This window comes from Mchenga conophoros, linkage group LG23, assembly GCF_057382185.1.
Source record: "Mchenga conophoros isolate Kocher_MC1m ecotype Shallow Benthic linkage group LG23, M_conophoros_male_GT1.1, whole genome shotgun sequence".
Taxonomy (NCBI): domain Eukaryota; kingdom Metazoa; phylum Chordata; class Actinopteri; order Cichliformes; family Cichlidae; genus Mchenga; species Mchenga conophoros.
In genome coordinates, this window is record NC_140547.1 from 42,354,697 (window position 1) to 42,426,445 (window position 71,749).

The 71,749-nt window shown below is 40.7% G+C and overlaps 3 protein-coding genes, 3 long non-coding RNA genes, 2 other non-coding genes and 1 pseudogene across 9 annotated transcripts in view; 2 read left to right on the top strand and 7 right to left on the bottom strand.

Annotated features, from left to right (window-relative positions):
• The window catches only part of LOC146547921 (uncharacterized), a 5,609-nt gene extending 548 nt beyond the window's left edge, over nt 1–5,061 (bottom strand). The window contains exons 1-3 of the long non-coding RNA XR_014890691.1: nt 4,943–5,061; nt 642–699; nt 1–447 (exon numbers count right to left, since the gene is read on the bottom strand). The exon at nt 1–447 is cut by the window's left edge and continues 548 nt beyond it. This is a non-coding gene — a long non-coding RNA (uncharacterized LOC146547921). The remainder of the gene's footprint in view (nt 448–641; nt 700–4,942) is intronic.
• LOC146547922 (uncharacterized) lies at nt 3,599–7,884 on the top strand. The gene is made up of 3 exons (XR_014890692.1): nt 3,599–3,764; nt 4,001–4,113; nt 7,001–7,884. It is a non-coding gene; the product is annotated as an uncharacterized LOC146547922 (long non-coding RNA).
• Nucleotides 7,885–9,481: 1,597 nt separating this feature from the next.
• Nucleotides 9,482–9,564, bottom strand: trnal-uaa (transfer RNA leucine (anticodon UAA)). The gene has a single exon. It is a non-coding gene; the product is annotated as a tRNA-Leu (tRNA).
• Nucleotides 9,565–11,677: 2,113 nt separating this feature from the next.
• Nucleotides 11,678–11,793, bottom strand: LOC146547924 (5S ribosomal RNA; annotated as a pseudogene).
• Nucleotides 11,794–12,080: 287 nt separating this feature from the next.
• On the top strand, nt 12,081–12,199 carry LOC146547925 (5S ribosomal RNA). The gene has a single exon (XR_014890968.1). It is a non-coding gene; the product is annotated as a 5S ribosomal RNA (ribosomal RNA).
• A 1,599-nt stretch (nt 12,200–13,798) lies between these two features.
• On the bottom strand, nt 13,799–16,699 carry LOC146547926 (uncharacterized). The gene has a single exon (XM_085264406.1). It carries the CDS (start codon nt 16,600–16,602, stop codon nt 14,266–14,268), a length of 2,337 nt encoding a protein of 778 aa, XP_085120532.1. The 5' UTR covers nt 16,603–16,699; the 3' UTR covers nt 13,799–14,265.
• A 15,172-nt stretch (nt 16,700–31,871) lies between these two features.
• Nucleotides 31,872–42,208, bottom strand: LOC146547927 (uncharacterized). Its single transcript, XM_085264316.1, has 5 exons — nt 34,676–42,208; nt 34,297–34,413; nt 34,073–34,219; nt 33,663–33,773; nt 31,872–33,574 (listed from the first exon to the last, which is right to left on the bottom strand). Exons 1-5 carry the CDS (start codon nt 34,719–34,721, stop codon nt 33,333–33,335), a joined length of 663 nt encoding a protein of 220 aa, XP_085120442.1. The 5' UTR covers nt 34,722–42,208; the 3' UTR covers nt 31,872–33,332.
• Nucleotides 42,209–42,792: 584 nt separating this feature from the next.
• Nucleotides 42,793–44,305, bottom strand: LOC146547928 (uncharacterized). Its single transcript, XR_014890672.1, has 3 exons — nt 44,108–44,305; nt 43,872–44,016; nt 42,793–43,159 (listed from the first exon to the last, which is right to left on the bottom strand). It is a non-coding gene; the product is annotated as an uncharacterized LOC146547928 (long non-coding RNA).
• A 3,662-nt stretch (nt 44,306–47,967) lies between these two features.
• LOC146547929 (uncharacterized) lies at nt 47,968–54,881 on the bottom strand. 2 transcript variants are annotated; one of them, XM_085264313.1, is made up of 5 exons: nt 54,758–54,881; nt 51,776–52,165; nt 50,167–50,286; nt 48,624–49,658; nt 47,968–48,015 (listed from the first exon to the last, which is right to left on the bottom strand). In XM_085264313.1, exons 1-5 carry the CDS (start codon nt 54,833–54,835, stop codon nt 47,968–47,970), a joined length of 1,671 nt encoding a protein of 556 aa, XP_085120439.1. In that variant the 5' UTR covers nt 54,836–54,881. The 2 variants fall into 2 exon arrangements, with proteins under 2 accessions (XP_085120439.1, XP_085120440.1); XM_085264314.1 differs by lacking the exons at nt 50,167–50,286; nt 54,758–54,881 and adding an exon at nt 52,541–52,721 and having other exon boundaries at nt 48,624–49,662; nt 51,777–52,165.
• Nucleotides 54,882–71,749: the final 16,868 nt, after the last annotated feature.

Here is a 71,749-nt window from a genome sequence, read left to right on the forward strand (position 1 = left end):
GTTTTCAGTAGCAGGAACGCTCTGTCACTCATCCGAGTTCGACTTCAGACTTCTTCTGTCTCGGCTCAGTGCAGGTTTCCCCAACCTTTGTTTGAATTTAGACTTTACATGTTGTCCAGTTTCAGGCAAGGGAACTGAAAATTGTGCTGAGGATAAATGATAAATTAGGCAGATGTAAATGAACAACAGCTGCAGGCTGGTGGCTCTGACATCACACCTGATGGACACCTAGAAGGCTAGATTCAATTGTTTTGGAGTTTCTGAAGACCGTCTATGACTCTGGGGTGACATCAATCATCTTTTATGGTGTGTTCTGCTGGGACAGCTGGGGCTTCCCTCTTTCCCCTGCTGGGATGGGCACGCACACGTCGCTGAGATGTGTGGTCTCAGGTAACTGGTACTGCTGGAGGCTGCAGGTGACATAGTCATACTATACCAGTGTAATAACTGAAATAACACAAATAGAAATGAATAAATAAACAGATAACATAGTCACATGAACAAGAGGAGCCTATAGAGATTCTAAGTAGCTGATCTTGCAAAAGCAAAATGTGTTCTGCACCACAATGCATTCAGGTCACAATTCTGATTGCAAAAGCTGGCAGATAGGACAGGATATTAAAAATAAAACAAAAACCCACCTCCCACCACATGCAGGTCATCCTAGCAGCACTGAGCAGCTCCTACAGTGACACGCTGCTGCAACAACAGTGTGCGAGGAGAAATTTCAGATGATATCTTTCCAGCTGCTGTCAGACTCTACAATAGAGTCTTAGTGCCCACTTTAAAATTAGGTGTATACAACATCAGGGGAATAACAACACGTGATATATTACACCGTGCCATTATTTACTTAAGGCCTGAGCATTTCAAAGGTTACTGTGTCTGATGTGGGCCTGTCTGATCATTACTGTGTTTTCTTTGAAAGTAAAATCTCAGCCCACACAAATATATCAACAACAGTGATCACAAAACGGTGTATAACTGAACACAGTAGTGCAATTTTTAACCAGGTCTTCCCATTAACACCTGACCTGTCCAAAGGTTCAGTCAATGAGCGCGTCAATAGCTTCAATGCTAACATGTTAAATGTAATGGACACTATTGCTCCCATTAAGGTGAAGGTTATCTCTGGAAGGAAAAAGTCTCCATGGAGAAACTCCACACTGGTGAAAAAAGAAAAAAGAGAGTGTAGGAAAGCTGAGCGCAGATGGAGAAAAACAAACCTCCAGGTTCATTATGACATTTATAAAGAGAAACTTCACAATTATAATTTACAACTGAGGAATGCAAGGAGGTCCTACTTCTCTGACATCATCACTAAAAACAGCCATAATGCTCGGGTCTTATTTTCTACAGTTGACAGGCTAACAAACCCTCCTGTGTCAGTGGCAGCTGAACTTCATTCGACCATGGCCTGCAATGACTTTGCCAAATTCTTCACTGAAAAAATCCAAAAAATTAGACAAGCAATTGGTACATCAACAGCAGATCCAGGATATGTACTGTGTCCACCAAAAAACTGTTTAAACACCATGAAACAGTTTCAACCTATTAACAGCAAAGACCTGGAGGACATCTTAGGTCAACTGAACTCCTCCTCCTGCTGTTTAGATGTCCTGCCAACAAGTTTTTTCAAAAAGGTCTCAAAGACTTTAGAGTCAGACCTGTTACAGATCGTCAACTTTTCTTTATTATCAGGTGTGTTTCCAGAATCACTAAAAACTGCTGTAATCAAACCTATACTGAAAAAGGACAATCTTGACAAGACACAAATGAACAACTACAGGCCGATCTCAAATCTCCCGTTTTTAAGTAAGATCATTGAAAAAGCAGTTTCTCAACAGCTCAGTTACTTCTTAAAACAGAATAATTGCTACGATGCCTTCCAGTCAGGTTTTAGACAGAACCACAGCACTGAAACCGCTCTGACCAAAGTGTTTAATGACATATGTCTGAATACAGACAGTGGAAAAATGTCAGTCCTAGTTTTACTGGATCTTAGTGCAGCATTTGATACAGTTGACCACAACATATTACTCAAACGACTGGAGAACTGGACAGGTCTTTCAGGAACTGTACTAAACTGGTTCAAAACATACGTAGAAAACAGGAAATACTTTGTATCAATAGGTAACTTCACATCTGAGCAGACAAGTATCACATGTGGAGTTCCCCAAGGTTCCATCTTGGGACCCCTTCTGTTTAACATCTACATGCTCCCACTGGCACAGATTATAAACAACAACAAAATAAACTATCCCAGCTATGCAGATGACACACAAATATATATCACAATGTCACCAGGAGACCGAGGCCCTGTACAGGCTCTTGGTAAATGCATTGAGGAAATCAATGACTGGTTGTGCCACAATTTTCTCCAGCTAAACAAAAACAAAACTGAGGTAATAGTCTTTGGCGCCAAAGAAAAACGATTACAGGTCACCAGAGAACTTCAATCTATACATCTAAAAACCACAAACCAGGCGAGAAATTTGGGTGTAGTGATGGATGCAGACCTAAACTTAGAAAAACACATTAAGACAATAACAAAGTCAGCTTACTATCACCTCAAGAATATATCAAGGATAAAAGATCTGATGTCTCAACAGGACCTGGAAAAACTAGTCCATGCATTCATCTTTAGTAGGCTTGATTACTGTAACAGCATCTTTACAGGTCTACCTAAAAAAATCAGTCAGACAACTACAGCTCATTCAGAACTCTGCTGCTCGAGTCCTCACTAAGACCAAAAAAGTGGACCACATCAGTCCAGCTCTGAGGTCCTTACACTGGCTGCCTGTCCGTCAGAGGATAGACTTTAAAGTTCTGATGCTGGCCTATAAAGCTCTGAATGGTTTAGGACCAAAATACATCAGTGACCTCCTGACCCAGTATGAACCATCCAGATCCCTCAGGTCATCTGGATCCGGTCTTTTATCAGTTCCCAGAGTCAGAACCAGACACGGAGAAGCTGCATTCAGCTTTTATGCTCCTTATATCTGGAACAAACTCCCAGAAAGCCTCAGATCAGCTGAAACACTCAGTTTATTTAAATCCAGGTTGAAGACTCACCTGTTCTCAGCTGCATTTGAATAAAGCACCAAATCCACACTTTAAGCTTAAATTTCAAAACTTACATTTAACTACTGATTTTATCTACTGTTCTGATTTTATCTGTTTTGATTTTATATACTGTTTTGTTTGTTTGTTAATTAGTTAGTTAGTTTATTTGCTTGTTTTAATCAATTTTAAATCATGCTTTTTATTTGTTCTTGTTTCTAATGTCTCTGTAAAGCACTTTGAATCACCTTGTTGTTGAATTGTGCTATACAAATAAACTTGCCTTGCCTTAACAAAAACTAAGCCAAAAGGCAGTTTCTGCACTTTTTTCACAAATGTCAATATTTTTTTATTTACTTATTTTTAAAACATGTGGTTTATTGAATTGAAAAAAAAAATAGCTGCAATTGTTGTAACGCGAGCTATGAGAGACTACCTGCATCTGCACCTGTTGTCACTGGTCCTCACATCATGTTTGCAGCATGTTCTGAACCACAAACAGAGCAGTGCTAACTGGTGGGCTGGTGATGTAGACACTGATGCTAGTTAATTTAAGGTGGGGCTGCTGAAATGTTTAAAAGCTGAAGCCCCCAAAGTTTTACTTGTCTGTGACACAAATGAGCTCCAACCTGCTCAGGTAGAATTTACTAACAGCTGAGCTGCACTAGACCTGGTCTCTGCTCATCTTGACTCCTCGTTTGGTAAGAACTTTTTATTTGTATATTTAAAATCTTTTATAGACAACAGGCTTATTTTGAATAACTCGATCTCCTGCCACACTTATACTCACATTCACTAACCAGATATGGGCTTTAAAACATGCATCATCTGGGTTCTGTGACCATGAATATCGTGAATAAGAAATGTGCATGCACAGGCAGAGGCCTATCTTTTTTTATTTATGTTCAAATAATGTTCAATTTTAATTCCCCTTTAGAGCATTTCATTTACTGAAGACATCTTCACCACCTGCTGTTCCAGACGACTGACTCGTGCCTGAACTCCTGCAGGTTAATCAACCAACCACTGATCAGTAAAGCAAAAAATACGGTAAGTGTCCTCATTTGGAAAAGTTTGCTTAAAAGTTTCATAACTTTCTAATATAATAATTACATTTAACAAGAATGTTGTCATGACTGAGTGCAATGACCGTTTCCCTCTGTAAGGTTCAATGTGTGGATGCAAGTAGAGAAGTTGCCTTTAGATACACCTCATGAACTCATCAACTGAGAGTTAACAAATCATCAAATTTATTTAAATTACTTAATTTGTTGTTCATTTTCACTTGTTTACCATATCTACCATATGTAAGTAAATGATTAAAATTGCCTGTTTTAAAAATATCCAGTAATACTCTAAAAAACGTACACAATATTATTGTTCAACATGTCCTCCAGTGCCTCTGATAAGTTTCAAAATATTTACTGAAGAAAAAAATGACTGGTTTAGATGTTGAATTTTTTGAAGCTGTTATATTGATTTTGATTTTCTTTATTTTATCATTTAATGATTTAAAAGACTACATTAAAGTAACGACAGCTGTTTTTGGTTATTTTTAAATGATGGTTGGCGTTTACTAGATGACCCTCAAGCACCAGGAATTCCTTGCTTACGGCCACACATTGAACCGTAAATGGCGACGTAGACGCGCAAATTATTTTCTAGAGTAGATAGCGAGCCAAAATTAATATTTCAACTGAGGGGTGCTTTGCAGACATATTTTCAGGCACTTTCCAATAACCTGCAGTCTTTACGGTGAGGACACACAAACATTAACCCGACTGGAACATAACTGTATGAAAATATATCACCTGTATTTATGTTCGCTTCGTAGTTACACTGTTTAAAACAAAATATTAAACCAAACTGCGGTAATTACCTGTCCAGCAGAGAGCTCAGGTAAATTCTTTCTGTCTGCTTTGCTTTATCAGAGATCGTCTGTCTTTTCCTTTCGACTTGTCTCTCCGCGCTTTCTGCTCAAGTCAGCCCCCTCCTCTGCCGCGCATGCCCGACGGGGTCTGCGCAGCGCGTGCACCACAGGTGTGGAGAAGTACTGCTTAGTGTTGCAGTTTCAAAATAAAAGCTGCCAAAAAGCGAAACATGCTGCCTTCAATGTTTCAAACCATGTTCCAGGGTTTTTAGTTCACCATGTATAATGTTAAAACAAGAAAATAAAAGACAGATCTGAACGTTTGAAAATGTTTTGGAAAAACTCCATAAAGAATAGATGAAAAACACTGAAATTATCCTTTTATTTATGTTGATCCATTAAGTTGGTTCATTTTTTTGTTACATAAGTTGTTTTTAAAGTTAAACTTGTGTGGGTTTCTATATAAGTCAATAAAAAAAACAACAAGCCATTAAAAATGAAAAGTAAACTCTGCCAAAGAAACTGAGAGGTTCTGGAAGCGTGGAGTTCAGTTTGCAAATTTATCTAATGCAAAAAACATCTATGAATAAAACTTTGTTGGCCAGCAGCTTTTCAAAAAGACAAAAAAGAGAAAAGATGGTCATAAAAAGAAGCTATTATCTGGGGGGAAATAATCATTTGATCCCCTGCTGAGTTTGTAAGTTTGTTCACTTATATTAAATGATCAGTCTCTAATTTTTTAAAGTATTTTCATTTTGATGTAATGAGACAGAATATCAACCAAAATTCAATAAAAAATATATTTGCTAAAATAAATGAATTGATTTATATGTCACTGAGTGAAGTAAGTATTTGATTTCAAACACAACTTAGTACTTGGTGGAGAAACCCTTATTGCCCAGCACTGCGGTAATATGTTTCTTGTAGTTGGTCACTGGGTTTGCTCACATCTCAGGAGGGATTTTTTTCCACTCCTCCTTCCACAAACTCTCTAAATTCTTTCGATTTCTTTGCTGCTGTTTGGTAACTTTAAGCTTCAGCTCCCTCCACAGATTTTCTTCAGGACTGAGGTTTGGAGACTGCCTTAGCCCCACTCCATGTCCTTGTGCTTCTTCTTTAGCCACACCTAAAGTATGCATCAGTGGTATGTTTTAGGCCATTGTCATGCTGGAAGACCCATCGATGACACATCTTCAGTCTTCTGCCTGAGAGAAAGTGGTTCTTGTCCAAGATTTTGCAGTACATGGCTCCATCTACTGGCCGCCTCAATGTGGCGAGGCGCCCCACAGTATAATGTTTCCACTTCTGTGCTTGACAGTGGGGATGGTGTTCTGTGGGTTACACTCAGCATTTCTCTTCCTCCAAACACAGTGGGCTCAGTTCATGCCACAGAGTTTTTGATTTCAAATGACCACAGCATTTCCCCCCAAACCTTCTCTCAATCATTTAGATGTTTACTGGCAAACTTAAGACTGGCCTGTAGTTTTGGGCTGATCCAACACCTTTCTCATGATTATCCTCACCCCATGAGCCAAGATATTACATGGAGCAAGATAAGAGGTCTTTGGTCTTGACCATGACTTTTCTTGTCCCTGAGGTCCCTTGCCCGAGTAGACCTCAGTAACTAATCCTTTTACACTTCTTCAATCTTTCCCATGGTGGTGGAGATGGAGTTGGAATGGAAGAATTTGGTACTGTGGACAGGTGTGCTTTATACACATAATAAACTGAGATTGGGAGTATCTGTAATGGACTGATTGATTGACTGTAATCCAGTCTGTGGGAACCAGAACTCTTGTTGGGTTGTCGAGGATCAAAAACTTACTTCACTCAATTATATGCAAATCAGTGAAAAGAAATCATGTATTGTGTTTTTTTTCTGTTGGTGTTCATGTCTCTCTCCAGTAAAATAAAACATCCACAAAAGTTAGAGACTGTTTATTTCTTCAGGGAACAAATTTACAAATTCAGCAGGGGATCAAATACTTACTTCTGCCACTACAGTGATGACGCTTTTGTTGCATTAAATTCTTGATCTGGAAAATGTTCCTGTTTTTCTCTCTCCAGGAAACAATGAGGATCATGTTTACCTGTTTGCTGCTTGTGCTGCCCTTTGTTACTGGACTCTCAAAACCAGCCAATCTTCAACCCAACCGAATTGAGAAGCGACTGAATGAAACAAATTATGAAAAGTTTAGACGACAGCATGTAGATGCCAAGATGAGCGTGAAAAAATGTGATACAGAAATGAAAAAAAAGAAAATATATGCTGATCGAAACAAATGTAAGGATGTTAACACATTCATCCTCAGTGATTACAAACAGGTCAAAGCCATTTGTAACGGTCAAGAAAGATATGATCAGACGAATGGCACGACAAAGAGTGTAGCAAAGTTTCGCATTGTTAGATGTGACCTAAAGAACAATGCAGCCAGGAAACCCAAGTGTCAGTATAAAGGCACACTTCTCACTAACAGAATAGTTGTGGTCAAATGTGAAGGAAAGTTACCTGTGCACTATTGTGGTGATGAAATGACCTTTGAATCCAATAATGCAACTATAGGAAAAATCCCCATGCGCTCTACTTCTGTACCCACAAATATACATTTCTGAGATAACAAAAGAGCAACATTTAGCATCAGCTCTAACTAAACGTCGCTGGAAACATCTTCTTCATTATACGTTTTTATTTGAGTCTGTCTTAGCAATAAGTATATACATTTTTTAACATGTGATCAACCTCTATTTCTTCACATGTTACATGAAATAACACAAAACTATTATTTCCTTCTGATGAGGGAATTTTATATTCATCCCACCAATACCGACATATTAATTGTACTGACTGTAGGATGCTGTGTAGAAATAATCTCTTAGATCCAGCTTGCTTCTAATAAAATATTTTTTATCTGATCACAGAATAAGCATATAATAAAAGTCACTTTTTGGTGTTTGTTGGTTTTTATATATTTATTTTTTAACATTTGGAGCATCACCAGTTACAAGACTCACAAGCTGACAAGTTCTTATTCAGCGCCCTGTCTCTTGTTTCTTTTGTTTTTAATGTCATCCAATTTTTTTGTTTTCATTTTGGCATGCGATTCATTTCTAAGACTTTTCTAAATGTCTAAAAGACAAAAGTGTAAACGTCGTTGCCATAACGGAGGGGGCTTGAGCATTTGCCCCTTTCCTCTTGGACGTCCCAAGAGCCCTGTTCTTGAGGCATTACTATTTTTTAATCTGTGTACATGTGCTGTCTGTGCCCCTCAACAATAACATTTAACTATTAACCCCAATTTTGCTAAATAAAAGGATCTGGCTTCCACTAGTCACATGATGCCCATTAACTAATTCTCGACTTTGACGGCAGAGGGCATTGGTTACGAGATCACAAAGAACATGCACATTTTTTGCCGCCTGGGTGGTGCGGAGCTGTAAGCGAAACACACAAAGTAATTGGGAGATGCAGACTGGTGCAACAAAAACCAGTAAGTAGGTGTAGAGCGTACACTGTAGTCTATAGCAGCGGTCCCCAACCCCCGGGCCACGGACCGGTACCAGGCCTTGAGTCGTTTGGTACCGGGTCAAGAGAGTTGAAGCTCGTACCGCACAGAAAAAATAAATAACTTACATTATTTCCGTTTTATTTATTATCCGACTCTGAACAGTGTTTTATTTGGAAAAAGACTGAATTCTCTCAGTTACTTCAGTCTATGACTGACTCTTGACGCATGTCAAGATACATTAGTTAATATTAAACCCACAAACTAGCAAAATTAGTAAAAAACAGATGTCTTTGGAGGGTTTCTTTGCAAAGGAAAAAAGGCCCAGTGAGGAGACAGAAGAAGAGTCTATGACAACTAAGAAAAAGAAAGCTGCATTTAACAGACAACAAGTGGATATATTGCAACAAGTGATTCCCATGCACCAAGCTCGCTCTGCATAATATATGCGGAGACCAGCTCTCCAATGAGGCAATGAAGCCTTCAAAACTGCTTCGTCACTTGGAGACCAAGCACCCGACATTAAAAAACAAGCCTTTGGACTAGTTTAAAAGAAAAAAGCGGGAACAACAGGGACAGAAGCCATTACTGAGGGCCTCCACAACAACAAATACAAGTGCACTGAGAGCATCATACTTGGTGGCTAACCATATTGCTAAGGCTAAAAAGTCATTCACTATTGGTGAAGAATCGATCCTTCCTGCCACTAAAGACATTTGCTGTGAACTTTTCGGAGAGAGGGCGGCTGAAACGATAGCACAGGTGCCTCTGTTGGCTAGCACCGTCACTCGTTGCATCGAGGAAATAGCAGAGGATATTGAGACACAGTTGTTGGAGAGAATTAATACATGGCCGTGGTACGTTTTGCAGGTTGATGAGTACAGATGTGGACAATAAGGAAATACTACTAGATTATGTGCGATACCTTTATCAGGTGAATATGCATGAGGCTATGTTGTGTGCACTATCGCTGACAGTGAAACCCCATCTCGTCACCCCGACCTTTGACACCTTGTAAGATGTCAGTTTAGTAGGTTGATTTCTCTACCAGGAGTGGGGTTCGAACCCACATGGACAAATGTCCATTGGATTTTAAGTCCAACACCTTCACCACTCGGCCATCCTGGTCCGACTGAGCTGAGTTGCGTAACAGACATATAGTCCAACATCATTACTCTTACTGGGCTTAAGCCCGGGTTGTTTTTCAGAAGGTCTTTTGGACTGTAATTTTTTCATAGTTAGATGCCTGGCTGACAACTGTATAACACAAAAAACACTCACAATATTCGAAGCACATAGTGCACATTGTGGGAATTTACGACTGTGAGTAAATCCCCCTTAATATTGGTATGATCCGAGCTCAGGCACTGAGCGAGGGGGCGGGGGGAGCTGCTGCCTACGAGTGCGCTGTTGGAGAAACGCAGGGAGGCAGACAGAGAACTGAAGTTTGACCAGGTTCCAAAGCAAATCATTCGTACTGTACAAATAATGTAAATATGACGGTGCATCACAAAAGATTGATATCAAACTGATCACTTGACCCATATTATGTTACTTGCTCTTCAAGTGAATCAACAAAAGGTGAAATGAAAAGCCGAACAACAACAATGCTGTTTCTTTAGAGAGTCTTAGCTTACATGTGTGTTTATTTCATATTTTCAGTTGTTTCCCTCCACGGCTAAATAAATCGGTTTCAGTTATGCACTGATATACAAGAATGGACATAAGGAGCTTCTTTCAAAGAAAAACTCTGGTAGATGTTATTTTATATATTATGCTTTGTATGTTGTTCAGTATATTTCTATGCAAAACAAAAGGAATTTCAATACACAGCAGTACATTCACAGTTGAAACCAGATATTTACATACACTTTATGGAAAACACAAGAACATTTTTTTACTGTACAACATCAATTTAGAGTAAACTTGTTTTGTTTTGCATAAATAAATATTGAAATATATTTTGAATTAGTTAAAGAGAGAGAGCTGTCTCTTTTTTATCACTTTCACCAAATTTAGGAGCACATATACACTAAGTTTATTGTTAATTAATAAGAAAACTCCAGACGATTCCATTCTGAGCTGAAGAAGCTTCTGATAGGTTGGTGGCACACCTGTGGATGCATATAAGGCAAAACACAGAGCCTGTTTCTGTGACATGGGAAAATCAAGAGATCAACCAAAACACCTGGAAAAGAATTGTGGACCTCCATAATCAATTTGAATACAATTTGGTGCCATTTACAATTAAGAAATACAGACAGTTTCTCTCTTTACTCTTAAAGTTAACAAATATGTTTTTTTATATTTATCAACATAAAAAATAAACATTTAGTCTGATTTGATGTTACAATTAAAAAAGTGTTTTTGTTTTTATCTGAAGAATGTGTAAATATCTGGTTTCAACTGTATATTTGATGATGTTGGGTTTGGCTTGATTGTCAGCACAAAGAGGGAGAGAGAGAGGACAGAGCAGAGATGAACAAGAGCAGGTGAGACACACATGTTAGTCAAATGGTTGTTTACCAAAAGTATCAGCGTATCATAGGTCCTCATGTATCTCGTACCTAGTGTTTCTTGTTAGGTTTGTTATTTTTCAAATTCTATATTTATTAAGTTTTGCAGGCTTGTTTGCACAACAAGGCTGAATAATTATCTAAACTTTTCTCAATCTAAATAGTGGACTTTGGTAGAATTAAAAAATAAGTGTAGTGCAGGTCTATGATGATTTTTAGTGCTACTATAATCTAGTTCTGATTCTGGTTCTGTCTTGGTTAAATCCTAAGTAGTCCTGCTTTTGAACTGTTGTAGTCCTGTTTTAATTCCGGATCAGTTCTGGGTCTGGTTGAATTGGGGTTTAGGCCCTGTGTCTTGATACAGCCCCGACTTTGTTCTGCCTTGCTGCTTAATTAAAAAACTACTTTAAGGTGTCCTGCACATGTGATATATTTTTCCCTATATGAATATGAACTCAAAACAGAGCCAATTAATCTTTCAGTCATTTCTAACCCCCCCCCCCCCCAATCCCATGCATACTACCCTTTAGGGCTAAGCCCCGGGTGTATCAAATGTCTGCCTCTGCTCTGCTCTACAACAGAATCACAAAGGTGTCTCCAATAAGCTGCAGAGATGATTGTTGTTTTAATTTCTTAACGGTACACAAGCAAAAAATTAGAAGAGAGGTCATGAAGTTTCTTACTAAACAGTAGCGCCCTCTGCAGTTTGTGTGTGTAAGTGCAAAAGCTTACAGCACCTGGTATTCCCAGGCGGTCTCCCATCCAAGTACTGACCAGGCCCGACCCTGCTTAGCTTCCGAGATCAGACGAGATCGGGCGTGTTCAGGGTGCCTTTTTAAACATGCTGTGATGACACATGCACACGTTTTCTCTTCTATATAGAAGTTAAAGTCTCCAAATGACAAAAATGTTAGAATTACAAAACACACGGTTCTATAATAATCTAACATATGTTATTATGGAGATGTTACTGTGGGAAAAGTATTTCTGCAGCTCAGTGTTGAAGCTGCAGTTAACAACAAATAGCTGCATGCTTTCGCTGTAACATATAAAGCTTGGCACAATAATATATATCAAACTGTGAGACACTTGCCACTTATAAAATGCCCTTTATATAGCAAAGCTTTCGCTTACGGCCATACCACCCTGAACGCGCCCGATCTCGTCTGATCTCGGAAGCTAAGCAGGGTCGGGCCTGGTCAGTACTTGGATGGGAGACCGCCTGGGAATACCAGGTGCTGTAAGCTTTTGCACTTCCACACACAAACTGCAGAGGGCGCTTCTGCTCCTGCTTGTGCTAAGAGGCATGAGAAGTTAACATTTATGGGTGATAAAATCCTTTTTCTATATTTTTAACATGAGAATATCAGTTTTCCATCTTGTGTTCCAGAGTAATCGGACAAAAGACAAACGTAGAACAAGGAAAAAAGAGGCCAAGTGTCTCACCTATAAAACAAAATAGAATAGAATAGAATAGAATTCAACTTTATTGTCATTGTACATGCACAGGTACAGGGCAACGAAATGCAGTTTGCATCCATCCAGAAGTTCTTTAGTGATATAGATATATTACAATATATATTAGCAATAATATAGATATGTGAGTATATTACAGAAATGGGTCTATTATGGTATGTTATAATGTACACGGTATGAAGTATGTTGTGAATATTCTATAACTATAAGTATGTACAGGCTGTAGTGAGTACAAGCTATGTACAGGATATGAACAGGATATAAATATGAAAAACTATACAGAATATGAAATAAATAACTTTACAGAATCTGGGATATACAGCTATACAGAAATGGGAACTATGCAAGTTGTAAACAGTTGTAGGATTAAAGATTATCGAATGTACAGAATGATTATTTACACAGAGCTATACAGTAGCTGAAAATTACTGTTTTCTGAATAGTCTCACACAGATAAACATTTGCAGGGAATACCTTTTCCTTCAAAACAAACGTCACAGACTGTGTTTTTCTTTACTGATTGTATTTGAGTAGAAACTCAGATTAAAATGGCATGAGTGCTCATAAAACGATTTAACTGTAAAAGTAGGTGTAGTGGATCACTTTGCATAGATGTAGATAAAAGTGCAGTAAGCAAAGACTACAGTGGTCATTGAGCAGCTGTTCCTATAATGTGAATCTGGGATAAAGGCAGAGATTCTTTGTTTGCCTTTGTTTCCTGGTTCTTTCTTTCTTATCCAAATGGAAAAAGAGAGCATAAAAGTACTGTTTACAAGCAGCTTATCTATCTCATTGTGCCCACTATCATAAAATCTTGGTTGACTGAGCACTGAGCCATCTACCACTCGAAATTGAACCTGTGTGGGACAACAACAAAGTCCAGTATACTAAGTTTCAGTAATGTGCAGTTTTTTCTGTGGAAGATGTAAATCTAAATAGATGTCCTATTGTATGCATAATATAGCACTGAAATGTATAAAACAACTTCTAAAGACAAATTTCAATTTATTTTAGATTTTCTCAAATCCAAACAGCGCTAAAAACATACACACAGTCAAATATTTTTCATACGAGGTGCTGAAGGTTCTGCAATGTTCTGTCAGTGCGCCCCAGGGCAGCTGTGGCTACAATGTAGCTGCCATTACCAGTGTGTGAATGTGTGAATGACTGAATGTAGTGTAAAGCTCTTTGGGGTCCTTGGGGACTAAGTAAAGCGCTGTACAAATACAGGCCATTTACTGTGCGTGTGTTTATGCTCAAGTGTATGAATAAATTAGTCAGTTTTAAACAGTTGCAATTTAAACAGTAGAAGAGTGGCACTATATTTATATATTTATAAAGAATTTCAAACAACAATTAATTGATGGTCAAAGCAGGTTTATTTAATTAATATCCAGATTTCCAATTAGTTCCGAATTGATTCAGCAGCAAATCACATCACCAGTCACTTCAAGGCTGTATGTATTATTGTAAGGTAGACCCTACAATAAGACATACAGAGAACCCAACAATCATATGACCCCCTATGAGCAAGCACTTTGGCGACAGTGGGAAGGAAAAACTCCCTTTTTACAGGAAGAAACCTCCGGCAGAACCAGGCTCAGGTCGGGGCGGCCATCTGCTGCGACCGGTTGGGGTGAGAGACTGAAGACGTTTGTTGTAGGTCTGATTGAAGGACTGATGTGATGGTAAGTTGTCTGCTGCTCCGCTTTGAATATTGAGAGATTAGTTGATGGATTTCAAGCCAAATTGTGCCCAAGTTTAAGACCACATTCATTGGTTGTTTTTGTTGATGTTATTGTTTTGGGCTTTTTTTCCACAAGAATTTCTAGCTCCCCTAGAATTCTGGCCACCCAAACGATGATTGCTGCTGAGAGAGCACAAGGTTTTGTCCCCCTGTACTATTCATGTCAGTGCAGGGGGTTCTCCTTGAGAGGCCAGGGTGGAAAAAGGGATGCTTCAGAACCTCCGAGGGTGTTATGCGCTGATTTGCATCCAAGGCCAACATTTCTTTGATTAGCCTTACAAATAATGTTTGGCCATTTTCTGGTCCTCGCCTAACCTTTAGCAGTTGTTCGAGGTCATCGAGACGCTTAAGTTTTATATATCGAGTTTCTTTAGATCGATAATGTGTCTCGTATTGAAATTGTTCTTGGGTCTTAAATGTCCAGCGCTGTTTGTTGTAGTTATCCTCGATGAAGTAGCAGTCAGTGTACAAGCCAGACTCTAGGAGATGATCTGGTAGCTGACCCTGGGTTTCAATTATGAATTTTAAAACATCATAATCGTCTTCCCCAGGATAGAGAGGCACCCCTGTAGCAAGCTCCACAGCTACCAGCCCCAGAGACCACATGTCGATTGCTTCGTGGTATGGAATGCCAAGCATAACCTCAGGTGCACAATAACCAGTTGTCCCCACACAGTCACCAGGAATCACTGCAGAAGCAGGACATGCGAGGCCAAAGTCTATGAGTTTGACTTTGACGGGAGACTCACTGCGGTTCACAACCATGATGTTTCCAGGTTTGAGGTCAGCATGCACTATTCCCACAGAACCCAGGTGGAACAGAGCATTTGCAAGCTGATGCAAAATTGGCCTGAGTTCTCTCATTGGGAGACCTCGGTTATTCCGGTCCCCAATGTAGTCCCACAGGCTTTGGTCGAGCAGTTCGAAATTCAAGCAAATGCGCTGTCCATCGAGGAAATAGTCGTTCCATTCCACAATGTTGCACCTGTCTGGATCCAAGCGTCGTAGCTGCTCCAGGATGAAAATTTCCAGTTTTGCCTGGAGCAGAATTTCAGGGTCGCTCTTGTTGACTTTAATAGCAACAGTTTTGTTATTTTTTGTATCGCGACATCTGGTTACAACACCAAAGCCTCCTTCTCCAAGGAAGGCCTCTACCACGTGGTGATCTCCTAAAATGGTCCCTTCCGTTATTTGAAGATCATCTTCAGAGGCAGATGGGTTGGCTGAGGTGTTGATGTCTCCTTTTTGAGGAAATTCAACTGAGTTTTGGAAACTGCAGCTGAATTTTTGCGATCCATGACTTTTCCAGCTTGAAGGCTGCTGAGAGAGCACAAGGAGTTCTCCCCCTGTACTATTCATGTCAGTGCAGGGGGTTGTCCTTGAGAGGCCAGGGTGGAAAAAGGGATGCTTCAGAACCTCCGAGGGTGTTATGCGCTGATTTGCATCCAAGGCCAACATTTCTTTGATTAGCCTTACAAATAATGATTGGCCATTTTCCGGTCCTCGCCTAACTTTCAGCAGTTGTTCGAGGTCATCGAGACACTTAAGTTTTATCGATCGAGTTTCCTTGGATCGATAATCTGTCTCATATTGAAATTGTTCTGGGGTCTTAAATGTCCAGCGCTGTTCCTTGTGGTTATCCTCGATGAAATAGCTGTCAGTGTACAAGCCAGACTCTAGGAGATGATCTGGTAGCTGACCCTGGGTTTCAATTATGAATTTCAAAACGTCATAATCGTCTTCCCCAGGATAGAGAGGCACCCCTGTAGCAAGCTCCACAGCTACCAGCCCTAGAGACCACATGTCAATTGCTTCATCATATGGAGTGCCAAGCATAATCTCAGGTGCACAATAACCAATTGTCCCCACACAGTCACCAGGAATCACTGCAGAGGTGTTACATGCGATGCCAAAGTCTATAAGTTTGACTCTGACTTGAGACTCACTGCGGTTCACAACCATGATGTTGACAGGTTTGAGGTCAGCATGCACTATTCCCACAGAACCCAGGTGGAATAGAGCATTTGCAAGCTGATGCAAAATTGGCCTGATTTCTCTCATTGGGAGACCTTGGTTATTCCGGTCCCCTATGTAGTCTGACAGGCTTTGGTCGAGGAGTTCAAAATTCAGGCAAATGCGCTCTCCATCGAGGAAATAGCCGTTCCATTCGACGATGTTGCACCTGTCTGGATCCAAGCGTCGTAGCTGCTCCAGGATGAAAATTTCCAGTTTTGCCTGGAGCAGAATTTCAGGGTCGCTCTTGTTGACTTTAACAGCAACAGTTTTGTTGTTTTTTGTATCGCGACATCTGGTTACAACACCAAAGCTTCCTTCTCCAAGGAAAGCCTCCACCATGTGGTGATCTCCCAAAATGGTCCCTTTAGATATTCCAAGCTCATCTGAGCCGAAGGATGGGTTGGCTGACATGGTGTAATGTGTCTGTTTGCGCTGTGAATTGGTGAGAAACAAAACTGAACTTGTTTTGGTTTCTCTCGTAAATTGCTCTCAAAACTTCTCAAAAGGGTTTTAGTTGCTGCAGGTCAACGTCCGTTAAGCATAAAGTAACAGGTGAGCGCTTCTATTTATAGGTTTTGGATCAAAGCAAAGTTATGACGTCAGAAAGGATCAAAGCAAAGTTATCACGTCACAAGCGATCGAAGCGATTCTAATATGTGCGCATGCGCACATATGAGAAGCGATCGAAGCGATTCTAATATGTGCGCATGCGCACATATGAGAAGCGATCGAAGGGATTCTAATATGTGCGCATGCGCACACACGTGCTTGTTTGTGTAATATTGTTCACAGTAAACTTGACCCTAATCAATTTAATATCAGTCAATCAAAGAAAATGTTAGTTTTGGAAAATTTTAAAATGACATAACTGACAGTTAAAACATTTTTTGTTCATGTATTTGTATTTGTATTGTCTTCGGGGTTTTTTTTGCATACCACGTCAAGCTTTTCTGTATATAGTCATGTCGTAGATTTCGGAGCAAACAAGAAATTGAATTGGATTTTAATATTGCAGTGCTTGGATTTCGGATTTGGTGCTTAAAACTTCTTGAAACTGTAACCGTATTTCATTCACCACAAAGAACTATCTGATTGAATAGTTTTCTTATCAGATAGAGAAATAAAACGAGTCGCAAAGTCTAAAAGCAACATTTGTCTGCCTGGGCTGTACCTCTGCACGTTAGTCTGTTTCAATGTGTGACCCCCCACCTCCTCCCTGATCAGTCGGGGGTGAGTGCGCTAATGTGCCTGGAGGCCGTTTTAATGAGTGTTTGCTGGAAAACGAAAAATACAAGGATTTGTACGTTTTCACAACGGGGGAGTTGCGTAAGTACTAGTAAATAATTTTCTCGAGTGTGTACGTTACACATGTTATTTGTTTAAAATTGGTATTATTATTTTGCTAGCTAGCAAACTCGCGGGATAAAGGATTGAAGTGCACTCAGTGCGATACAATACGGTGGCGCTATTCTAACAGTTAGTTATTGCAGGGTAACTTGTAGAATATGCTGTGAATTGAACCAAGATTACACAGCAGTAGCAGTAATACGAGTTACTTCCCTCAAGTGAAAGCGTTAAACGTTAGCCCGATGCTTAACTAGCCAACGTCAGGCTTTCTGATTGAAGGCTAAAAGCGACGTTGTCACCAAGTAAACAGAATATTGATGATATTTTTGTGTATCGCTGCAGCCTTTTCAAGTATTAACCTGGTGTCTTTGGGAACAGCTTAGGGGGAAATGACGGTAATATGACTGAACCATATGGGAAGAAAGAATAGGCACTTTTTTGTGCTAGCGAAGTTTCCTCGCTTTCATTCAAAATCTGTTTATCATTAAACAATTGAAACATAATGGCTTCGAGCTGACATTGAGGCCTGTGGGGCACTATCAGCCACTGAGACAGTAGACAAGTGACTATTTCACACTTTAAGGCTGCCTGTTTATTTAAGGGAGATGAACAGTACATTCTAACTGTACATAATAATATCAATGATGATAGATTAAATAAATGGGTTTTTGAAAGACGCTTGTGCATTTTTAAAGTCTAAAGTGTTGAATTGATCTGAGTATGTCATGTGTTCAAAGCCTCTCCCAGTCAGTGCTGTTCTCTATGCCTGTCTTACTCTACATGATGTTATTAGCACAAACACTTTAAAGGTGATAATTAGGTCTACAACAATAACACAGACTGCAATGTAGTTAAGCGTCTTACAGTTAGTTTTGAATGAATGAACTTAAAAAACAACACAAGCAAAGATCTGTCTCCTCCTGTTTTTTGTGTCACATAAGAAAGAAGCATCAATATCTGATGAGAAGACTTATTCATTTGGCCTTTCACGTGGTCTTACTCAGGTGATGCGAAGTGAAATATGCATCCTTTTTATGGTAATGTGCTGGAAAATGTTGAAAATGGACATTAAACGTGCTTACAAAGTGCTTGAATTTGACCCTGAAAGGTGTATGAAGCCAGAAAAAGTCACACTTGGAGTAAAAACCTCTCATAGCAAGTTAATCATATTCAATTGATTTGATGCTTTCAGCACAAAATTTAGCCACACAGTCAGGACAGCGTCTGATTTACCTTCATCGGTAAACGTGTTTATGCAGTACATAGTAACAGTGTGGCTGAGTCCTCTGGTTCAAATCAGTTCCAGTACATTTGGAGATGTAAGTCTTAACCTTTCACATGCATCGGGAAGGAAAAAACATTTGATCTTCACAGTACTGCCGAAGTGCAGCGATACATTGTGAAGTGCACATTTGCATTTGTCATACAGTACCGAGCAAAAGTCTTGAACCACCCCCTTATTTTTTCGTGTTTTGCCAGGTCAGTCTGTGTTAACGGTGTTATTAACTGCATTCTTCAACTAAAGAAGTGAGAACAAATGATGTGGGCTTTTGTTTTTTTGCAATAGGCTGCAAGTAAATGTGTACAGATACAATTTAAAATTGGTTCTTTGTTAAGTTTTCTGGTCCTTTCCGTGACTTAGGTGTCTGTTTATGTTTGAATGTTTCAGAGATTAGTGTGAAGGGTCTTAACAGACAAAAAGTGGTCAAATACAAGCCCTGGATTAAAAATCAGAAACACTTTAAAAAGCCTGGAGAGCTATTCCTTAATACCACGTTAAAGATTACAGGGAAGTCCGGATCCCTGGAAGCAAATGAGGGATGGCTCAAGACTTTTGCACAGTGCTGTACATGTCATGTTCCCTGTTTTATAGCTCAGCTCAAACTGACACGTTCTCACTAACTGCTTCTCATTTTCTCCACAGTAAACTTTGACCACTTCCAGATACTGCGGGCCATCGGGAAAGGAAGCTTTGGAAAGGTAATGCAGCCTCCATTTTTCACGCCACTTGTATATTGTTTGCCCTTAATTACCCACCACGGTCGTCATCTCTAAAGAATCAGTGCAAGCGAAGCGAAATGTGCTGGGATTACACTTTAGTTCTCGTGTGCTGCTGTTATTTAATAACAGTTATAAATGCAGCTGATGTAATTATTTCTATAAAGTCAGTTAGAGGAGAGCCGATTTCTATTTCATCTCACTCAATCTAGGTGGGAATTTTGACCCCACGTCTCAATTTAATTACACAGCAGCAAAATTCTGCGGCTCTATTTGTCATCGCGCTCAACGGTTGGGCTGAAGGCAGGAGGAGAACTTAGTGTGTGTGTGATACACAATTGGGGCTGCAGAGATTGGAATAGTTTACCTTCATTTTAAATATCACTGCCCTGTGCACATTGTCGGCTTTAAAATTCAAACTTAAAGAGTTTGTAAGTAAACTGGCTGAGATGAGACAGACGATGCACCGGGTCCTCGTCTGAGTGCTGGCTTTCAGTTGTGCTGTTTCTCTTGCCCAGCCATGCACACACAGACACTGTGCTACACTTACACAGTGAGACAGATGCTCACAGAGACGTCCAGATACATTTTGTCCTTGCTGGAGGTCATCTTGTGTTTTTTGGCCCACTGTGGCCTCACACCGAGCTCCTGCTGTTTTTTGAACACTTTAACAGCACCAGTCTTTAGCTTCCTGTTGAACACACTTAAGTGGGGGAGGTGTTATTATTAGTGGTAAATGATTTGTGTATTTGTTGGACGCACCTCAGAGCAACAGGAAACATGACACGACACGCTCCAGTAACCTGCAGTCTTTACAGTGAGGACACACAAACATTAACCCTCTGCTCCTTACAGAAACTCTCTAAATCCTGTAAGTTTCTTGACTGCCACTTGGAAAGTTGAAACTTCAGCTCCCTCCACAGATTTTCTACAGTACTGATGTCTGGAGACTGACTAGACCACTCTGTGATCTTATAGCACTTCTCCATTAGTACATACTCAGATCAGCTTGCTGTGACTCATTTTCCATTACAATCAAGTACCACCTAATGTGCGTGGGGTCATTACAGCAAAGCGGCCCGATGTCCATGTTGTCATTTATGAGCAACACGAATGCCACAACAAAGGAAGACGTCGCAGCGATGATGTATCTGTGGCTTTTTGTCACACTTGGAAACCACGGTGTTGTGCAGCTATTTGCCTTGTTGCAGGGTTTTAAAAAAACTGCAGTTTTGATTTTAGTGAAAGACAAAAGCCAATCCGTGGCCTGCAGTCTGACGATGTCACATTTCCTGACTGCTTGGAACCCCGACTAAGTCGTCCTGTAGCCCACATCATAATGTTTCCATCTCTCTGCTTGACTGCAGGGATGCTATTTTTTGCATCACACTCCTATTTCAAAAGGTCAGTTAAAGCCACATAATTTCGTTTCATCTCCCCACAGCACTTTCTCCAAAGTCTTCCCTGAATCATTTAGATGTTCACTGGCACTTGAGATGGGCCTATACATGTTTCTCCTTGAACAGGTAGCTACCCTATGTTAGCCTAGCTTTCTATCACTGATGCTCTGTGTGTATGCTGCTGCCTCTCGTCTCGTGTTACTTAAAAAATTAACCCCACAGCTTCAATAACCGTATCTAAAAATCTCTCAGTGAAAGTTACGGTTGAAGGTTTGGAAACATTTTGGGGTAGCCAGTGTTAAATAGAGACAGTGCCACATTCTTTATCTAGTCATTGTAATGAAAGAAGCACATTAAAAACTATATGAGAGTTTGCTTTTAACAAGCATGTAATGAGTCTACTTAGTTTAGGTAGTCTTAGGGAGTCAAACTGAAAGTAGCATTTTGTGGATGTTTTCCCTGCTGCCCGATCCCATCAGTCTCTTAAAGCATCATTTTTTATGCGCCCTGGTGTGACAGAGGTTTCATGGCGCTACAGGTTACCTGAGCACATCAGGTATATTACGGTTGAAAACGAGTGCCCGGCCTTCCAGTGGGTGGTCGACCCCTCGTGCACAGCTCAGGAGTCTAAACGACCCAGCAGTTATGGACATGTGTGTTTTTGGTGTGCTGTCCCTCCTTCTCCCTGCTTGTGTGTGTGTGTGTGTGTGTGTGTGTGTGTGTGTGTGTGTGTGTGTGGATGCCGGAGTTTCTGAGAGCACCTGTTTACAGGCACCTTCAGGCCTGGTGGGTGTGGCCCTGCCAGGTGGTTGGCCACACCTGAAGACCATCACACAGCTGATCAAGCCTTGTCGGAGGAGCTACTTAAGAATGCGGTGGCGCTCTCTCTGACGCTGGATCATTGCGTGACTTCACGTTAGTCTCTCGGCCAGTCAGTACGGATAGTCTGCCGCATTGTATGTGTCTTACGGCTGCCTGTTTGTTATCTCCCCAGGAGAAGCGTGGAGACGAGAGGGCAGCGAGCACGGGGTGCTCAGACACTGAGGAGCGGAGACAAGGAACACTAGCACTGGGAAGAGGACATTTCACGGGAGTCGGGAACGCACTGCGGATTTATTGTTATTTTCCATTCACTGTAAATAAACGCACTGCTTGCATTCAGAGCTCCGTGCCTGGCTCCTCCTTCCTCACATCCCCACGGTTGACGCTGGACAACCGTGACAAATAGCTGTTCTTAGATTCATTATTAGTTCAACATTGACAAATAGTAGTTGACTAATATCAGGAGCCAAAAAGAAAACAAAAAACAAACTAAATAAATATTTCAGACGCTGAAAATAAATTATTACGGTCGTTTAAATTTGCTGTCAGCAAGTTAGGTCTAATACATGTAGTCAATCTAATGAATCAATATTACATGTAAAAAGTACAGAACTGAAAATGAAACTAAAATATAACGGTAAATGAACTGGTTCTTGTATAAAACCTTTCTACTCTCTACAACTTGCCTCATTCATGCACTCACTTTTTTCTATGCTTTTTCTCTGTAAGTGCTTTCTATCTAACATTAATACGCATTCATCCTCCCGATGGATGCATCGGAGAGCAACTTGGGGTTAGCATCTTGCCCAAGGATATTTGGCATGCAGGCTGGAGCAGAGGGGCATTGAACCAGCAACTTTCTGATTAGTAGGTTTCCTGCTCTACCTGAGCTACAGACACCCCAATTTGTGGTGCTTTGGAAACAACACGTTCTCATCCCAACAGGTAACGATGCTATGTGACAAATCATCGGTATGTGTAAATGTGTTTTTTATTCTGATCATGAATCGCTTTGTAAAACAAGACCTGATAGGGTTAAGGTTAAAGTTATGGTTAGAGTTAATGTTAGGGATAGGGCTGGAATGGACGGCTGGAGCCTCTCCTCCAAGTGTGTGTTACTGCCGCGATCAGCATTCTGTTGTATGCTTTTCTCTGTAAGCGCTTCGAGCCTGTACTTTTTTGCTTTAGCTGAGTAATGAAGTTGAATCAGTACTTTAACTTTCACTGGAACAATAGTATTTTTACTTCTACTTAAGAATGTCTGATCTTTTGCCAACTCTGGCTGTCTCTCAGTCTTGGAATACCCACTTGTTGTCCAGCGGTGTCCTGGGAATATGGGAACTAGACAGACTGGGGAAACAATGGGAGGAGACACAAAGATGGAATCACTTTTACCATCTTTGATGTATTTGCTGGTCGTCTTATTTCTTCTATTTTGCAAGCACAGTGTTGCAATCATTGTCTTTGTGGTACAATGACACAGGTAGAATGCAGGTGTTTTCATGTAACACGATGCCAGAAAGATGAGTAATGTGTTTTGAAGAGAAGATAAAACATCATGTTTGAACAAAGATAAGCAGCAGACACGTCTGTGTGTGAGTTATTCAGGTTCAGTAAGAAGGTAATATGTCTGCAGAATTTGTAATTCTTATGAAGATATTGCTTGTATAATGAATAAAATCCCTTTAACTTCTTCTGGAGAGTGTCTTTATATATTTAGTCATTTATTTAGCCTTTATTTAGTAGTAACTCTAGTCGGGGATATATATCAGAGTTTACTTTCAGATATGAGCATTGTGTTTCCTGTGGATGAATGAATGAATTATTTATTTATGTAATTTTTGAAAGACTGGCTCATGTAAAATCTCTGAAAGTATGACACAGCTCTCCTGTTACACTTTATGGACTCCTGAGCTTCACCATGAGGGCCTGTCTTTATTCACTGAAATCCACTTTTATAATGAATTCACAGTAATCACTGACACCTTCAGAGCATTACATTCATTAAAGACGTCTTCTACACCTACTCTTCCAGACGACCGACACATACTTCAACCACTGCAGGTTAACCAGCCACTCATCAGTAAAGCAAAAACTAAATGTAAATGTCCTCATGTGGAAAAGACTGAAACACAACTCCCACATATCACTAATGTAACAGATCCATTTAGGGAGAGTGAGAACACTAGGCTGGATGTGTTTTAATGCAGGAACATTCATCATGTCTTGAGTTCAACAAATCATTTACATTGAATATGTGAGCTGGATGGTTACACGATACAATGTGATTGTCAACAATAACTGCAATGAACGCTGGTTTGAGGGCGGAGTCAAGGAGGCCATTTACGTGAAAAGGGAAAGACCCTCTCTGAATCAAGGAGGGGGCCTAAGGGTACATCTGTCACCATCTTACAATGCTGTGATTGCAGCCGTTCTCCAACTCTCTGTGAATGGTACTCAAGACCATTGATCAGTGGTTGTTGATCAATGGTCATGAGAATTTGCATAATCATGATTAAGGAACTGACCTCCCAGCCCATTGTTCCTTCAGTCGGCTGGTTTCTCTGACTGAAAACGCTACGTCCAGAAGAACAGGATCAACTTTTGGAGATTTACTTCCCTGGATGATTGAGCACGCATCAAGACCTTTAATCAGGCCAACAAATATCTTGTACTCAATTTTAGCAGCAGCCATTGTGACACTGATGATAAAACTTGTGTAAAAGTGCGAAGCTGTAAAAAAGTAATTATAAAAAAGCATTTTTGTAGCTGAATGTTACTGGATAGCTGTTTCATCTGTAACACATCAAAATAACCTGCTAAGGTTTAATAGGCTATAAGGAACACACTCACTTCCTGAGCCCTGGGCAATAAGAGACGTTTTGTGTTTTATAATTTATTGATATGTTTGATCCTTTCTGACCTGCGTTAATGAAGCAGTCATTAGAGCACCATGTCCGCTATAATAGTTCTGTAGTTTGATGCTTGAGTCGTTGCAGACTTGTTGAAATTCCCTCACCCGTCAAAGCAGCGTCTTTGTTATTGGAGTCCAGCAGATGGCAGTGTTTCACTGTCTGACGGCTGTCTGAAGCTTCAGCTGGATTATCCGTTTGCTATGTTTGCCATGTTACAGTGGGGAGGAAAAACTCCTTTTTGACAGGAATATCTAGACATGAGTGATTACTGCAGTGGGGCACTATCTGTGCTATCTATAAGAAATGTTAGCAACAATAAAACTCTGAGGATCAGGGCTCCATTTCACTCCAGTGTTCAGTGGCATTTTAAAAGAGTGAATACCGACGCTGAATGTCTTTGTAAAGCAAAAGCACTTTGTTAGCCTTTACAGAGCAAAGCTATGGATCAATGTGCAGTGAAGAAAAATCGAGGTGGCCAGTCTGTCCTTTCCTAACCAATCACAGAGCTCCTTACATTGTTGCGCTGGAGAATAACTAAATATAATATAAAGATGATATTGAAAATAATCTTTTGTAGAGTCACTACTTAGTGGGCAGAGGACAGTTATCACTTTGCTGGATGCTTTAAAGTCGCATGTTCTGTATTTGCAGATTAACAGGATATTAACAGATTAACAGCTTTCATTAGACTTCATATGATAATCAACAGTGAAGTGTTTCTCTTTCAGTGTTTATTCTTGCTCATTGAATGGTCTCTGTTCAGATAATATGCTGCACTCATCTCATGTTTCTTTAAATACGGCATCACTTGTCCAGCTGTCAAACTCTGAAAGAGTTACAGTTTCACCACTGAGCACTTTGAATGGTTATTCTTTTATTTAAAAGCACTTATTCTAGCTGCATCATCAATACGACAAAAACTGTGACTTCAACAAAAATGTATCTAAACATATTTAGGGGGAAATGTTCCTACACCCCTCATGTAAACGTTACACCTCCAAAAGGGAGAAATAATCAGAATAAGGCGTAATCATTGTCTTGATAATAATGACCATGAAAATGAAACTAGGCCTACCTTTAGTTCAGCACACTCAGTGTTGCATAAAGACATGCGAACATGCCATCATCCATTCTGGAGCCTACTTTTAAAAAGAGCGAGCTGTTTATTCTGGCTGAGTAGCAAACAGAACCAACCATGAAAACCTAAACTGGGAAAACACTCGGAAACCTTGAACACTGGGAATATGGAGACACAGGGGGTAGGTGAACAGACACTCTGACAAAGGACAGAGGAAAACAGATACAGTATATACACTGAGGGGTGATCCGGGAGTGGACAAACATGGGAACACAGACTAGGATTATCAAAATAAGACAAGAAGTAGCACGAACACAGACTGAGATAAGGACACATGAGCTTGACACTAGGATGGAAATAAACAAACATGGGAACACACGACGGACTGAGGAGACAAGGACAACACACAAAGAGAGGGACACTGGAAACAGGTAAAGGAGACAAAAACCCAGAGACAGCACTAAGACACAAAGAGAGGGAGACACAAGACGGGCTGGGGACACTAAGGGGACGCCGAGGACAGAACACAGAAACGAACTCTATGACAGACATTACGTGACAACAAGACTGACATCCACAGGAGACACAGAAAAAACAATAATCAGAAAATTCACGAATGCAGGAAAAGTAAACTAGGAAACTTCAGTCAGTATAAGAACACAACAATAATGATGAAGCAACATTCAAAAGTCCACCAACACAAAACACTGGGACAAAGACCCAGAACCATGACACACAGACACTGACAGTGTTCTTGTTAATGCTCTGCCTCCTCTGGATCTTTAGTTAGCTAAAGTGGACTGCAGTCTTTCATTTATTGATATCATTAATAGTTTACCCATATTAGACTCTTTAGTCCACCTGAATCAAACATAACAACATGTTACAAGCTGTTTTGCTGCTTCCAGTGTCTCAGATCTCATGCAAACAAGTGGCTGGCTCAGTGAATGTTAATTTAGCACATGTTATATAGAATAGAATAGAATAGAATAGAATTCAACTTTATTGTCATTGCACACGCACAGGTACAGGGCAACGAAATGCAGTTTGCATCCATCCAGAAGTGCTTTAGTGATATAGATATATTACAATATATATTAGCAATAGTATAGATATGTAAGTATATTACAGAAATGGGTCTATTATGGTATGTTATAATGTACACGGTATGAAGTATGTTGTGAATATTCTATAACTATAAGTATGTACAGGCTGTAGTGAGTACAAGCTATGTACAGGCTATGAACAGGATATAAATATGAAAAACTATACAGAATATGAAATAAATAACTTTACAGAATCTGAGATATACAGCTATACAGAAATGGGAACTATGCAAGTTGTAAACAGTTGTAGGGTTAAAGATTATCGAATGTACAGAATGATTATTTACACAGAGCTATACAGTAGTGCAGTTAAGATAAGTGAGGGTGTAGATAGTTTCTACAGAGGCTATATAAAGTGCTAGTGGTTGTGAGTGGTGGTTCAGTCCATGTTATTATTGTGTGTTTGAGGGTACAGTTGTCCATTGTGGGTGTGTGTATGTTCAGTCCATGAGTTTAACGTGGGTCAGATGTCAGGAGGCAGAGTTCAGGAGTCTGACAGCTGTGGGGAAGAAGCTGTTCCGGTACCTGGTGGTCTTAGTCCGGAGGCTCCTGTAGCGCCTCCCAGAGGGCAGGAGGGTGAAGAGTCCATGTGATGGGTGACTGGGGTCTTTGATGATTTTCCCAGCCCTTTTCAGACACCGCTTCCTGTAGATGTCTTTTATGGCAGGAAGTGGTGCTCCGGCGATGCGCTGGGCAGTTTTCACGACCCTCTGCAACGCCTTCCGGTCCGAGGCAGAGCAGTTCCCGTACCAGACTGTTATACAGTTGGTCAGGATGCTCTCGATGGTGCAACGATAGAAGTTCACCAGGATGTCTGAGGACAGGTGGTTCTTCCTCAGAGTCCTCAAGAAGAAGAGGCGCTGATGAGCCTTCTTGACCAGCTTGGAGCAGTTGGTCGTCCAGGTGAGATCCTCGGAGATGTGGACTCCCAGGAACTTGAAGCTGCTCACACGCTCCACAGCCGTCCCCTTAATGTGGATGGGTGGATGTGGGTCAGCATTCCTCCTGTAGTCCACGATGAGCTCCTTGGTCTTCTCGGTGTTAAGCAGCAGGTTGTTTCTGTCGCACCACTCAGCCAGACGATCCACTTCCTCCCTGTAGGCGGCCTCATCGTTGTCACTGATGAGGCCAATCACCGTGGTGTCATCTGCAAACTTAATGATGGTGTTGGAACCATCAGCAGGTCTGCAGTCGTGGGTGAAGAGGGAGTAGAGGAAAGGGCTCATCACACAGCCTTGTGGTACACCGGTGTTCATTGTGATGGTAGATGAGCAGTGGTTATCCAGCCGGACATGTTGGGGGCGGTTGGTCAGGAAGTCCAGTAACCATTTGCAGATGAGGGAACTGATGCCCAGGTCTGTCAGTTTCTTGATGAGTTGTGAGGGGTGGATTGTATTGAATGCTGAACTGAAGTCTATAAACAGCATTCTGGCGTAGGTGTTGTTGTTGTCCAGGTGTGAGAGGACAGAGTGCAGTGCGATGGAGACTGCATCCTCTGTGCTCCTGTTCTGGCGGTATGCGAATTGGTGGGGGTCCAGGGTGGGGGGGAGACAGGATTTGAAGTGTGCTAGGACCAGCTGCTCTAAGCACTTAGTGATGATGGGGGTGAGTGCTACTGGGCGGTAGTCATTGAGGCAAGATGGGTTGGAGTTTTTGGGTATCGGGACGATGGAGGTGGATTTGAAGCAGGCCGGTACCACAGCGTGGGCCAAGGACAGATTGAATATGTCTGTGAGCACTCCTGCAAGCTCCCCAGAACACGCTCTGAGAACACACCCGGGGATGCCATCGGGACCTGCAGCCTTGTGGACATTGATCCTGCTCAGCACCGCTCCTACATCGGTGGGGGAGAGAGTCAGAGGTTGGTGGTCTGGCGTCATGTCTGCTTTGGTTGTGGTTGTGGGGTTCCCTCGCTCAAAACGAGCATAAAAGTTGTTGAGCTCGTTGAGGAAGGAGACATCAGAGGATGCGGGGGAGGGTTTGGTGGTCCTGTAGTCTGTAATGGTCTGGAGTCCTTGCCACATGCGTCGGGGGTTGGAGTTGGAGAAGTGTTCTTCTACCTTCTTTTTATAATGGTGTTTGGCTTTTTTGATGCCCTTCTTTAGATTAGCCCTGGCTGTGCTGTAGGCGTGTGCATCTCCTGACCTAAAGGCGGTGTTGCGGGCCTTCAGGAGGAGACGAACATCCCGGTTCATCCAAGGCTTCTGGTTGGGGTACATGGTGATCCGTTTCTGGGTGGTGACCAGAAACGGCTCCAGCCAGGTTGGAATACACATGGTCTAAAGTCTTGTCTCCTCTGGTGTGGCAGGAGACATGTTGGTGGAATCTGGGGAGGACTGTCTTTAAGTTGGTGTGGTTGAAGTCGCCAGCAACAATAAAAGCAGCCTCGGGGTGTTTATTCTGGTGTTTGTTAATGGCTGCAGAAAGTTCTTTCATGGTCCGATATATCTCTGTTCAGATATTATGTTGTACTCATTTTTTTCCTCTATTCAAATAAGAGCAGTTATTGTTCATTTAATCAAACGCTGCTCAATCATCCATGTAACGAAAACTTTGATTCTCTTCATCTGGATGTAACGTTTTCAGAATCAACTTTTTTGGGAGCTGCAAAGCAGTTTCAGCTCAGAGCACCGTTCATGTTAACTTTTGCACCACTTATTGAAGCTGCATCATCATTTCCATCGAAGCTGTGTGTTGACACAGCTTCTTCTGTCATTGCATCCTCTTGTTTTTTTCTTGCTCTTGGCCTTTGTCTTTGAGCCAGAGAGATGGAGGTCCATGGCGTCATGTAAAACTACTTTGAAATTCTGACCATTTGATAATAAATTGTGAAAATGTATAATTTGAACATATTTGTTTTCACTCAGCACTACAAGCTGTATGTTCTTGCTTTTGAGCCCCGCACTCCCTCCTTTTTCCAATTCGTTTACTTCTCATTAGCACTCAGGGATCTGCACAGCTCAGGAGTCACTGGCTGTCCCCTCTGTGACCTTCCCCAAACTGCAGCTTAAATTCATGCTCAAGCCATCTGCCATTATCTACTAAAAATGCTATCAAACCTAAAAAAAGGATGCGGTCTCAGCTGGTGAAATTGCATTATACACCGCTTTGAGGCAACTGTAGATAATTCATTTATCATTATTCAACATTGACAAATAGTAGTTGACTAATATCAGGAGCCAAAAGGAAACAAAAACAACAACAACCCCAAACTAAACTAATATTTCAGATGCCGGAAAAAAATGATTACAGTTGTTCAAATTTGCTGTCACCGAGTTAGGTGTGATACATGTACATCAATCTTACATGTAAAAAGTAGAAAACTGAAAGTAAATCTGAAATATAAAAATAAACTGATTCTTATATAAAAGCTTTCTACTCTCTACAACTTGCCTCATTCACCCAATCACTTCTTTTTTTTCTCTGTAAGTGCTTTCTATCTAACATTAATACACATTCATCCTCCCGATGGATGCATCGGAGAGCAACTTGGGGTTTGCATCTTGCCCAAGGATATTTGGCATGCAGGCTGGAGCAGAGGGGGATTGAACCAGTAACTTTCTGATTAGTAGGTTTCCTACCTGAGCTACAGACACCCCAATTTATGGTGCTTTGGAAACAACACGTTCTCATCCCAACAGGTAACGATGCTATGTGACAAGTCATCAGTATGCGTTTGGAGGCATGAGAGCCGTTTGGAATGAATCTATACATGTAAATGTGTTTTTTGTTCTAATCATGAATCGCTTTGAAAAACACTACCTGATAGGGTTAAGGTTAAAGTTATGGATAGAGTTAATGTTAGGAGCCTCTGCTCCAAGTGTGTGTTACTGCTGCGAGCAGCGTTCGGTTGTTTTCAAATGGGAATCTGGAGCATCTCATAAGGATGCGGAAAGATACCTTTCACGTTACTATGAGATGCCTCAGGCCATGACAAACTTTTGGTATGTTATAAGAACTGAGGGCAGCTGTATTTGGGCCTTTATTGGCTACAGAGATTCATTAGAGGTAAGGGTAAGGAAATGTGGCTTCCAGTAATTGTCCTGAACATACACCTGAGAAAACTTCAAAATCAGAAAAAAAAGCATCAAAGTAATCTTAAAATGTGTAATGTGCTTGTTACTCTGCTACAACTGGGATCATGTACCGCATAAAAAGACTAGATAGTCTATGTGATGTGGATGCTAGAGCGAAAGCCATGGTTGATATTTGACCTTGTAGTATTTTATAGTTTCCTTCCTGGAGCCAAATAGAGAAACAAATGAAGGCCCCAATTGCAAGAAGATGCTAGCATAAAACAAGCAATATAAAGACAACATATTCTGATCAAATAGCGCTGCAGTCATTGTCTTCATACTGGTAGTGATGATGCATTTCTGATAAATGCCTGTAAAAGAAAGACTAACCATATATGGTGCTCAGTGGTGAAACTGCTTTGTAAGTTCCTTACAAACCATTTTATACTGATTAAAAAACCAGAAATGAGAACGCTATATCTGAGCAGAGATAAGCAACAGACAGCTGTGAAAGTAAGATATTCAAATTCACTGAGCCAAAGACGCAGCTACAGAACTCATGACTCAAGAGTTTGCAAAATATATCCTTTCAAGAAACAAAGTTAAAAATGAGCTTATTGTTCATTATGATAGCGAGCGATATTCCACAGGGCATTGACAGATCCAAACCACTTCACACTTCACACACTTTAGAATTAATCCTGAACAGCTCACCACAACATTGTTTTCTCCACGGGATCTGCACACAGGAAAATAAATAATGATGGGACATACTGAACATTTGTGGAGAAATCCAGTACGTTTTTTATGAAGCACGTATCAAGGCTTGCTTATTTAAGAGTGAGTAATGTCTCTGATAAGAAAATTATTAGAGTCTTGCTGTTTCAGAAAGTGGTTTGAGTGCTGGTGTGATTAATGACCATATACAGTGGTCCCTGGTTTATCGCAGGAGTCACTGATAGATGAAATCCATGAAGTAGCCAACTTTATTTTTTACAATTATTATAGATGTTTTAAGGCTGTAAAACCCCTCACTACACACTTTATACACTTTTCCCAGGCAGGCATGAACATTTTCACACTTTTCTCTCTTGTTTGAACACTCTCAAAGTCTTGTAGAAAAATAAGTCCAGTGTTATAGAAGGAAACCAAAGGCACCCGCCGGTGACGATGTTTTGTCGACATTGTTGTGTTTGTTGGGGAGAAAACTTACAAACATACAGTACAGCACGTCAGAGTCACACTGCTAGCGATCGAAGCTTTATGTAAATTTGACCAGCTGAACGCATTCTGTACTGTACAGGAGACACAACACGAGATTGATTGACAATGGTCTAATTGTCTACAGCCAGTCAGGACGCAGAATACAATGCACTTAAAAAAATAAATAAAAAATGCAACAAAAAAGAAAAAATCAGCGAAACAGTGAGGGACCACTGTATGTGCTATTGGATCCCTGCAAAATTCTTCTGCTCATGTTGGAGATTCACCTTTTTCACCTCTTTTTGTGTGTTGTGCCAAACAACTGGGGTACAACAACACCTAATCTATATAATCTAAGCAGAGGTGCATCTATCCAAATCTTTACAGGCTTTCTGTGGGATACCCTTAAACCCCTGCCTTCTTAGTACCACGTGAAAGGGTTTTTCTCCAGAGATGGAGAGGTTATTACTAGAGATGGACCGATCTGATATTGCGTATCGGTATCGGTCCAATACTGACGTAAATTACTGGATCGGATATCGGAGAGAAATAAAAAATGTAATCCGATCCATTAAGGCCAAAACAGAGAGAATGAAGAGGAGCTTCTTCCCCCAGGCTATTCGGGGCCTGAACCAGGTGTAGGACTGGACTCTCCCAAACACGTCACTATAAGACTGGACTCTCACACACGTCACCACACGCACCACCACACATTTCCTATAATCCTATAATTCCTATAATTTATAATCCTTATCTTTATAATCTCTTCTGCTATTTGCACATTCTTTACTGTAAATTCCTAAGTTAATTTGTAAATTTTTGTAGTAAATTGTAAATATTGTAGAACTTTTCTTCTGTCATTTAATGGTCGGGCATTGTACAGCTACAAGCATTTCACCCCCATGTCATACTGTGTATGGTTGTGTGTGTGTGTGACAAATAAAATTTGAATTTGAAATTTGAATTTAATTGTCAAAATCCACCATATTTGTATTTTACTTTTCTATTAATTCAGGAAAATGTCTCACTGACTCCTTACGATAACCTTTAAATGTGCCTGCAAAATGATTTTGAGACTTAAAGGAAACAGAGATGCATATAGGATTTTAAGAAATTAATTCGTTAATTTTTTTCCACAAACCGAAAATTATATTTAGTTACAAAATTTTCAATAATTTTTTAAGGTCTGGTGAAATGGGAGGAAACATTGTGACAGTCATATGAAAAGCTGGGATGTGATGCTGTTGTTTCATCAGCTAAGAGAACAAGACCAGAGAGATCAGCGTTGTGACAAAGAGCAGACGGCCAACAGCTGTAGTGCCAGCAGTTGTACTACTGGGCTGTGATGTAGTTGTCATCCCAGCACTGTTGCAGAGGTCACCCTGGCAGCAGCTGGTTTCTGCTGGAGTGATTCCTGTGATCTGTGGAGATTGTGTGCTTGAGCAAATCAGCTTGGAGGCGCAGCCCTTTACAGTCACCTTTTGTCCTTCTGCAGTCACTGAGGAAATGAAAGGAAGGAATAACAGAACATTTGTCTGAGCAGAAAAGAACAAACATGCAGACACTGAATCCTGTCGGTATATTACTTGCTGATGAGATGCAGTGGTCCTCATTTCCGTTGCAGTTTAGAGTTTGTGTGCAATCGTTTCCAACACATTGGAAGCACTTTTTCCCATTTGGAGATGAGATGCTGCCCTCTGTTGAATACAGAAATATTTGTAATATTTGTTTCCCTGCTTATTTTAACTGTGTGCCAAAAACATCAGCTTGGAAAAAAAACCAACAGAAAACAATATGTTACTAATATGTTTGTTTGAGAATTTTCAATCAGGAAATTTTCACAGATTGATTATTTTGCCCTGATCTATTCAAGCAAATACGACGATTGACCCACTTTAAAATTTCTCAACATATTTGATAAAAAGATTTTTTATTTTTTAAGTTTCAAGAACAGGAAATTAGATTTCAAAATACCAAGAAGCATGATAGAAATTACCAGGGGCAGCTTGAGAGTTGCAAAGATCAGAGGTGCAACACTTGCTGGTAATTAGAGTTCGGGCGCCTCCAAAGTTGATTGAGGCCTGAACACACTCCTCAGCCGCAGCACAACTTTTACCTTTAATATCAACCAGTTTTGAACCACCTGCAACAAAAAGACGAACCATTGAAAACTGAACCAGTTTAAAAGAAGAATAAAATAAGAACTATACAAAATCAAACCTGCGTATGAAGCTATTCTGACTGATGCACACTGAGTGTTGGAAGGACATTCTTTTGTTGTCTGAGCGCAGCTTCCAGAGAGGTCCGGTATGCATTCGTAACATTTCAAAGCACAGGCTGATAAAACAAAGATAAAGACAAGTAAACTTTCTCTTGCTTCCAATGCATGGACATATTCTAAAACATTCACTAAAACAGTTTGAAAAATAGATGGCTAACAGTACAATAAATAGTGCAATCATTTGTAGAATTGACAAACCTTTACTAAGATGTAATGACACTTGTTGTAAAAGCATTAAAAAAGAAAACATTTCATTGAATATTACAGAACTTGCTGGTTTAAAAATGTTAAAGAACAGATAACTGAACAAAAACTTGCCTTTAGGGAGCAGCACAATCCCAAGGATCAGCACAAAGATCTGCATTGTGTGATGGTCAGATAGAAGTGAATTTCTGTTTAGTTTCTGTTCAGTTTATAAGTAATTCTTATTGGGGGGAAGTGGTCTTCTTGCTGTGACCACTCCTTAACTCCTCCTTTGACAATGAAAGAACCTGACTATCAAAAACAAGCCTTTGAAACAGCATATATGTATATATGAATAGACTTCATAGAACCTATATCTAGATAATTAAATTGGTATTAGTTAGAATTCTCCAAAGTTAAAATAGAATAACATAGAATACCTGAATCTCAACATATGTATGAGGAAGAATAATATCTGTTGGGGGAAAACTCTGTAAAAAACCCAGGAGAAATAAAGACACAATGAGACAAAGTTACTTTCTTTATCAAACGTGTACACGGGTGAGCTGCTAAGGACAACTCACACCATGCACAGTGGCTTGGTAATTTTTATAGGAAAGACAGTGAGAACAGGATAAGAAAATACAAAACAAATAAAATAAACAACTCCATATGTGGCGCTAGTCTCGTCAGCAGAGAGCTGGGAGAAGGCTGTGAGAGATAAAACAATCTAAAACAATATGTCCCAAAACAGTATGTCTTTGCTGAGAAAGTCTAAAAAGATAATTCTAAACTAATCTAACCATAGACAAAAGGGCATGCTTGCACATTTAAAAGAAGGTAAAGAAACATAGAAACATTTTTCCTGTAACATTCCCTCCTGTTTTAACTTATTTTAAATGTATACAACAATTGTCTGTGAAGGTTATTTATTAAGTATCTTAAGCAATTTTTAAATTCTCAAAATGTCAGCATAGCAGAAATGGAAGTCATTTGGTCTAAAGAATAAAACAAAAGAAAATAATACAAAGAAAAACATAGTAAATGAAAATCATAGTAAATGAAATAACAAGTGGAATAAACAAGAAAAAATAATAAAACTAAAACTACAAACAATAAAGGATGAAAAGTAAAATGAAAAGTTTATATTTAAAAATGATGAAAACCTAATATGTAAAATGAAAACTTCAAAAAATACAAGGATGAAAACCTTATATTATAAAATGATGCAAACCTTAAATTGAAAACTTTATATGTAAAATAATGAAAACTTCATATTTAAAATGGAAACTTCATGTTTAAAACTGAAGACTTCAAAAAAATAAAAGCATGAAAACTTTATATTTAAAATGAAAAACTTTGTTTAAAACTCAAGACTTCAAAAAAAATGAAAGCATGAAAACTTGCATAACCTACTAATGTTTTAATCAGTGCATGATCACTTGACAAGTCATTTTTAATCACCACGTCATTTATTAGCAGCTAGTACAAGTTCTCCTCTAACAGAATTGCAACGGGATGTTGTTCTTCTTCAGGCACGGCAACATAAGCAGTCATTGTAGTTGTTATCATCTGTGAAATCATTACTCTTAGGCATGGCAACACACACAACACTAATATGAGCAGTGCTATCATGATGAGACCTAGAAGGAAAAATGGCTTTGCTACAGCAGCCAGCCATGAACCGCTGAACAGCCAGTCCAGCCAGCCTTGTGCTGTAGCTGCTCCAGGTGTGTGTTCAGTGACATATTTTTGCAGAGCGGTCAAATTCTGCAAGGCTTCATAGATGTCTCCTCCAGTTTCGTATCCATCAGGCATAAAAGTGCAACATGTTTCCCCGATCAGCTTGCAAACTCCTCCTTGTGATGCTGTTAGCAGGTCTAGTGTCAGTCTGTTCTGCAGCACCATCGTTCTGATGGCCTGCTGTTCTCCTGCTAAGGCGGTTCCCAGGGTCTTAGTCAAGTTGATGTGTCGTAGCAGAGCATATCGGTTGATTTCCACGTGATCCCGCACCTCGGCAACTCCAATGCCGGGGATCAAGCTCTGTAAGAATTTCACCACTCCTCCCCAGATGCGAAACTCTGGTTCCTCTGCTGCTGGGTGCCGTCCGTGCACATCCTGTCTGGTAATGAGTCTTTGTTTGTAGTATCATTCGGTAGCTGTAGTTGGAGCGACAGTTGAGGCTCATCAGTGTCGCGTTACTGGCACAGGTTTCGTTGAGTGAACAGTCCATACACTTCCTCTCGTTCCTCGGTGGGCAGAAAGTGTATATGTATTTGCATAGCAGTCAGTTTTATTATTCAAGTAAGCTGTAGTGTTCATAAACTGCCACCAGAAATTAGTGGCATAGCCATGGGGAAACTTGGAGTACTTTCCTTTGTCATACAGTGTCTGCCTTTTCTCCATATAGCGTGACTTGTTGTCCCTCATGGAAGCAAAGGTGAGGAGCCCGGCCATGGTCAGGGCCACTGCAGTTGATAAGAGCCACCACCTCATGACGACGGAACACACCCTCCTGTCGCGAGTAGACCCCCCGGCCAGGAAAGCTGACCCCTCCACCGGGCGAGATCACAACAAGTAGGCAAGCCTGCCGTCAGCTGTGTTTAGATGGCTTCACTGACTCGCCTGCAGTGACTCTGATGGACCCAGGATGGTCGTTCTGCAATTTTGCAAGCGGTCGGTGTAGTGAGGAGGACTTGGTATGGCCCCTCCCACCTGGGTGTGCTCCAGTTTTTCCTTTGGAGCACCTTGATCAGAACCCAGTCACCGGGCTTTAGTCTGCAAGACACTGGAGAAACATCATCAGGTTGTTGATTATGTACAATGATCTCTTTGTTTTCTAACAGCTTAGACATCCATTCTGCTAATGTGTTTTCTCTGATTGCTTTGTCTATTGGTTGACTGGTAATAGGCAGTGGAAACGGCCTGCCATGAATGATTTCAAATGGAGTTAGTTTATGGGAGCCTTGTGTTAAGCGCATCCACATCTTCACTAAACCCAAACATTCAGGCCACGGCCTTCCTGTTTCTGCCATGCATTTCCTGAGCCTTTGTTTTATAGTGCCGTTAGTTCTCTCTACAAGGCCTGCGCTCTGAGGGTGATAAGCACAGTGGTGTTTTATGCTGAAACCGAGTGCTTCAGAGACCTTAGTGATGACATCATTTACAAAATGAGTGCCGTTGTCTGACCGTATCAAAGCTGGGATGCCATATGTGGGTATGAAGTGATTGCACAGGCACTTTGCTACTGAAATTGCATCTGCCTTTTTCACTGGATAGATTTCCGGCCACTTTGAGAACACGTCTATAACCACTAGGGCGTATTTTGACCCTTGACATTCGCTTAGTTCAATAAAATCCATATGAATTGTGTGAAAAGGATGAGGCGGAGTTGGAAAACGGCCTCTTTGTGGTCGCAGGTTACCCTGAGCATTATATTTTTGACACGTCATGCATGTTCTGACAAATTGTTTTGCTGAGGTTTCAAAATTTACAGTGTAGAATTTACAGTGTAGAAATGAGAGTATTGTGTAGAATTTACAGTGTAGAAATGAGAGTTGACAATACTGGTCAGTCCCCCCGTTGACAAATGCGTACAGCCATGAGTCACTAATGCCGCCATTTTGTGGAGGAATTTTGGCAACACTGGCTTGCCATAACACATCATTAAGTCGTTTGTCAGAACTGCACCGTGTTTTAGCCATTTTGCCTGCTCTGCTGTGCTTGCTGCTTTTTGTTCATTTTTCAACACATCCAGTGGAATCTGATGTGTGTTTACTGCCATCAATGTGATGTTTGCCTGTTGTGCCGCCTATTTTGCTGCTCTGTCAGCAAAATTGTTGCCTGTAGTAATGAAAGAGTCAGTAGGCGTTGTAAGAGGTTGGCATGCTGGTTTGCCAGTTGGTGTAATCATTCCTCTGGTTTTCCAGATTTTTTGCAAAATGATGCACAGCAGAGAAAACATACTGGCTGTCTATATAAATGGTTATTTGTTTATCTTTGTGTATTTCACATGCGCAACAATCTCGTGTGAAGTGACCTTCCTCTCCACGGTTCTAGCAGGCGTTGTCTCTATGTTATCTGCTGTTTCTGCGTGGCTGTCTGCGGCCTTGGTGTTTGTGACTTTGCTCGCCTCTCTGTTCCTGATAGCCACCTGCGAATTAGTGTTTTAGTCTGTTGTCAACAGTCAGCCTTATTTTTAAGTTACAGAATGCTTCTCCCTTTTTTTGGTTTTTGTTTTTTTTGTTTGGGAGAATAGATGCAACTCTACATTTTCACTTAAGGCAGTTTTAGATAATTTCTAGTTCTTCAAACAATGCATGGATCTCACACATTTCAAACTTTCAAGTTAGGGTTGTTTCCCATTTATACAAATATATATATTTAACTTTGCATTGCTCACAGCTCATAGCTCACAGCTCTAAACCTAGGCATTTTTCAATCATTTGCCTAATCACTATGTGTCACTGTGATTCTCAAGTATTGTCACAAGTTCGTTTAAATTCGTTTCCAAAACCAACAAAATAATCAAACAAAAACAAAAAACATAAACGTGTCAGGACACAAAAGAAAAAAGAAAAATGCTGCCACCCGAACAAGGCAGAAGTCTGCATATGTTGGCTTTTAATAGCATGCAGCTTGTAACATGGTAGACTAATGTGCCTGTGTTAATTCAGCTCCATATTATTGTGTGAAGTTGCACTGGGTTGGGAGTGGTTTTGTGTGTGTCACATTTTTGGTGAGCCAATGGCTGGAATGGGGTTGGACTAATTAGAGGCAGGTGTACTTGATTGCACTGATACACTGGTCTACATATAGCCCACACTACAAACACTGCTGTGTCGTTTTGTCTCTCTGTGCAGTCCAGGGCCTATTATATGCCACAGCCTAAAGGCAGCAGAGTTCCAGAGGCTTGAGTGACCACTGACTATATGCTTGCAGGGTGGTGGGTCTCCAAGGACAACTTCTAACCCTGTTAAAGGCAACATGTGGGGTGCAACTTGGCCGTGTGGCATAGCTGGCTCTGGCCTTGGGACTGTGTGTTTTTATACAATTCATAAGTGGGACACTGGACTGTTTTATCTTTTATCTCTTGATATATTTTTCGTCAATAAATTATCTTTTAGAATTTTATTGACTGTCATCTTTTTGCCCACGACTGAGACGGTTGGTCAGACCTAGAGTCTTTCTTTGGGTGTGTTACAGCAGCTTCTGCTCTAAAAGAAACAAATAAATAAAAAGAAAAGAAAATGTGGAACATGCTCATCAGCTTAGCAGTGTCTACATATTTAATTCAGCTTCTCAATCCTGTAGTTTTAGCTGTTGTCTACAGGGTTTTGCTTATTGGTTGTTATTATAGGTGTGCTCTATATCTCAGCAATGTGTCATTCTAGGATGAAGGTTTCAAGCTGGTCAAGTGCCTCTATGCACTTCATTAGTTTAGTTATTCTCCGTATTGTCTTCATCTCACATGTCATTACACTGAGTTTCAGCAAACCTTAAGCTTGATGCAGACCACTGCTTAACAATTATCCACCTCACATCATAACCGATTAAGGTGCCTCTTCATATTAATATTATGTCATTGTTAATATTATCCTCTTTGTCTTATATGACAGCAATAGCATATTATAATATTTTATCAGTGTGTACCACTATACTACTACTGAGCCAATTTGATAGTTAGGATCATCTTATTCAGCAAACAGATAATTTTGAATTCATCCAATCTGTGGTCACATTTGTTCTCTCTGTTGCATGGCGGACCAGGCAGTTCTATTATAATATATTATTTATATTTTATTTTGTATCCATCAAGGGCTTCAGATGACCTGCAGAGTCATCCTTTTCCCAAGGTGGAGACAGTTACCTTTTCACACACTGTCCTTGGCTGAACAGTGACACAGTCTAAATATACCTTAATTATTTTATTAAAATATTTTCGTGTGAATTATTTGCTTTATATTCATTTTATACATTGTGGGCATGGTCATCATGCCAACTGTGTTTCATTGATAATATCACTTTACAGGTTGTTATCATTGCTATTATTAATTTCAAATACTCTAAAGATAATTTCTACTGTAATTTTCCCTTCATCTTTATTTCGTACTTTTTATATTTATATCTACTCAGTGGGGTCTGTTTTCAACCCTTTTAAACTACTTCAAACTACTTTGATCTCTAGTTTTCACTTAATAAGGGATTATTATGTTCTTCCTGATATGGGTGTTGCTGCAGATGCGGCTGCAGGAGTGAGTGATGGTTTACTAAAAGGATTGTGGGAACTGCACAGTGTCTCGTCTTCTGGTTTTACTAAACTGGCAGTTGAGTTCTATTCTTCTGACTGTTTATATTTTGTTTTCTTAAATCTCTCAGTTTACAGACACTGTTTTTGTCCGGCGTCTGGACTTTTCTTTTCTCACCACTGCTCGTCAGCAGGCGTGAGTTTTAATTTCACTTGCTTGATTACCCATCTTATTTATGTATTTACTTATTTTTGTTTAAGTAATATATACACGATACAGCTGCTATCACCTTCGCTGGTATTAGAGACGAGAGTGGTTGCTCACACGCCCTTCTACTTTCGGACTATTTCCAAAAGCGGTGTGAACTTTACGAGACGGAACTCGACCGTTCTCTCAACTCACCAGCACGTCAGTGAACAGCAGTAAAAGAAAAACACAGTAGGAGCGGCTCAGTCTCTTATTGGACCGTGAAAATTCAGCTTGCTCCGTTAATTAAAACAATACACACACACACATTCACATTCACACCTATTCGCGCGATCGGAACCCTTATCATAAGGGGAGCTGCCAGTCTTTCTGTAGACGAGCTACTTATTCCCTAGACCCTGTCTAGACCCAGCTGGGGGAGCTACCCAGAGCTCCAAACCTAACCCACAGAAGTGGGGAGCTTCCAGTCGACGAGCTCCAAGCTACCAGCCGACGAGCTACTTTAAACCCACAGAGGTGGGGAGCTTCCAGTCGCGACGAGCTACTTTCGCTATTTTAAATTCCCTGAATTTAAAATACGCTTTTACGCAAGATTGTGTCAGTGTGTCTGTATCTACCTGGTCGGTGTCGCCGGGTCTGGTCCACCTCGATCGGGCCCCACCACCGTGGGTCGCTTTCTAAGAACGTTGGCCAAGACTCGAATTTAACGCCCTTGGTCTTTGACCACACACCTAGTGTGTGGGCTGTCGACAGACGAGCAACGTGGACTGGTCACGGAGATGGGACACGATGGAGGCGCTCCGGCTCCGAAGGACCAAGAAATGTTGGGGGAAAACTCTGTAAAAAACCCAGGAGAAATAAAGACACAATGAGACAAAGTTACTTTCTTTATCAAACGTGTACACGGGTGAGCTGCTAAGGACAACTCACACCATGCACAGTGGCTTGGTAATTTTTATAGGAAAGACAGTGAGAACAGGATAAGAAAATACAAAACAAATAAAATAAACAACTCCATATGTGGCGCTAGTCTCGTCAGCAGAGAGCTGGGAGAAGGCTGTGAGAGATAAAACAATCTAAAACAATATGTCCCAAAACAGTATGTCTTTGCTGAGAAAGTCTAAAAAGATAATTCTAAACTAATCTAACCATAGACAAAAGGGCATGCTTGCACATTTAAAAGAAGGTAAAGAAACATAGAAACATTTTTCCTGTAACAATATCTATTAAAACTAGTTTAAAAACCTGTTTAGTTCCAGTTTGTTTATTTGTTTGAAGTTTTAGTGATAATAAAATGCCTTATTGATTTTTGTATCAGTGTATTGATGACAGGTGGCTATATATATGCTTCTATTCATAGCTGAAGTTTTAGTGTTATTAAATTGCTGATTTTTGTATCATATATTTGATGGAATATTCTTTAAAGTCGTTTCATTCTATTGCTAAAATATGTTTAGGCTGCATTTAGGCTGCAAATCATTTTCTTTTAGAACCGACGTGAATTGTTTTTTTTTTTTCTTTGATAACCAGTGACTGTTTCAGTTGTCAGCAGAGTATGTTTTAACCATGCAACCACTCTAGTGGCACTGAATGAAAAAAAAACTGACTGTGATGCATGCTACATGCATTCTACAATACAACATATATCTTTAAAAAACCAGGCCCACCAGTTCTCTCTTTCATTTTTACCATACTTTTTACAAAGGTAATAACAAGACAGAAATCTGTATTTTCACCTTATAAAACATGTTAAGTATCAGTGCATCAAAACTGAAACACAGTCAAGAATGACTTGAATTTAAAAACTATTCTCGCATTTTTATTAGACATGTGCTGAGAGAAGACACTTTCTTTTCCCGCTCACCACCTCTGCACAGGCTGTAACTTTATCTGTAACTATCAGAATTCCTGAGGACAGTCCCAGGACACTATAGAACAAGCAGGACTCAAAGTCTGAATAATTATATTTATTTTATGTCCCAGTGATGTTTTTTTTTTTCAACATCCCATTCAGCTGCACTTCTTTTGTCTTTGTGTGATCTGATCAGTGAAATAAAACTGTACATAAGAGCAGTTAAACACGTGTCAGCAGAGCAGACGACTGTATTCAGAGAGGGCCGAGGACTTTTTCACACCATCCCAGATACGAGCTGCATAGTGAAACCTGTGAAAACAAAGAAAGTTAAGACAGGAAACAGAGGGATAAACTTAAACGAAATCCCAATAATGTCTCAAGATTTCACAAAATTACAGTGACATAGTACAAAAAAGAAAAAAATCAAAAATTGTATGCATTTCTGCACCAACCTTAATTATTAACACTTTTACTTTCTTTATATGGCATGGAAATATGTTTCTTTTCACTGTAGTATTTCATTTTCAATTGATATTGTTTTAAGCATGTTCAGAAAAAAATTAACCTGATATCCCACAGCAAGAAATATTTTTCACTACTCTGAAAGTTTTGTGCTTGTAGGTACATGCAGCAAGTTGCACCTCAGAAAACTATTTCACAACAAACCACCAGCGCTCATTTTCTGTTGTTTACAAAAAACAAAACAAAAAGACAGCAGGTTGTAGTCACTGAAAGTAAAGGGAAGCAGAGAGACCCCTCATCTCTAATAGATATTTTGCATTTCTTCCACAGGGATTAAAAACTGTTTCTATGAGAGTTCAAAAACAATGACATTTATGATGGCTTTGTTGAGCAAACCAGTTTAAAACATAAAACTGATTCTCACCCTGGGTGCAGGATGTATTTACTTGGTTGTCTCACTTTTTTTTACCATGGATTAGTCACCTACACTTTTTGAATAGTGGAATATGAATAAAATAATTATTCATTTATAAATAAATAGTACTGATATGATGTTTACCAGTTTTTCTCAGTGAGAATAGTGTGTGACAGCTGACAGCGGGGCATGGCCAGTATTTGGCTGCGGAGTTTTGAAACCATGGTGGAAAAGGCCGGGTGTCCTCTATAGCCGGGGAGCAGAGAGAACAGTGGGTACGTTCCTGACCCTAAACAACGTACAAAGATTCATTTATTTTTCACACAACACACGAGATGTCACTTGAGTTTTACCTTATGAGAAGAATAAATGTTTGTAACCTGCTTTGGTCAAATTATCCTCCCCGTCATTTTCCTGCACAGGAAGCAAAAACATATTGACCTCGGTTGTCAGATAGTCCTGCCCCAGGCCTGGGAAGACATTGCAGTCAAGCATGGATAATGTTCCTGAGAATAAAACACATGTTATAGTTGTGGCCAGCCTGTTAATCCACTTCAGAAGTGATGCTTTGTTTACAGGACTACAAAACCAAACACATTCACTAAAAACCTCAGACCTCTACATTGGAGAGACCAAACAGCCACTTCACAAGCGCATGGCACAACACAGAAGAGCCACCTCCACAGGACAAGACTCAGCAGTCCATCTGCATCTTAAGGATAAAGGACACTCTTTCGAGGATGCCAATGTTCACATTTTGGACAGAGAGGACAGATGGTTTGAAAGAGGAGTGAAAGAAGCCATCTATGTCCACTGTGAGCGACCATCTTTGAACAGAGGCGGGGCTTTACGACACCAACTCTCTGCCATCTATAATCCAGTTTTGAGTTCCCTTCCCAGACGCCTTAACGCCCACTCACATCCTGGGCCATCTGACCTCAGGAATTCGGATGATAAGGTGGGGCCAGGTTTCACAATGAAGACACCCGAAACTGGCTGATTGGGACCCAGGCCCAGTTTCACACCTTGGCTCAGGCGATTAGAGGATCATCAGGGGGTCCTTTTGTCCCTCTGTGGGGGGAAACTCCCACTAGGTTTATATCTGGGACTCTCCACCATTTGACCTTAGAACTGAAGAAGCTTGAGAGGTGAAACGTCTTCAAGCAACTTAAAGAAGTCCAGACGCTTTTCTTTGCAAGCTCCTTTGACTACGATGACCTGGATGACTGAGAACCTTCACAGACCTAACATCTATGTTGTTTATGTTGACATGGCATATGAAAATTTCTTATCTATAATATTAACTATTTACAATTTGGAATTATTTTGATTGGGATATCAAAATAACTTACAAATACAAAATACAATGATCAGTGACATAAAACAAATTGATTATTATGAGGTGAGTAGATGAGCCAAGCAGGTAGTAATAAGACTAATAGTACTAATGTAAGATATCACAGCATAACAGTAACCGTAGTTAGTGTGTGAAACACTTGTACAGATGGCATTAGGTAAAGTACATGATTACAAAAATGCACACGATTGTTTAAAAATAATAAATTGCATAAATATAAGAAACCTTCCTCTCAGTGAGTGAGTTGTCTCATCGTGATTCGCGTATATGTATATACGTACATGCGATCGCATTTCTTAAATTTCTGTATTCTTTTTAACAGATGAGCTGGATGACACTGCACAGGTTTGGAATACACACTCCATCAGGCCATCAACAAACATCAATATCCCCAGTGGTCGACCTAATGTAATGTATACATTACCTGAGCTCTACGGGACAAGAGACTTCCTTTGCCCCACTGAAGAAGAACATGTTGAAATGTGTAAAACTGAGTGTGTTTTTCGACTGACCAAACCATGTGACCCCGATGTATATGAACTGTGCAATATCATCATGACTGAGTCCCATCTGACTCCACCAACAGACCCATATCAGGCTGTGAACTTGTACATGCATTTAAGAGAGAACATCATGGCATTAGTGTAAATTGCATACACTGCAGCAGAGAACATTTCTCAAAATTGACCTGTGATATGTGCGAAAGCTAACTTCTGGATGTTAAACAGACTGTAAACTGTAAGCTTTCTAGTACACAGTCATTTATGAGAATATCTTATATAGAAATATTTATTGTTGTGTTCCAGGAGGGTCAGTGAAGTAAAGTATAAAGAGGAGTCTCTGCCTGTTAATGATATTCTGAGTGTTCTTTAGCACAAAAACATTGTAATGTTCTGTCAAATGTTATCAAGTTCCATGTCTATGTGTATTACTTCGAATTACTTTAACTGTGTATTTGGCTTGATACATGGATCAAAACATAAGACACATCTTAATTTAATGTGTTAGGAGTTTTAATGTACAGTGTTTACTCAGATAATGGTGGTTTATGTTGAGTATTTTGTAATAATTGAGTTGAGTTTTTATTTACACCATCTCTATTTGTTAATGATGGGAATGTTTAGTTGTTGATGTTGGCTAGAATACGGTTTAAAATCGAAGAGATATGCTATTATGCCTTGTTGCTTTATATATATCATAACGCCAACTGTCACATTGGCAGGCTACATGAAATGGTACTAAGGGGCATCATAATCTGAGAGGGGACACCTTGGCATTTTTCTGAACTCAAGTTTCTCTGACTAAAAATATAATTATTTTATGTCATTTTTGCTTCTTTTTTTTAAACTATTTATTCTGATTCCAGAAGAGCTTTAGTTTTTTTAATGTTGGTTAAACAAAACTGAAAAAATAAAGAACTAAATTGAGACCTTTTGAACTCTTAGAATTTCTAATAGATATAAACATTCTTTTTTGGTCACTGAATTTATCTGAAGCTTATTTTATCAGCTGAATAACAAATTCTTTGCACCCACCTGTTCTGTTACATTCGAATGCTATTTTTGCAAAACTCACCACTTCTGAAAGGATGATATGTGTTGTTGAACTACCGGACAAATAAACTGAAATCTAATCAATTTCTAATTTTTTTTTGGACTATGTAGTACAGACAACTAAAAAATTGCAAATGACAAAAGCATATCGACAACATCTGTGTATTGACTGCCTGTGTTCCCAGGCACTTTAATTTCAGAGAAGGGTAGTCAGAAGTGCATAATCTGTCAAAAATGTAGCAATATTTTATAATTAACAATATATACTATTTAATCTAATTAGAAATCCTGGCCTACAATCTTGTTTATCCAAGAAACTGTTAAATCTGATTATCATTGCTTGTTAATTTGTAATTATATAAGACGGTATAAAGAATTGTGAATCATCTGTATGTCACATTATGGCAAAGTCCTTTCAAAAAAAATAACTTGTGATGGCAATATGATTTTTAACAAAACAACTAGTAAACATTTTGGAAGCTAATCAAGGGAAAATAGGACTTATTGTTACAAGATGTTTATAGGCCACATCAGCTTTAAGAATTTGTAAACAGGATCTTATCATTAACTTTCAATAACTTCTTTCGCAACCATAGTGACATTCTTTACTAATATTAATGGACTTTTCACCCTAAAATCAAATTTACACATTTTTCTGTTCGCTAGCTGTAGTATTCCTTAATCCACATTGTTTTAGTGTGAGTTGCCCAATTTTAGAGATATTGACTGTACAAGCCTACCCTTGTTTCACATGGTACTTAATGCTTAGTAGCAATGTCTTTATGTAGACCTTATGTAGCTTCATGTTGTTTTTCAACAAGGAAGAGATCTCTACAGCTAATATCTCCCAAAACTAGGCAACTCACAACAAAACATTCTAGATGGATAAACAGCAAGCCAATGTGTGTCACTGTGGGGTATGCAGGTGTGTTGACAGAACGTACCCAAAAGCAGACAAGGAGAGAGAGAGGATAATGAACTTAAAACAAAAGAGAGCCTTTATTCTGGCTGATGGCAGGAGTAAAAGAAAACAATGACAATGTGTACAGCAAATTTTGATGTGATATGTCTCTCTAACGCTAAACACAAACCTTGTTTTCAACAGAAGTTAAAGATGCGGTCATTTTCAAAGAATTTTAAACAATAAAGAGTCCTTGTGAAATCTGACCTAACATACAACTAAACCATCAGAAAATTAAATTTGTGACTGCTTGTTATACGGCTGAATATATCAAATGCTTCAATGACAAAAACAAGACAGAATTTATGAACTCAAGGATAATCATACAAATAACAATTACAGCTGTAACCATTAGTACACTCATCAAGTTCAAATGATGTCCATTTCAAAGTAATTGCTGGAAAGGACATTGTCGAACTCTGCTGCTGCTGCAGGATTGCTCTCCCCCCGCTTCAGGACACCTACACCAGGAGATGCCGGACTAGAGCAGCGCAGATACTGAAGGACCCGTCCCATCCTGGCAACAAACTGTTCCAACTTCTGCAATCTGGTAGAAGGTTCCGCATCTTCCGGGCAAGGACAGAGAGACTCAAGAGGAGCTTCTATCCCCAAGCCATCCGTGCCCTAAACACACACACCCGCCCGCTCACATCATCTATAATTGACTGAGACAGGACTCTTCCAGACACTAAACCAAGGCACAATGTACATTTCAATTCCTTTAATTTTAAATATGTTCATATTGTCTATCCTGTAAAATAGTCAGATGTCTATTCATATTAATGTACAGAATTCACCTGCTTGCTGCTACTACTGCACATTCACCCAATGTATATACTACATACATATATATATATATATATATATATATATATATATATATATATATATATATATATATATATAATGTTCTTCCTCTACACCCCCCCCAATTTTTTTGCACATGTCGAGGAGCGTGTCAGGCTACATTTCACTGTGTGTTATACTTGTATAACTATGCATGTGACAAATAAAGAACCTTGAACCTTGAACTCTGTGCGAAATTCAGGATAAGAACTGTAAGTGCATGGCACTTCAAGGGTAGCTCCACAGGTGTGAGCAACAGGCCTTCTGTTGAGCCCAGTTTCAGCATTAAAGCACACCAAAATTTTGTCAACACATATCACAGAAGATCCTGTGCAGAAGTGCAGGATTTTTTCAGCTTTGGTTTCATCAGCGTTTTTAACATAACGCTGAAGATGGTTAAATGTTATTTGTTCTCCGTGAGGCAGCATCAATTTTGTTGTTTGAAATAGCTGCACTAGTCTTTTGCCTGTGGCCTTCTTTGTCTCATACAGAGACAACACACTTTCCTTGTCTGCCAGTTTTAGCTGCAGATGTGCCATGGGTGTGGAGAAGCAATCCATTATATACTTTGGCTCTTGGAGAATGGCCTTATGAGCCATTGTTTCAATGGCAGGCTGCATGTTGTTCTTAGGTGGTAGGAAGTGGGAACCCATCCTTGTAAAGAGGTCAAGCAGGTCCTCTTCATCATTTTCATCCATTGTGCCTTGGAGCGCCTTCTCAACAGCTGATCTCTCAACAGGAGGGAGATAGTTGAGAAACAATGCAATCAGAATGTCTACATCAACTGAGTCCATTCCGTGGATGCAAGCTAAAATGAAAGCCCTTGACAGCCTCACTGGAAAGACACCATGGTCTAGTAAGCCTTTCACCCATATCTGCCCAACAGCTTGCCATTCAGCCTCACTAAAGTCTGGCCTCAGCCTTGGAACTCGTTCATTTTCACCTTCACACTGTTCCAAAAATTGCTCCCAAAATGCAGTGTAAACCTCCCTTGACACCCCAGCATCATCAACAGCATTTTCATTTACAAAGTTCATCTTTAAAGTCTCATTCAGAATGCGACTGTGCATAAATACAGCCAAAAGATCATCAACAACTTTTATCCTGTGAATTGATACATGTAGGGGGCTCTGTGGGTCTCCTGAATTTGATGGGGAAAGTTGGTTGCTTGAATCTAAAGGCAAACCTTGTGCGATGAAATTCAGTCCATGGTCCTGAGTAAAAGACAAAACATGCACATTCCATAAGAAATGCAAATGAATTGTACAGATTACACAATATCAATGTTCTGAAAAAGTTTGAAATTTATTTGTCTAATTTTAGTGGGCTGTATATTCCCAAACCATGGTTGCACTGACGATTTATCTATAACATTAATATTGTGGCCTGATGGATGTCCTTGTATGCCTCACAGAAAATTATACAAGTGTTCTTTACATGTATGAGAAGACTCACTTCTGTGCAAAATAGGTAGAGAACACAATAGTGACACCAAAACAATGTCTCACTGCTGTGTTATGTAAATAATTTGATTTCAAGACTAAATTTCCTGTTTAATCTTATCTTAACGTAAAACACTGGAATTGTCTCTCAACTGACAATATCCTTTTAATTCAAATGGACCCACAAACTGCCATATCCTCAGAAAATAGCATGAAATTTTGGCATCTCTACAGTATGTAAAGGTAGGTGTTTAAGGTTGCCTGAATTGATCCATCTTACCTGTGCAATCTGGGGTGCTTCCTCCTGTATTGACTGCATATGGGGTGTGGGCAAGCCATTAGCTGAAGACAATGGTAGCAGGAAACCATCCATAGGTAATCCATTTGTGTCAGCATTCTGAGAAGGATGTATTGCATTAATTGACAATAGACACCTTAACCCTTCAAGATTAGAAGACTCTTCTTCAATCTTCTACCTTGGCTTATTCTAAATCATGAATGTTCTTAAAAAGTCTGCAAAATATGTCAATAGGTCTTAAGAAATAGAACAAAAATACACCTCTTTATTTTCAGCCTACATGTCTCACTTACAAGAGTAAAAAGACATATTACAGTGGAATTCCACAGGTTTTTATCAGATCTTGATGTACTTCTTACTACTTAAAATGTTGTATTATTGCTGCAAAAAAAAATCAAGTTTTAAACAAACAAGAGATGAATTCTGATTAATAGAAATCGAGCAATTGTTTCACAGTACTGTAAGTTATTTCTTTTAAAAGAATATTACAGAAAATAACACACATACTTAAATTTTGTCCAAGCAGGAATGCATGATCAGCTTTTTTTAAAATCAGAACTATGCAAGTTACTGAATTTGATTATTAATAAATTTCCATATTTTGTCACACTTAAACCATATCAACCACAACTGTCCATGGTCTTACCCAAGATAAGATAAGATAAGATAAGATAGAACTTTATTAATCCCTCGGGTGGGTTCCTCTGGGAAATTCGATTTCCAAAAAAGCACAGCACCGACAGAAGTTACAGAGTTATACACACACACATATATATAAATACAGAGACAATATAAATAAAATATACGAAGGGGATAAATAGAATAAATAGGAATAAAAATAAAAATACAAGTGAATTGCACATTTCAAGTATTGAGTCTATTGCACCGTTGACTATTTACAAAAGTATTGCACAAAAGGTATTGCACAGTGAGGTGAAGAGGCACTACAGCTTAGTTGTTCCCTCCTTTGTCCTCCTGTCTCCCCTCCCTCTCCCCTCCAGAGAGGAGTTAAACAGTTTGATGGCGTGTGGGACAAAGGAGTTTTTAAGTCTGTTAGTTCTTGTCTTTGGGAGAAGCAACCTGTCACTGAACAGACTCTTCTGGTTGTTAATGGCCGTGTGCAGAGGATGCCTGGCATTGTCCATAATGTCCATCAGTTTCTTTAATGTCCTTTTCTCTGCCACTGTCACCAGAGTGTCCAGCTTCATGCCGACCACAGAGCTAGCCCTCCTGATCAGTTTCTCCAGCCTGGATGAGTCCTTCTTTGCTGTGCTGCTCCCCCAGCACACCACAGCATAGAAAAGTACTCCAGCAACCACCGACTGGTAAAACATCCTCAGGAGCTTCCTGCAGATGTTAAAAGACCTCAGCCTCCTGAGGAAGTACAGTCGGCTTTGGGCTTTTTTATACAGGTACTCTGTGTTGCATGACCAGTCCAGTTTATTGTCCACCCACAGCCCGAGGTACTTGTACTTGTTGACCACCTCCACCTCCTCCCCCTCTATCTGAACCGGCAGTGGACCTGCTCTAGACCTCCCGAAGTCCACAACCAGTTCCTTAGTCTTTGAGGTGTTGAGTTGCAGGTCTGAGATCTGAGATCCTCACTGTTGACATAATTCAGGGTTATCACGACTGTGTCATCACCATCTGCTCTGACAAGATCCTCTTCAGGATTCCATACAACCGTATCCGCTTCGTCTATGTGTGGAAAACAAAATTCCAAATCTTCTGGAAGTTTGTCCCGGGACTCTAGTTTGAAGGATTTGTTAGGAACTATACTGGTCAGATCAATAATTTCAGAGCAGTGGTCAGGGAAATCATGATCACTTGAGTCAGTCTGCTGCCGCTGTCCCACGACAGTGTTTTTAATGTCTGTTGGGGTTGAATGCATATGATGGGATTTTCCTGGACTTTGTGTTGTCACTGCCTCACAGAGTGATTTCAGTTTTTTTGGATTGTGTTCCATCTGGAAATTGTGAATCTGTGAACCAGAAAACAAACACAAGACACAAACGAAAATAATTCAATTATTTTTTCAGCAGCCAGTCATTTTGTACATGTCAATGAATACAAAGCTGTAAGTCTTTCACAGATGTATTAAATGTACCTTACCACACAAGTCAACAACAAATTCCTGGAATAATTTCATCCTACAGAAGTGCAAATATTCGTAGATGTACATAAAGCACTTGAATAAGACAACTCTTTATTGCAGTTGCACAGTCATACCTAGTACAATAGTACAACAAAATTAGAAAATGTCGCATGTTACCACCGAGCACTACTAAACACGACAAAATACAGTAACTTTAAAGTGATCATTATTTGTAATAATAACTTTCTTATTTTAACAAACCTGTTTGCCAGTGTCACTGTCAGATGAATCCCCATGTTCAAGTAGATCTGGGACAAAATCATCTGTCTCACTGTCAAATCCAAGTAATGTCACCGGTGAATCTTCTTCAGTTATGCTGACAGAAAAATCCTCTTCAGATGAGGACTGAACTGTTAACAGTGTTTCATCTTTCTTGCATGTCTTGTTCCTCCACCATTTCTGGTTCTCACTTGACGGTATTCATTACTGCTTAAATGAAGCCATCCGATTTCAATTTTTCTGCAGGTCTTCTCTCCTGCAGTATTTTATTTCTCTGTCTTGCCATCCCTTCACTTTGCTTGTGGAACACACCTGATGAACCACACAGCATTCCTTTGGTTTTTGATCTTACTTTCCGTGTCGCAATTTTATCTCTTAGGTTCTGCAGAAGAGTCTCTTTATCTGTGCTGTACTTAGTTTGTTGACAGAAGGACTGGACAGCTACTCTGTCACCATATGTCCTTATGTATTTTGCCATTTGTCCATCAGTCATGACGAACAGCACTGCCTTATCCACCTGCAGACATAAAACAGAGAAATGCTATTAATATACTTTTACTCTAGGAAGCCACACTGGCACACATGGAATACTAACTGTATTAGAATAGAGTTCTTAATCACTGTTCATGATCATTATCAAAAGTTACTCTGTCAACTTCTGTCTTATTACTTTACTGTTGCTGTGTTAGTATTAGTATAGTAATAGTAGTAGATATTTATATACTACGTTACTAAAAAATATTTTGCTAGTAAGGTATAAGTAAGGTAAGTTCCACCAAGTATTTGGTGCCATGGTGTCCATGTTACCATGGTAATGGCACAGCCAGATAACAACATCCAAATTCATGGGCTGCAACCTCTTTTTTTTTTAAACTTTATTTATCACATTGTCCAAATTCATGGGCTGCATCCTCCTGAGGACGCTTTTGTAGACCGATTATGTCACAGCGATGCGATCCAAATTCATAGACTCCTTTTTTTTTTAATTTGCACAGAAATGTACAACAATTATGGCAATCTCTACAAAGATTCTATTTTAAATTCGTAAACTCCTCCGAATGCAGCGGACAAATGCGTCCTCCTTTTCACCGATTTTTTTTTTTTTTTAATTATTGAACTTTATTAAGAAACAGTATAGAGAACATGTATACAACCAGAACAAAATTAACATATGCCAGGGGGTGTAATACAAAGAATTACAAACATTCACTTTTCACCGAATTTGAAGGATGGGTCGGGTGTGTGCTTCGTGGCCCACCATATCCCAGAATTCAAAGTGCGGCCCAGCCAAACTCCAGTTTCCGGTAATGGCAGCCATTAATAAGTTTTAAAATGACCGTTATTAATCTTTCTGGGTCACAAAATAAACTTTTAACATATTTCAGGGGAGAACGTGGGTGTATAAACTTGAAATATCTGCTCGGTTTATCAAGATATCGCATATTTACAAAAGTGCTTCGACGTTTTCCTTGATGTCTGTTACCCACCAGCTCGATAGGTAGCCAAGAGCTCAAGGGTCACTAAAGCCGCCGAGAACGGCACAACTCCCGGCATATTATTTTCAGATCACCACGGACTTTTGCTACTCAGGCTAAACGTAATATATAAAACACTTAGACAACCTAAAAATGTTAATGTTTGGCTTTTTTCAGTGTTTCATTTGTTCGTGAGTAAATCGGTTTGGCTGAGATTAAAGTTATTAGATTAAATTCGATAAAATAAAACTTTATTAATCCCCCAGGTGGGTTCCACCTTGGTTTTACACCGCTTAATCAACGTCAAACAGAAAACTGATTAAACAGAAGTGTGAGATGGTCGAGAATTTACTCCAGTGTCGTCTTATATTTTAGATAGAAAGGAGCAGACGGACGAGCTTATTACACTCCACCGAGACAGCGGTGACGCTAATCAGAAGGCTAGACCGTCCAATTTCCCCAGCCATTTACTTCCGGCCTACCCGACCTTCTGAGGACCCAGCCCACGTAGACCACGAAGCCCGAGTCCTCGGGAGGATGCAGCCCATGAATTTGGACACGATTTGAAATTTCAAAACATATGTGCACTTAACGAGTTATGTTTAATGAACCTGAACATATTTACAAGAATTAACATTAAAGGCCTGCATATATGACCTCGGTTTTTCAACAAGTTACTCGCCTTTTGAACCGCGGTGTTTAATGCTTTGTTGTTTATACGTACTTTGTCTTGTTGCATGTGCATGATGTCGTCGTGTGGGACCTCTCTTGACCGCAAGAAATGTTCTAAATCCTCCTCCATGTCCGCACCGTATGGAGCCCCGTACCGTAGCACCGCACCCTTCAACTGAAACGCTATCAAAAAGGAGCAGGATCTTTTGCGTGATCCCGAGTTTGTTTTGCGAGATCTCGCAAAAGTTTTGCGAGATCCCGAGTTTGTTTTGTACGGAGCCCCGCAGGGGACATGGGAGAAAAAAAAAATTAGGGAGAAAAAAAAAATTAAGACGGACTTTTGCGAGAGCTCGCAAAAGTATTGCGAGAGCTCGCAAAAGTATCGCAAAAGTTTTAGCCGCATTCTTCGGAGGCCGCCAGCTCGAAGCCGACCGGGAGGTCGAGGCACGATGTGCCGGGAAAGCGGTGTTCCTCCGGGCTGTAGTAGGTCTCGACCTCCCGTTAGCTTCGAGCTAGTGGGTGTCAGATCTCCAAAAATGTTGGAGCACTTTTGCAAGTATGTGATGTCTTGTAAACCGAGCAGGTATCTGACGTTTACACAACTACATTCACGCCTCAAAATATCTTAAAAGTGTATTTTGTGACCCAGAAAGAGTAATATTACAACTAAGTAGCTGCCGCCATTGTTGGAGTTTTGCGAGATCTCGCAAAACAAACTCGGGATCTCGCAATACTTTTGCGAGCTCTCACAATACTTTTGCGAGATCTCGCAAAAGTCCGTCTTAATTTTTTTTTTTCTCCCTAATTTTTTTTTTCTCCCTAATTTTTTTTCTCCCATGTCCCCTGCGGGGCGCCGTAGTTTTGCGAGATCTCGCAAAAGTCCGTCTTAATTTTTTTTCTCCCATGTCCCCTGCGGGGCTCCGTAGTTTTTGTCTGCTTCCATTTGCCTTTGCACTAGGATGATGTCGGTGTAAATGTGCAGTCATATTCATTGGATTCCCACTAGTGCTGTCAGCGTTAATCTCCTTAAAATGACATTAACGCCATAATGCGGCAAATCTGTTAACGAGTTACTGCGGATCGGTAGATTAGTTCAGCCATATTTTCTTTATGTCTTATTAATTTGATAACCCATAATATTGACTATCGCGTACACACAGTGTTGGGGAGTAACGGAATACATGTACCGCCGTTACGTATTTAAAATATAAAATATGAGTAACTGTATTCCGTTACAGTTACCGTTTAAAAAGGTGGTATTCAGAATACAGTTACTTTGTTGAAATAAATGGATTACACTGCGGTACTTTCCTGTTTCATATTGTCGCGGGTCAGGACTGTTTGGGTTTTGTTTGACAGCTGCGTTCTGTTGTTCCAGGCGGCAGCGTTACGGTTGCCATGGTTACAGGGCGACGCTCTCTCTCTCTCTCTGCGACTGTGTGTTTCCTGGGTGAGAGAGCGCCTTTTCGTTGTTGTTGTTGTTGTTGTGCTAAGCTAATAGGCAGAATGCTACAAGCATAGCTCTAAAGAATGTAGCATCATGGGCAGTGTAGTCCGTGCTGCAGGGAGAATGGACTGCCATACACGTTATGGGTCTGTGAGCGAGGAGGGAGAAAAAGGGGAGTGCAAAGGTACGAGTTGTCATCGAGGAAAAACGGGAGCTGGAAGCATGTAAATATAATAACAACCACTTCAGCCAAGAAGAGTGCCTGACGAGCCCAGTTGTAAGTAAACTATTAAGACTCGACTGTACACCGTGTTCGTGTTTTCCTCCGAAAACAATTGGAGCAGTCTTTCAACGCCTCTCTCTGTCTCTCGCAAGAAAAGTTGACCCACACAACAAAGTAAAGCTATTTTTCGGCTACGAGCTGACAGAGACCCCGCCGTATTAGTCAGAGGTCCCTTTACTACAGTTCGGAGACGCGGACCTTCAGTAATAGTAATAAATCACACAGCAATAGTACATTCACGTTGTTGTAAAAAGCATGATAATATATTAAGTAATCCAAAGTATTCAGAATACGTTACTGTCATTGAGTAATGTAACGGAATACGTTACAGAATACATTTTGGGGCATGTATTCTGTATTCTGTAATGGAATACATTTTAAAAGTAACCTTCCCAACACTGCGTACACATACATTTTAAGAATGTATTCATATGTGTGTTTATGCCAGAACATCAAACAAATCTTATATGAGTTTGTATTAGATTATTATATAATTATTATATAATCTAATATAATAAATTAGATTATAATATAATATATTATAATATAAATACTCTAAATAGATTATATTAGAGTAAATACAATCTGCAAAAAAAAAAATGCAAATCACCCAAACCTAGCTGGACCAATAATGCCCATGATCAGTGTATTTACACTTTTGACTCTACATCATCATCTGGTTGTGTGTTAGTCACACAAACTTGAAAGGCAGTTAGTAGGTGACAGTTCAAGAATAATGAGTACACTTTGCACTGTAAGCACTCCTTCACTAACTCTGTGCTATTCTGTTTACACATAATTCAGGAACAGGCATCAGGAACAGGCTACGGGCTCGCGCACACCGCGCACCCATGCCCAGTATCCTGCTAGCCAATGTTCAATCCATCGAGAACAAGCTTGATGACCTCAGAGCCAGAATCAAGTTCCAGAGAGACATTCGGGACTGCAACCTCCTCTGCTTCACCGAGACTTGGCTGAACCCAGCGATACCAGACCACGCCGTGCAGCCGACGGGGTTCTTTTCGGTTTACCGCATGGACAGGACAATGGAGTCGGGGAAGAAAAGAGGTGGTGGAGTGTGTTTGATGGTGAACAACAGATGGTGCGACAGCACAAACATCTCCCCACTCACACGCTCTTGCTCGCCCAATCTGGAGCTTTTGATCGTTAAGTGTCGCCCTTTCTATCTCCCTCGGGAATTCACTGCGGTCATTGCCTGCACTGTTTACATTCCGCCTCACGCGGACTCGGACACTGCCTTATGTGAGCTACATGAGGCTCTCACACATCAACAAACACTTCACCGAGATGCCGCACTCATTGTTATGGGAGATTTTAACAGAGTGAATCTCAAACGGACATTTCACAACCTTCACCAGCACATCAACTGCCCCACCCGGGGCACGAGGACATTAGACCACTGCTACACCCCGTTCAAGAACTGTTACAAGGCTCAACCCCTGCCAGCATTTGGAAAATCGGACCATTCCGCCATCTTCCTCATACCTGCTTACAAACAAAGGCTAAAGCAGCAACCACCAATCAGGAGGGAGGTCGCTCGCTGGACGGACCAATCGGTGGCCGCGCTGCAGGACGCACTGGATGACGCAGACTGGGACATGTTTCGGCGCAGCTCTGATGACATCAACATGTTTACGGAAGCGGTTGTGGGATTTATCGGGAAACTAGCGGACGACACAGCAGAAAGAACTATCATCCGAACGTTTCCCAACCAGAAGCCGTGGGTGGATAAAAACATCCGCGACGCTCTGAGATCACGCACCGCTGCCTACAATGAAGGGCTTGTCTCCGGTAATATGGACCTATACAAGGCTGCGTCCTACAACGTGTGCAGCGCGGTCCGAAAGGCAAAGCGGAGCTACGGGGAAAAACTAGAGTCACAGCTACGACAGTGCGACTCTAGGAGCCTGTGGAAAGGACTGCGGACTATAACGGACTATAAACGACCAGCTTCTTCAATGATGAATGCCGATGCTTCACTGGCTGATGAGCTGAACACGTTTTATGCTCGCTTCGACGCCGCAGCAATTAAAACAACAAACGGCTGCGCGCGCTCGGAGTGCACCAGTGAAGAAAATGCATTCGTCATCACAGAGCATGCCGTGAGGAACACCTTCAGGAGGGTGAACACCAGGAAGGCAGCAGGACCAGATGCAATCCCTGGCCGGGTCCTTAGAGCCTGCGCTGATCAACTAGCACCGGTGTTCACGGAGATCTTCAACCTCTCCCTGGCCCAAGCTGTGGTTCCCACGTGCTTCAAACGGTCCATTATTGTCCCTGTTCCAAAGAAACAACAGCCCGCTTGCCACAATGGCTACCGTCCAGTAGCACTGACTTCAATTGTGATGAAGTGTTTTGAAAGACTGATGAGAGATCACATCACTTCTTCACTTCCTCCCACCATCGACTCACTTCAGTTTGCTTACCGGACTAATCGTTCCACAGACGATGCCATATCTCACCTGCTCCACACATCCCTGAGTCACCTGGACACTGGCAGAGGGAATTATGTTAGGATGCTGTTCGTGGACTACAGTTCAGCATTCAACACAATAATTCCCTCTAAGCTTTTCACCAAGTTGACGGATCTAGGACTCAGCTCATCACTGTGTCAGTGGATCCTCAACTTCCTCACAGACAGACCCCAATCAGTGAGGGTGGGAAAACAAGTCTCCCCCTCCATCTCACTCAGCACTGGAGTGCCTCAGGGCTGTGTTTTAAGCCCCCTGCTGTACTCACTGTACACTTATGACTGTGTAGCCACATCCGACACCACCTCCATTGTCAAGTTTGCTGACGACACTGCTGTTGTGGGCCTGATCTCCGACAACATCGAGACGGCCTACCTGGAGGAGATTAGGAACCTGGAGACCTGGTGCCAGGAGAATAACCTCCTCCTAAACATCAGCAAGACTAAGGAGCTGATCGTGGACTTCACTACAAAGCAGGCGAGGAATTACAAACCCCTCATCATCAGTGGCACGCCAGTGGAGAGAGTGGACAGTTTCCGATACCTGGGTGTCCACATCACTCAGGACCTGTCATGGTCCTGTCACATCAACACCCTGGTTAAGAAAGCCCGTCAGCGTCTCTTCTTCCTCAGAAGACTTAGAGACTTTCATCTGCCACTGAAGGTGCTCAAGAACTTCTACTCCTGCACCATCGAGAGCGTCCTGACGTCAAACATCTGCACCTGGTTTGGGAACAGCACCAAGCAGGATAGACGAGATCTGCAAAGGGTGGTGCGCTCGGCAGAACGCATCATTCAATCAGAGCTCCCTGACCTGCTGTCCATCTACACCAAGCGGTGCAAGTCCAAAGCTAGGAAGATTATGATGGGCCTCTCCCATCCCAACAATGGACTCTTCTCACTGTTGAGGTCTGGGAAGCGCTTCCGCTCCCTTAAATATCAAAAAAGCACCTCACAGAACTTGCGACATGGCGTAACTCAGACCATAACCGTAGCACGTGGCAGCAGTACGTGTCACGTGATAGAGCGGCTGTGTGCATTTGTAGCCTCACTACCAAACCAGCATTTCATCTCCGAGGAAGTCATCCCAGAGAGAAGTAAAGCAAGTGTGTAAGTTCATCTAGGGTTGCCAACTCCCTGAAAAATAAATAAGGGACACCTCGTGGCCAGGGCCGGGCAACCCAGTTGTCTTCACCCTTCCCAGTGTGGTAGCTCTTTTTTTTGTGTGTGAAATTATTTTTTAACCATTTGACTTGAATTTGATTTAAGCAGATGCATATTCTTTGTGATATGACCATATGGGAAACAAATGATCATTTAGCCATTTATTTTTAACTCAAAATGACAACATTAACACAGTAAAACAGGTCTCTTTCTTAAACAGAAGCCTGTCATGCTTAGCTTTTGAGAATATAAATGGTAAATGGTAAATGGCCTGTATTTATATAGCGCTTTACTAGTCCCTAAGGACGCCAAAGCGCTTTACATATCCAGTCATCCACCCATTCACACACACATTCACACACACTGGTGATGGCAAGCTACATTGTAGCCACAGCCACCCTGGGGCGCACTGACAGAGGCGAGGCTGCCGGACACTGGCGCCACCGGGCCCTCTGACCACCACCAGTAGGCAACGGGTGAAGTGTCTTGCCCAAGGACACAACGACCGAGACTGTCCAAGCCGGGGCTCGAACCGGCAACCTTCCGATTACGAGGCGAACTCCCAACTCTTGAGCCACGATCGCCCCGAGTAAGTAAGTAAGTCTTTCTTTAAAAGAACTCTGTCCTGCTTAACTTAAAATTATATAAATTAATAGAAAACAATAGAACGAAAAATATTCTTATAACAGTGCACATATAGTGCATTTAGTACAATTGGCTTCAGTTGAGGTATTATTTCAGCTTTTCTAATGCTAATCAGCTGCTCCTGTTTGTAAACCCGCTTGTTCCCATGATTACGCATCTTAACTCATCATCATTATTCATCTATGTATTACTTTTATGTATTAGTCATCTATTTGTTGTAATCATCTATCCTTGCAGTTGTTTATTACACAAAATAAATTATATTATCACACTTCTGGCCACATAGCGCTGATATTCACTGCACATGCCCATATTAACCTTAACCAGAGGGTTTAAAAACAAACACACCAGTGTTTACATACCAAAAGCACTTTGTTAGCCTTTACAGAGCAAAGCTATGGATCAATGTGCAGTGAAGAAAAATCCAGGTGGCCAGTCTGTCCTTTCCTAACCAATCACAGAGCTCCTTACATTGTTGCGCTGGAGAATAACTAAATATAATATAAATATAATATAAAGATGATATTGAAAATAATCTTTTGTAGAGTCACTACTTAGTGGGCAGAGGACAGTTATCACTTTGCTGGATGCTTTAAAGTCGCATGTTCTGTATTTGCAGATTAACAGGATATTAACAGATTAACAGCTTTCATTAGACTTCATATGATAATCAACAGTGAAGTGTTTCTCTTTCAGTGTTTATTCTTGCTCATTGAATGATCTCTGTTCAGATAATATGCTGCACTCATCTCATGTTTCTTTAAATACGGCATCACTTGTCCAGCTGTCAAACTCTGAAAGAGTTACAGTTTCACCACTGAGCACTTTGAATGATTATTCTTTTATTTAAAAGCACTTATTCTAGCTGCATCATCAATACGACAAAAACTGTGACTTCAACAAAAATGTATCTAAACATATTTAGGGGGAAATGTTCCTACACCCCTCATGTAAACGTTACACCTCCAAGAGGGAGAAATAATCAGAATAAGGCGTAATCATTGTCTTGATAATAATGACCATGAAAATGAAACTAGGCCTACCTTTAGTTCAGCACACTCAGTGTTGCATAAAGACATGCGAACATGCCATCATCCATTCTGGAGCCTACTTTTAAAAAGAGCGAGCTGTTTATTCTGGCTGAGTAGCAAACAGAACCAACCATGAAAACCTAAACTGGGAAAACACTCGGAAACCTTGAACACTGGGAATATGGAGACACAGGGGGTAGGTGAACAGACACTCTGACAAAGGACAGAGGAAAACAGATACAGTATATACACTGAGGGGTGATCCGGGAGTGGACAAACATGGGAACACAGACTAGGATTATCAAAATAAGACAAGAAGTAGCACGAACACAGAGACTGAGATAAGGACACATGAGCTTGACACTAGGATGGAAATAAACAAACATGGGAACACACGACGGACTGAGAAGACAAGGACAACACACAAAGAGAGGGACACTGGAAACAGGTAAAGGAGACCAAACCCAGAGACAGCACTAAGACACAAAGAGAGGGAGACACAAGACGGGCTGGGGACACTAAGGGGACGCCGAGGACAGAACACAGAGACGAACTCTATGACAGACATTACGTGACAACAAGACTGACATCCACAGGAGACACTGAGAAAAAACAATAATCAGAAAATTCACGAATGCAGGAAAAGTAAACTAGGAAACTTCAGTCAGTATAAGAACACAACAATAATGATGAAGCAACATTCAAAAGTCCACCAACACAAAACACTGGGACAAAGACCCAGAACCATGACACACAGACACTGACAGTGTTCTTGTTAATGCTCTGCCTCCTCTGGATCTTTAGTTAGCTAAAGTGGACTGCAGTCTTTCATTTATTGATATCATTAATAGTTTACCCGTATTAGACTCTTTAGTCCACCTGAATCAAACATAACAACATGTTACAAGCTGTTTTGCTGCTTCCAGTGTCTCAGATCTCATGCAAGCAAGTGGCTGGCTCAGTGAATGTTAATTTAGCACATGTTATATCTCTGTTCAGATATTATGTTGTACTCATTTTTTCCTTTATTCAAATAACAGCAGTTATTGTTCATTTAATCAAACGCTGCTCAATCATCCATGTAACGAAAACTTTGATTCTCTTCATCTGGATGTAGCGTTTTCAGAATCAACATTTTGGGATCTGCAAAGCAGTTTCAGCTCAGAGCACCGTTCATGTTCACTTTTGCACCACTTACTGAAGCTGCATCATCATTTCCATCGAAGCTGTGTGTTGACACAGCTTCTTCTGTCATTGCATCCTCTTGTTTTTTTCTTGCTCTTGGCCTTTGTCTTTGAGCCAGAGAGATGGAGGTCCATGGCGTCATGTAAAACTACTTTGAAATTCTGACCATTTGATAATAAATTGTGAAAATGTATAATTTGAACATATTTGTTTTCACTCAGCACTACAGGCTGTATGTTCTTGCTTTTGAGCCCCGCACTCCCTCCTTTTTCCAATTTGTTTACTTCTCATTAGCACTCAGGGATCTGCACAGCTTAGGAGTCGCTGGCTGTCTCCTCTGTGACCTTCCCTAAACTGCAGCTTAAATTCATGCTCAAGCCATCTGCCATTATCTACTAAAAATGCTATCAAACCTAAAAAGAGGTTATTCAACATTGACAAATAGTAGTTGACTAATATCAGGAGCCAAAAGGAAACAAAAAAAACAACAACCCCAAACTAAACTAATATTTCAGATGCCGGAAAGAAATGATTACAGTTGTTCAAATTTGCTGTCACCGAGTTAGATGTGATACATGTACATCAATCTTACATGTAAAAAGTAGAAAACTGAAAATAAATCTGAAATATAAAAATGAACTGGTTCTTATATAAAACCTTTCTACTCTCTACAACTTGCCTCATTCACCCAATCACTTCTTTTTTCTCTCTGTAAGTGCTTTCTATCTAACATTAATACACATTCATCCTCCCGATGGATGCATCGGAGAGCAACTTGGGGTTAGTATCTTGCCCAAGGATATTTGGCATGCAGGCTGGAGCAGAGGGGGATTGAACCAGCAACTTTCTGATTAGTAGGTTTCCTACCTGAGCTACAGACACCCCAATTTGTGGTGCTTTGGAAACAACACGTTCTCATCCCGACAGGTAACGATGCTATGTGACAAGTCATCAGTATGCGTTTGGAGGCATGAGAGCCGTTTGGAATGAATCTATACATGTAAATGTGTTTTTTGTTCTAATCATGAATCGCTTTGAAAAACACTACCTGATAGGGTTAAGGTTAAAGTTATGGATAGAGTTAATGTTAGGAGCCTCTGCTCCAAGTGTGTGTTACTGCTGCGAGCAGCGTTCGGTTGTTTTCAAATGGGAATCTGGAGCATCTCATAAGGATGCGGAAAGATACCTTTCACGTTACTATGAGATGCCTCAGGCCATGACAAACTTTTGGTATGTTATAAGAACTGAGGGCAGCTGTATTTGGGCCTTTATTGGCTACAGAGATTCATTAGAGGTAAGGGTAAGGAAATGTGGCTTCCAGTAATTGTCCTGAACATACACCTGAGAAAACTTCAAAATCAGAAAAAAAAGCATCAAAGTAATCTTAAAATGTGTAATGTGCTTGTTACTCTGCTACAACTGGGATCATGTACCGCATAAAAAGACTAGATAGTCTATGTGATGTGGATGCTAGAGCGAAAGCCATGGTTGATATTTGACCTTGTAGTATTTTATAGTTTCCTTCCTGGAGCCAAATAGAGAAACAAATGAAGGCCCCAATTGCAAGAAGATGCTAGCATAAAACAAGCAATATAAAGACAACATATTCTGATCAAATAGCGCTGCAGTCATTGTCTTCATACTGGTAGTGATGATGCATTTCTGGTAAATGCCTGTAAAAGAAAGACTAACCATATATGGTGCTCAGTGGTGAAACTGCTTTGTAAGTTCCTTACAAACCATTTTATACTGATTAAAAAACCAGAAATGAGAACGCTATATCTGAGCAGAGATAAGCAACAGACAGCTGTGAAAGTAAGATATTCAAATTCACTGAGCCAAAGACGCAGCTACAGAACTCATGACTCAAGAGTTTGCAAAATATATCCTTTCAAGAAACAAAGTTAAAAATGAGCTTATTGTTCATTATGATAGTGAGCGATATTCCACAGGGCATTGACAGATCCAAACCACTTCACACTTCACACACTTTAGAATTAATCCTGAACAGCTCACCACAACATTGTTTTCTCCACGGGATCTGCACACAGGAAAATAAATAATGATGGGACATACTGAACATTTGTGGAGAAATCCAGTACGTTTTTTATGAAGCACGTATCAAGGCTTGCTTATTTAAGAGTGAGTAATGTCTCTGATAAGAAAATTATTAGAGTCTTGCTGTTTCAGAAAGTGGTTTGAGTGCTGGTGTGATTAATGACCATATACAGTGGTCCCTCGTTTATCGCAGGAGTCACTGATAGATGAAATCCATGAAGTAGCCAACTTTATTTTTTACAATTATTATAGATGTTTTAAGGCTGTAAAACCCCTCACTACACACTTTATACACTTTTCCCAGGCAGGCATGAACATTTTCACACTTTTCTCTCTTGTTTGAACACTCTCAAAGTCTTGTAGAAAAATAAGTCCAGTGTTATAGAAGGAAACCAAAGGCACCCGCCGGTGACGATGTTTTGTCGACATTGTTGTGTTTGTTGGGGAGAAAACTTACAAACATACAGTACAGCACGTCAGAGTCACACTGCTAGCGATCGAAGCTTTATGTAAATTTGACCAGCTGAACGCATTCTGTACTGTACAGGAGACACAACACGAGATTGATTGACAATGGTCTAATTGTCTACAGCCAGTCAGGACGCAGAATACAATGCACTTAAAAAAATAAATAAAAAATGCAACAAAAAAGAAAAAATCAGCGAAACAGTGAGGGACCACTGTATGTGCTATTGGATCCCTGCAAAATTCTTCTGCTCATGTTGGAGATTCACCTTTTTCACCTCTTTTTTTGTGTTGTGCCAAACAACTGGGGTACAACAACACCTAATCTATATAATCTAAGCAGAGGTGCATCTATCCAAATCTTTACAGGCTTTCTGTGGGATACCCTTAAACCCCTGCCTTCTTAGTACCACGTGAAAGGGTTTTCTCCAGAGATGGAGAGGTTATTACTAGAGATGGACCGATCTGATATTGCGTATCGGTATCGGTCCAATACTGACGTAAATTACTGGATCGGATATCGGAGAGAAATAAAAAATGTAATCCGATCCATTAAATATCAAAAAAGCACCTCACAGAACTTGCGACATGGCGTAACTCAGACCATAACCGTAGCACGTGGCAGCAGTACGTGTCACGTGATAGAGCGGCTGTGTGCATTTGTAGCCTCACTACCAAACCAGCATTTCATCTCCGAGGAAGTCATCCCAGAGAGAAGTAAAGCAAGTGTGTAAGTTCATCTAGGGTTGCCAACTCCCTGAAAAATAAATAAGGGACACCTCGTGGCCAGGGCCGGGCAACCCAGTTGTCTTCACCCTTCCCAGTGTGGTAGCTCTTTTTTTTGTGTGTGAAATTATTTTTTAACCATTTGACTTGAATTTGATTTAAGCAGATGCATATTCTTTGTGATATGACCATATGGGAAACAAATGATCATTTAGCCATTTATTTTTAACTCAAAATGACAACATTAACACAGTAAAACAGGTCTCTTTCTTAAACAGAAGCCTGTCATGCTTAGCTTTTGAGAATATAAGTAAGTCTTTCTTTAAAAGAACTCTGTCCTGCTTAACTTAAAATTATATAAATTAATAGAAAATAATAGAACGAAAAATATTCTTGTAACAGTGCACATATAGTGCATTTAGTACAATTGGCTTCAGTTGAGGTATTATTTCAGCTTTTCTAATGCTAATCAGCTGCTCCTGTTTGTAAACCCACTTGTTCCCATGATTACGCATCTTAACTCATCATCATTATTCATCTATATATTACTTTTATGTATTAGTCATCTATTTGTTGTAATCATCTATCCTTGCAGTTGTTTATTACACAAAATAAATTATATTATCACACTTCTGGCCACATAGCGCTGATATTCACTGCACATGCCCATATTAACCTTAACCAGAGGGTTTAAAAACAAACACACCAGTGTTTACATACCATATCTGCTTCTGCCGTGGCCTGGTGGACAAAAAATTGGTTAAGGGTTCTCCGAGCTTTCACGCCCCTCATGTTCTTCATGTGCCCACCACTAGGAGCATGCCTATGGAAAAAGTGTGCCGGCACACAGTGCAGTGCGCTTTATAGGTGTTATCGTGCACTTTCCCAGCCAGGTGTTTCCCTTTTCCCATTCCTCCCTGTACTTTTGCAGCCTTTTTTTTTCTTTCTCTGAGGGGAACAAACATTGCTGCTCTAATGCTGGGCTTACACTGTGCCATTTTTGGCCCATTTTGAGCCGAATTTTGAGTCGTGCGACCGAATTGGTGATCGGCCCGATTTTGGCCTTCATCGTGCATCGTTTAGTATACGTGGGGTAACGAGAAGCGATTAACACCTCGAGCAGCTCCCGGTCATCAATCGCTCGTGAGGGTGTCGCCGCAGCCGCTCACACTGCTCACGCGCAAACACGTAAACGTCGGTGAAAAAGACGGAGCAGCAAGGCTGTGCAGCGTGTGATCTGGACACAAGCGATGGAGGCACAACTTGTAGAACTTTGGAAAGCTCATCCGAGCCTTTTCGATGTGGCATCACAAAATTATCACGACCACAACAACTGTGAAAATAGTTGGATTAACATTGCTGCTCAATCACAGCTGCCTGATCAATGATTTTCATTAGCAATTTAGCAAAGTTGATGGTGGTGGTGTGTCTGTGTGAGTGAAAGACAGAGAGGGAGAGTGAGCGACAGAATTTCTGTTATAACCTTCCTTTTATGGAGGCACAGTGTGAGCACTCAGGTCGCATCAGAGCATCGGGTCGTATAGTGTGAGACCTGCATCGTGACCTACCAACTTCTAACCCCTGCGAGTCAATCGTGCAGTTTGAGCAGGAGCTGAATAACGTGACTGAAAAAATTGCACAGTGTTTGCCCAGCTTTAGGTGTACTGTCGTCCGAGACTTGCACCGCAGTGTCGGCGTTTGTTTCCCTGTTGGCCATGCTTCTTGTTGTGGTCATCCGTTGTCTTCCGGTATTTTCTCCGCAAGCGACCTTTCCTCGACCAATGAGATGAGCGGTAATCTGAATTCTCATACTCGACACGGGACACGGGACGATTCGGTTTTTTAAGGGACGGTTGGCAACCCTAAGTTCATCTCTTAATGTTTGTAAAGCATTCCCACGTTAAGCTTTACAACCGATATATGGAGCGACTGCCTCTCTCTCTCCCTTCCTCTCCTGCTGCTCAATCATGAAACTGATCAATGATCAGCTGATCGGCTTTTCTCTCGTTTATTTATCGCCCACTTTGCGCCAGAAAGAGGAAACCAGCGGATGTCGCGTTAAACAGCAGCAGCATGTTTAAGCTTGATCAGCTGTTGTTAGATTTATTTAATATTAATTTCTAGTATCAGCTGATGTTTGCTGGAGCCACAGCTGTAAAAGCTGCTGGTCATGATATGGTTTGTTTATCTGGTGAGAGGGAAACATGAAGATGAAACCAGGAGATGTCCTTACTGCAGTGGTTCCCAAACTTTTTTTGCTGGGCCCCCCTTTGTTTTACAAGAAAAATGTTCGCGCTCCCCCTCCCCCCTCGTGTGCGCGTGCACGCAAGAACACATCCTCCAACCACACGCACCCATATTTTGCACCATTGCGGTTAATTTCACACCTCAAACATTTAGTAAACAATTAAGCAAATACAAGTAATCTTCAATAAAGTACAGGTAGTAAGAAAATAAACTACTAACTCTTTTACGCTATGTCCAGCAGTGTTGCCAACTTAGCGACTTTGTTGCTATATTTAGCGAGTTTTCAGACCCCTAGGGCGACTTTTTTTCTAAAAAGCGACTAGCGACAAATCTGGCAACTTTTTCTGGTGTTATTGGCGACTTATTTATGATGACTTTTTGGCGTGAAAGCACGTATTGCTCTTACTCTCAGCAAGCAGCGGATGCTGCCGTGGGCACCTCGCTCGTGCCAAAGCGCTCACAGGCGGAGGATAGTCCTCCCCAGCTGCTATCGGTTCACACCCATGCATCCAAACTGCAAATGAATCGCGCACGAGCAAAGCCGCCGCTCCCGCACTGACTGTAACGCAGTCAATTCTTGTTTTACAGTGATGCTGTTTCGTGGATCACAAGGTTTAAAACTACTTACACACACACACACACACACGTTTTAAAACTACTTACACACACACACACACACACAAAGTAACTCCACCAGAGTGCCTATTTCGGGTCACTTTTGCCGGTCCAAGCCCGGGTAAAGGAGCAGGGTTGGAATTGTGACATTAAAAAACAATAATTGCTAAAAGAAATTTAATTTGTAGTTCTAAATAAATTCTAAATGCATTTAAGACGTGCTTTACTCACTTTATGTCTTGTTCCATGTTGTTATTTCTCTCTTCAACAACGTAGGTTACAATTACATTAGCATGACCAATTATGCAAATTAGGCGATGGCGTCATTTAGCGACTTCTAGTGACTTTTAGGACAACCAATAGCGATTTTCCTTACTGAGGAGTTGGCAACAGCACCCCCATACTCCGCGACCCGCCAGGGAAAGAGGGCCCAGGCCCATCCAGACCAGCGCCCAGTGCAGCAGCGCCTCCCGGCCCCACAGAGCCCGGGACAGTCCACCCAACCCCACCACAGAGAAAACTGCACCCACCCCACCATCCACTCATCTTCCAGACTACATAGACGCCCAGGCTGAGATCTTCCTCCACCTCTCCTGTATCTCCCCTTCCTGCAGAGAGAGTTCCTGAAGAGAGGAAAGCTCCTGCAAGATGTGACAATCTCCCCCACCAGTTGAAGAGCCCCCCAGGTGGCTCGACGCACCGGCGGTACCCTGCGCCAGGGCTGGACCCCCATGCACCCACCCGCCCACAACCCCGGCAAAACACCAACCAGGACCCAAGCCCCCGAGGCCCGGCCAGGGCCCCAGCCCAGAGACGGAGCGCCCCCAGAACCTCACGCCCATCCCGGACCCACCCAGGGCCAGCCAGGCTACCAGGTCAGTAACCCACGTCCGTCAGCACAGACCCTCCCCTAGCCCCGCTGCACGCAGCCACAAGGAAACAGTCACCTGAGAGCCAACAGAGTCCCTAACCGCTACCCCGGGTTGAGCCCCCCAAGGAAGATGCCTCCGGGGAAACCCCCGATGCCCTAAGCCTGTCCCTACCCCCACACCAATCACAACAGTGAAGGCGGGACCAAACTATGACCCCCCCACCCCCACTAGGTGATGGAGCTGATCAAAGGAGCCCAGAGCAACTGATCTGATGTGGTGGCAGAGGCTGTATCAAGACTAATGTAATCTAATAGATAATTTCTATATTGGTTAGAATTAAGATTATTTTTATTTTTCCAGTACATGAGGACTGTTTTCTTGGCTATGCATAGGGCAGTGAAAACCATATGGGCTATATTCTTTTCTGAAGTGACATTATCTAAGCTGCCCAACAAACACACTAAGGGGGAAGTTGGAATGTTACATTTCAGACACTTTGATAAGTCTTCACATATCTCGCGCCAAAACTTCTGAACTGGTGGACAGAACCAAAGAGCGTGGATATAATTGTCCGGTGAATTGGTTTGGCAGTGTGAGCAGTTGTTGGTAGACGTAAAGCCCATCTTGAACATCCGATGACCTGTATAGTGCACTCTATGTAATATTTTGTATTGAATTAATTGAAGACTGGGATTTCTAATTAGATGAAAGGTTTTTAAGCAAATCTGAGACCAGAAGTTTTGGTCTAAGTTAACTGATAAATCCGCTTCCCATTTTGCAATAGGAAGTGATATTGATTCATCTGTTTTAGAAAGCATTCTGTATATTTTGGATAGTAATTTGGGGGTTTTAAGAGTAAGAAATTGAACCACACTTGGTGGTGTTTGTAGTTCAACTTGACCCGGTTTAAATTTCTTTTTTACTATGAATTTAATTTGTTGATATTCTAAAAATCTTTTCTTGTTGATCCCATATTGTGTAACTAGTCCGTCAAATGAAATAAATTCTGTTCCTTCTAGTATATGTTCTAAATATTTGATTCCTTTACCACTCCAATCTGAAAAGTTTATCATATTATTGTTTTGTAATATGTCAGGGTTGTTCTAGTTAGGTGTACGTTTGCATGGGATTAATGAAGACGCCGTCAATTTTAGAAACTCACACCATGCTGTCAGAGAAGAGCTGATGTTGATGCTTTTAAAGCATTCATGTCGTTGGATGTTTGAGCTGATAAATGGTAGGTCTGAGATCTCTAGATTATTGCAGAGTGCTTGTTCTACATCTAGCCAAGGTTCATCTAAGAGGGTGTGTTTTAGCCATCCTGAGATAAATTGAAGCCTGTTGGCTAAGAAGTAGTGCTGAAAGTTAGGCAGTTCTAGTCCTCCTTTATCCTTGGTCTCTTGTAGTGTTTTTAAGCTTATACGTGGGGGTTTATTTTTCCAAAGGAATTTGGACATACATGAATCTAGAGATCTGAACCAATCTTGTGGCGGTTTAGTTGGGATCATTGAGAATAAATAATTTATTTTTGGTAAGACCATCATTTTTATAGCGGCAACCCTTCCCATGAGTGATATGGGTAGACATTTCCACCTAGCCAGATCATCTTCTACCTTCTTTAAAAGTGGGATATGGTTTAATTTAGTTAGATCTGCAAGCTTGGGAGAAACATTAATACCTAAATATTTTATATTTCCCGATTGCAGTGGTGTAGAAGAGGAATTATGGAGTTCAATCACCCCAGAGAAATTGGTTTGTGAATTTTGGAGAAAGAGTAACACATCATCCGCATAAAGGCTGATTTTATGTTCCACG

Coding starts and splice junctions, on each gene's coding strand:
- LOC146547926 (XM_085264406.1), bottom strand. CDS start 16,602: ATGTCAGCCAACCCATCCTTCGGCTCAGATGAGCTTGGAATATCTAAA.
- LOC146547927 (XM_085264316.1), bottom strand. CDS start 34,721: ATGCAGATCTTTGTGCTGATCCTTGGGATTGTGCTGCTCCCTAAAG. Junction 34,220..34,296: donor CAGAATAGCTTCATACGCAG/GTTTGATTTTGT, acceptor TTTTTGTTGCAG/GTGGTTCAAAACTGGTTGAT. Junction 33,774..34,072: donor CAACTCTCAAGCTGCCCCTG/GTAATTTCTATC, acceptor TGTATTCAACAG/AGGGCAGCATCTCATCTCCA.
- LOC146547929 (XM_085264313.1), bottom strand. CDS start 54,835: ATGGAGGAGGATTTAGAACATTTCTTGCGGTCAAGAGAGGTCCCACAC. Junction 52,166..54,757: donor TGCACATGCAACAAGACAAA/GTACGTATAAAC, acceptor TCTGGTTCACAG/ATTCACAATTTCCAGATGGA. Junction 49,659..50,166: donor AAGCACCCCAGATTGCACAG/GTAAGATGGATC, acceptor TCTTTTACTCAG/GACCATGGACTGAATTTCAT.